Source organism: Zingiber officinale, chromosome 11A (assembly GCF_018446385.1).
Source record: "Zingiber officinale cultivar Zhangliang chromosome 11A, Zo_v1.1, whole genome shotgun sequence".
Lineage (NCBI taxonomy): Eukaryota > Viridiplantae > Streptophyta > Magnoliopsida > Zingiberales > Zingiberaceae > Zingiber > Zingiber officinale.
In genome coordinates this window covers 80,969,913-81,042,001 of record NC_056006.1, presented here as the reverse complement: position 1 = coordinate 81,042,001, position 72,089 = coordinate 80,969,913, and the positions used below count along the sequence as shown (strand labels likewise).

Here is a 72,089-nt window from a genome sequence, read left to right as displayed (position 1 = left end):
TCATTATTGTTGAGCACATTGCCATTTACATAGATTTGCACACACAACCACTCATGCGTTAGTGGTTTTATTCAGGCAGGGTGTGTTGCAGCAGGTTGCTCTATTTGGCTCCATTGGTCCGCTCATGAGTAGTGTGACACGGCGTAGTAGCCGACAGGGATCCCTCCTCTGGATTGTCTCAGGGAGATGAGAGCATTTGCGCTCCCTCAATTATGATTTCGGTCACTTATCAGGAGCAGTGACGCAGAGTGCACGGTTGTCACAACCCTACCCACTCGATCTCACCATCGTGTGTGAGATGGCTGACTGGCGTCAGGGGTGAGCAGGACATATCATTGGCATCATATGCATGATGCATTTATTGCTTGTGTTTGTTGTACTTTGTTTGCTGCATATTGGATGAATGCATTTGATTGACATGCATACAGGATTATGTTACTCCTCGGTCTGACGACCTTTCTTTTCCTTATATTCAGGTCCTGGTTAGTATAGATACTCCTTTACCTTATAGTTTTTCATTTTCCATATGATATTTATTCAGGAGATTGTACGCATATTTATTACTGCTGGTTATTATTTACTATGCATGTCAACTAGGTATCCGCTGAGTGTTGGGCTCACCCCCGTTGATATATTTCAGGTTGATACTGTCAGGAGGTTCCAGTCGCTAGTCCCCACCACTTGTCACGACGGGTTCACTTATTTTGGCTTTCTGGGTTTTCTTGCTATGTATTTTCTTTGATCTACCTGTTGAACCTGTATATGTACTCGAGGAGTTTTAACAAGTTTTTGGTCTGTTACACTTATTTTCTGTTGTGTTGGTTTCTCTGTTGTGGTTTTGTGTTTTCCGTTGTGTAGTGGAGTAGTTGTTTTCAAATATAAACTGCGTGGTTGTGTCAGCCAGAGACTGAGATTATATAAATTGTGTGGTTGTTTAGTTATTTTATTGTTATTGTTCCAGTCGTGTTGGCCGAGATATATGTGGTCCTGAGGGCAATGTAGAAATAGTTTCATATTGTCACCCGTACAGGGGAGATGCTGCCGAAATTTCTTCGGGCAGGGACTTGTCCATATTATATGAGTGAGTCTAATGCATTTTCATTGTCTTGTAGTGGAAAGATATCCTGGTTTGATAATCATAGAAAATTTTTACTAGTTGATCACTCATTTAGATAAAATAAGAAAATTTTCAAAATGAATGAAATAGTTAGGAAACTCGGCGAATTGCAGGCTGAGGCGCTGGGCGGCCGCCGCCTCCGCGGCGCGGCGGACGGGCAGCCCCGCGGCGTCGCGTACCAGCACGTAGCCCCGGTCGAGCACCGCGCGGTAGCTGAGTGAGCCGAGCAGGCCCGCCAGACCGTCGAGCCGGTCGCGACGACGCTCGATGGTCCTACCCCACGGTCGATCCTATCGTTAATACCGTACCACAGTCAGATCTCAGTGCGATTCGAGCTCACCACCGGCATATACCCCATGCTCCACCAAACCGCGCAGCCAGCTGACGTCCCGTACTCAGTAGACCATTCATGCACCTGAGTACAATGCACACCTACACAAGTGACTCCTTTACAAGACCCTGTCAAAGCTGGCTGTCATCTGTCTGCCCGGGAGATACCTTCACGGCCTCCCTACATCTAGTACCTATCATCACCACTTGGTAACCTAGTGGCCTCCTGAGCTTATCCTACGTTGCGAGCGGCCTTTTCGGCGTGAAGTGGCAAAAGTCGAAGTGTGTACCGGCTTTGGCGAGTCCGCCGACACTTTGTGGCTGCTGATAGATGAAAACGGACCTCGGGTCCCTCTGCGAAGGAGGTTGATATACGGAGCGTGCTTGCTCTAAGCCGAAGTACTTACATTGATGTCGACTGCTCGTCAGAGGTTGTAGATTTTCGCATCAGGGTGAGAGGCCGAGGAGGATTTTACCGAGTTTGCGTAATTGCAACGCCGCGGTTGGACGACGAAAGCTAATTGATCACGACTCGAGGATAATACCGGAGAACAACGCCAGTCCGACCGACACGCCGTGGTTGGGCAGGTATTGGTGACCATCAGCTTTAGAGAGTTGCTTGAGTGGATCGAGGGGCGGGCCGGACTATCTGCTGTTTTGAGGAAGTTCATCCATTGGGTAGAGGCGTGGGTGACTGCGGTTGGAAGTCGAAGCTTTCGGTGACGTGGGTCGCCTCCATGAGCAAAGTAAAAGGGTCGCGGAAAGGCATCGTGGTGATCCCAACTGCGGGGCGGGGCCGCGGGTGCGCATGTGTGAGGTCGAACGCCCCCCTGCTGTTGTCTTTCGGGCTCACAGTGGTACGGGGCTTCTACAGTTCAGAACCGATTTTCTCGACAAACGACTCCGGTTTGGATCGATTATTACATGAGCGGCGGGCAATGGATGGTTGTCAATCAATTATTACTGGCCAACGGCCCCGAACCGCTATTACCCAGTGCCGACGCTTTCGGCATTGGATTACAAGTTGAGCCGGAGTTCGGATTAGGCCGGGTGCCACGTGTCGATCAAGCGCTCACGGAGCGGCTTTGGATGGACTTATCTTGGTCATGAAGTAAAGTCGACCCCCTAGCACTCAGGCTTTTTCTAGTCCGGCGCTCTCATTCATTTCACGCCTCATTCCAGACCAAGTAAATTGCGCGCTGACAACACCAAACTAACATGGCATCACTCATTTGATAATACATGCTAGTTAGTCGACCCGAATAATAATAATAATAAAAACAAACACCTAGCTTAATATAATTCATCCCGCCGCCTCCGGGTCCAGTTAATTATAGTAAACAAAAGATAATAGATCGTAATCAAAATCAACTCCCCACTACGTACACACACGAAAGCCGAACTAAAGCGGCCAAAACTCGATCTCTCCCTCTGGCCCAGTGGTGCGGCAATGGCACATGAGTAGACCAAAATCATACCGCAACCAATCCATCAACATCTCAAAAACTGTAAGTCCAAGTATCAACAAACCGAAGTCTATAACATACAGTCAAAAGACCAAAACATGTCCCGTAAGTCTTGGGGACCGGAATGACTAGAACTTCTCGTGACGTCACGAAAATATAACAACAATGGGCGGGGTGGGTGGAACGAACTCGTGGTCTTATTGTCTGTGCAAGTATGCAGCAGTAACTAGCACTAATATATTTATTTATAAAATAAAGATGCAAACCGAAGGCCGAAGTAGAGAGAATATACTAACCGGACTCCGGTATAAAGGACAAGCGACAAGAAAGGTATAGAAGACTGCATAAAGTTGGCGTCAATGACTACTGTACACGATATACAACCATAAAAATCAATGTCATCATGTCACCATGATGCCAATGTAGTCTTGATCGACACCACTCACCCCGACTATATCAACCACAACAAAAAGTGGGACCGTAATTGTAGAGCTGGTAACGACAGGATAACGTGTGACAGTGCATGATTCGCATCTCCCCGGCTCCGACGGTGGACGGGATCGCTTGCGTATCTTACCGATCAATCATAAAATGGGGAGTTGCGATTCTCATACTCAATGGAATACGTTACCGGACTTTGTGTGACGGAGGGAGGGATCTCTAATGGCTGCCGCGCCAACAGGCTGCGTACACGAGCTGAGGAGGAGGGAAAGCAGGCCCGTGCTAACCGGGAAAAGCTGCAGGTAGCTAGCTGCCATCAGAGGCTAGCCAGCGAGCACAGCCCCGGAGGATGAATCGGCGAGCGCTCGTGCTCACATAATGAGGCGATCTTCATCATCGTCAAGAGATCGGATGTGCAAAGCGTGTATACTAAACCATACTCGGGCAATATATAACTTCGGACATATAATGAATAGAGAATAATCATCTTGACCGATCATATAACAAGATCAATCACAGGTCTGTAAGGTATCAAACTGGGTACGGAAACAGTTAACACTCACTCTACGAGCATAGTATGACGATATGTGATGGTGCAACACAACCATAAGCGGATAGGTGTCGATACGGTGTCGGGTGGTGATAACCAAAATATCAAGTCTTGAATAACAAAATTGATAAAAAAAACTAGTGAGACTATTGCTTATTGCTTAAAATGCTATCTTGCTTAATTACTGCGTAATTAAACGCTATAAAAGCTTATATGATCAAAATGAGTACCCGCCCGAAGGATCAGTGATCCGTAATATTTGACGCCGACGCCGAGATACCCATCTCGAGTCCTCAGGTCACCGAGAGAACATAATTTATTTAGCTAACTGAAAACATAAACTATTATGCTAAATATAGCCGGGTTAACCAAATCCACTCACCACACACGATTAAATAGAATTAGGCACTAACAGTCCCAACTAGAATGAAATCTAAGCTGAACAAAATTTACCTCTACAACTTGTCAAATCGTTGAAAATTGCTACTACTATAGCACAGCAAGAGGTTCAATCTCCCAGACCAAACTAAATCATTCATTAATCAAATTACACAATTCCCAACACCATTCACAAATTATGAAATTTCAAATTTACACATCATCCCTACCTAAATTCCAATGAGCAGCATCAACGTCCTCGAAGTTATCAATCCGCCAACAAGGTTATTGTGTGTCGGAAACCAAATTACGTAGAATCGCATTCTTTGAATCACTTGTTACATCTCTCTCAGAAAACTTACTGGGGGATGCACGGGACTTAGAAGCGGGGGATAGACGCACGACGGATTATGACCAAGTAGTCCGCACGTCGTGATCCGAATGGCATAGTAAGGCAGTCGACCATTCGCCGATGGTTGACTGCCTGGGTCCGGGCGACATTCAAGAAGGAATGAAAGAAGGCAAAGAAGGCGACGAGCTGCAAAAAGAAGGCGCGAATACGGTTAAAGAAAAGAAGGCGCGTAGCGGTGGGTGCTCAAGCAGGATATGAAGACCTCATGTTTTAACAGAAAATTCAATCTCAAAACTGCTTTAGAATCTCAAGAAAATAATAGCGAATCGAAATGGAATTTTATTTTTCTGAGTGTGTGAGCGAGTGGCTGCTAAGACAGTAACGTGTAATCTGGATCGAGCTGAAAGATTATGAACCCTCCTATGAAGGTGTTATGCACCTCCTGGTCCTCCTTCTGGTTCTCCAGGCTGAACGAACGATAGCTCCTCTTCTGATTTAGGATCCTTGATCGACTATTAGGTTCATCTCTCCGCAGAGCGTGGCGTGGCGAGGCGGCGATCTTTTTCGTTTTGGAGACTCAATAGATTCAAGAAAACCTAATTCGTTCATTTTATATAATAGCGTTGGATATGATAATATTGTTGACATGTTTTGTTGACACGAGGGTGTTTGAACCTTTATCGGCACACCTTAGATGTAACCCGCTTTATTCTCCTTCTCTGATAGACACCTTTGGTGCCTAAGAGGGTGACTAGGGAAAGGAGGGTTTAGGCACAAAGTGTCGATAAAATGATTAGACCAATTAAATGCAGGCATTTTGAATTAGATAAATGCATTTAGAAGCATTTAGATCAAATCGATTTATTCTAGCTATATGATGTAGTCCAAATGGGCTGATAGTTCGCCTCTGTCTAGGTTGGGACGAGACCAGTTCTAGGTTACTAATAGATCTGACTAATTAGAATGTAGCAAATTAGCCGCATGTATATTACTTTGCGGTGACAGCGAATTGACGAGATTTAGATATCCATTGCTGGACTACTTGGCTCTAGGTTCAGATAGATGACCTCCACCAACCCTGCTAGTAATCGGATGGAACAAATAAATCGAACTTGTTACCCGTCTAGTAGGGATGACGACACGCTAGCAAGACATCCATAAAGAGATGTTAGTATTTTCACTTACTATACTAGTTTAAAGCGTTAGTTTATATCATATTGAGTTGATCGGCTTTTGTTTTAGTTCTAACCCGCGCTTTTTCAGCTTTTTTAGTTTCCATGTTAATCCATGTCAACAATCGACAACATTATGTTATGCATGTTTTATATTGATCAAAGGCTTATGCTTATGCCATGCCATGCTTATATGTTATGCCTTATGATTTCAGTATACCATGTCTTAGTAAGTTCAAAGTGCATATTTTCAAATACCCATTTAAAAAGCTTCCGATCATGCATGATTTATAGGGTAGATGGTTTCTACTAAGCTTTAAAGCTATCACGATTCTACTTTTATGCGGATACCCGATAAAAGGTAAAGAAGATGGAGAGAGAGAGGGCAATATGTGTGTGGAACTGGAATCAAAGGTCCTTAGGGGACTTAGCAAGTTTAACCAATTAGAACCTTAGCAAAATTTTTATCTTCATACACTTTCAATTGTTAGATGTGTTTAGTGACTTAAAACACAAAAGCTGTTACTTACTTACAGCCATGTTTAAAATTGTTATTTGTTAGAATATTGCATAGGGATAGTTGTAGTAGTTTGGCACAAATGACCGACAACTACAACTGATCAGCATGTGATCCTGGTTGTGCGATTGTTGCAGTATCCGTCGGACATCTCTGACCGGCAAATCATCCACATCCATGAAGGCGGTCTCAGGAAACTCCGTCAACATCGGACCGATTTCGAGGCGAATCGATCTACGCCGGCCCAATCCGAATTCGTCGTACCATCGGTACGCGATCTTCGAGCTACAGACGGCCAGCACGCATCTTTCAACGAAGTCCATCCGATCAGGACGGGCGGTTCGACATGCCGACCGATCAGCTTGGTTCACCTGGGACTGAAGAAGGCGTATGAAAGAGAAGTTGGACCGTGGGCGAAGCAAGTCCCGCGATTGTCAGTTGGAAGTGGGTCCGGATCGATCTCGACCGTCCGCGACAATCTTCGATCATCGACATTGATGTTCGACACCTTTCATAGCGGTCAGTTTCCTCACCCCAGGTAGTTATCTCCCTAGCAAGTGTATCTCTACAACTGACAAGGTACTCAGGTACGGACAAGAGTTGTTAACATTAATCATGTTAGCACATTAATCGATGATTAGTAAAATTTTAATTAGGACTTAGCCCAGCTTCCGCATGATGACTTTCCGATAGTTGAGATGTAGTATCAGGCTCAGTCAAGTACGGTTTCACATTGTTACCGGCGACCAGAAAGGAAGGATTCTCTGAGCTTTTCATTGCTGTTGCTGTACAGACGCTCGGCGATCGGGATCGGGCCTGAGAAGGCCGTCAAGGGACGAGAAGAAGGTCGGAGAGAGGCAGGGCGTTGGTTATGGCGTGCACCCGGTTAGTACTGTTAATAGCACGTGAGGGCGGGTGATCGAAAAGAGAAGCGGGACTGGAAAAAGACAACGGAAAAAATAAACAAATTTCCTCGGAATCTCTTACAAGTTTTTCCGCTTGCTAAGGCCTATCCAGCTCTAATCCAACTGAGTTCAAAAAAAAATCAAATTACTATATATACTTTACCCTATTTGTATTTTTTAACGTCGAGGTGGAACCAGCAGTCTTTATGTTCCTCCATGGTTTCGAAGGGACTCATGACGGAGCTCGAGAGCCACCACTCAGTTCTGATACAAGAAGCAACTGACAGGTCCTCTAGTCTAGTCATCCTGACCAACAACACGCCTCGTACTGCACTTCCATAAAGCTCGCAGACAAACCTATCATGACCACCTCAGAAATGGACTAGGTATTCCATTATTCTGTTTAGTAGTTCTACACAATGGATTTGGCGCTGACTGATCCATTGATCGCCGTTAAGTACTGCATTACATCCGATCGCCGATGATTATATTCAGATTCTATGAATTGCTTCATATTTTTCTGGACCTATGAGGACTGGGTGGCATCCTGACCATGAACTCTACCCTTGAATCATTGACTCATTTCGCGATTTTGTTTCGGATACCGTTAGATTTTGGCTCATGGTTGAAGGTTAAGGTGTCGGATACTCATGGTATTTATTAGTTCGGATCGTTGTGCGCCTTATGCTCGCATGCGCCGGTGCACTTATTAGCAGGTGCACACACGAGGTGGTCCACTCCACCAACCTCGTGTTTCGCAGCAGGGATGATGATGGCACGGTTTCGTGCGGTTGCGACATCGAGTTTCTTATCCTCTATTAACAACCGGTGTAGTAATACGGCTTATCATCCTTTATCTGACAACGGTAGTCAGCGCTTCATTGATGTACTCATGGATGTTACTTTGTTTCTCGGTGGACTAGTGGAGCTTTGTGGGGTGATTTGTTTTCGGGGCTGATTTTGGGACCGCCAGAGCACCGGAGAATCACCATCAAATAGAAGAGTTGATGAAGACCTAAAAGTCCAACCCAAGTTATGAGGGTATATATTATTTCAGGGTTCTCAAGTGGGGTTCGATGTTGTGTTCGTCGAAAAAGGATTATTTGGGTAGCGTATAGTGTAGTTATGGCGATTGGCCTTATGCGCACGTATTACACAGTTTTGTTTTTTAATTGTTGTCGCTCAAGTACTTCGGTACCGGTCGTATTCTAAGATTGATCTGGGTCAAACATAGTCTCTAAAAAAGATCACGGTGGGTGAAGAAGAGAGATACTCCACCTTTCGGGGAGAGTCATGAGTCTAGGCCAAAGTGGACAATATCATGCTGTTGTGGAGATATCTAAATTCACGATCAGGAGCTCGTACGTATCTCTGAAGAGAGTTTTAATATGTTGCAAGCTGTGAGTTGGAACCATCAACCACGTGATTAATTAACATGATAGTAACTCCCAAAGAACTCGACAGATGGCTCACTGGGATGAGATCAAGACACCCAGGCCGCAAGTCTAGCTTGCCTGGGATGCCAAGAGAGGCACTGGCGTAGACTGAGACCGAAGGCGAAGACTCCTACGGACGTAAGGAGTTTGAGGTCATGAGGTAAGTCAGGTTATCTCCTATGATTGAAACACATGCAGCGGCGGAAGTGCATGTACGCCATGAAAGCAAAACCATGGAATGTCAGGTGGACACGCTCTTGCTTGAATATTAATTTTTTCGATCCTCGGGTCCGGATATCAACTGGTGAGAGGTAAGGAATCATATATTAAGACAACAATATCACTGTCATATGGACACATCGATGAATCTCGTATGTGTAGGTAGGCTTACCATACGTAGTATTTAGTAGTGCGCAGCCATCTTCTAGAGTATTTGTAGTGTTATGTCGACTACCTCACTCAAGGACGAGAGTGCGATCGACTAGTCGACGTCGGGCGCTCGGCTATGGCGAAGTCCGCTATTCGTTCGGATGTTGTTTTAGCTACACCTCTGGGCCTTCGTAGGTAGTGGTAGTAGACCGACTTATTTGATCGGTCACGAGGTGTCGGCCAAGCCAACCGACCTCAGAGTAATTTTCATTCACGACTTTATTATTGCGTGAGCTGATCCCCGCATGAAGACAAGGTAGCCATATCACACAGGGGGTGATTGGGATGCTATATGGACATGTCGAGAGACGAAGCCATCGAGATAATGCAGGACGATCTTGGTTACCGATAGCTGAGAGTAGACCGCAGGTTACATACTCATGTCTATTGTTAACGACCAGGAGAAGAACTACTACCCTATCTTTCGTGATTGGCAACATGAGAAGAACTACTCATCATGATCCGCAGTTGGCTAGCTCATTATATTTGGATTTGAAGATACAGTGGCCAATTAGACCCACCATTATATTTGTATTACCATGATGCGGGTATCATCCAGATGGCATTACTCACTCAGATTCTTACCCACCATAAGATGTATTTGAGATTCATATACACAGATGAGTCCATGAGACCATCTTCTTGACCATCCTGTAAATCCGCCGGTGACAATCAGAAGATGAGTTCAAGGAGGTTCACGATTGTACACTGTATAGTTTAATCTACGGATTGCTAGTTATGTGGCCGTCTTGGGACCAGTGGGAAGGAACCTGCCTTCGGATTCGGATGGGTTGGGACTCCAGCTATGCAGGGTTTGGTCTAGGTATGTTGGTTTGTAACATATTAATCAACCCACCGACATATCTCATCATGTTAACCGACTCCCACCTCAATCGGTACTGTAATACCGCCCTTCATCAAGACTAACGTCAGACTTAAAATGCGCTTGGTCTTTGGGTTTACATCAGTTCGACCCTTGTTCGATCGAATCAATCCTGGTGTGACTCATTGCCTGAAAAATTATAAACTGTGAGTCGGGAGACTCAGCATACTCAAAACAGTATTATGCATTAGTTAGCGTCTATGATCTAGTGTACTAAGGAAACCACATCTATGGTAACTTAAAACCTCCTTACATACATACTATGAACATAAGCATAGGAAATGGCATAAGCGTGACAACAACAAAGTAAGCATGATAGATGGACTAAGCATAATGATTGACTTGATCTATAGGCATAGGCATAAGCATAACATGAACATGAACATAATCATAAATATTTTCATAAACATTAATGTAAATATAAACATAAACATGAAGATAACATAATCATAACACAATCATAACCATAAACACAACATAACGTAATCATATACCTAGCATAAACACAAATAAAAATGTAACATAAACATGAACATAAGCATAAGCATGAACAGAAACATGACATGAACATACTTGCATGCGTGCTTATAAACATATCATGGTGGTGGCTTGGTTGCACATAGTAGTACCATACATAAGTTGTTGATCAGAAAACTATCCTAGCACTAGGTTGATAGGAATCCGAACCTTGGAACGAATCCACTATCTATACATAATTTGGCAAGCTCCCCGGGCATGGGTCCCCGGTTCATAACTCAACCCATACATAATTAGGCAAGCTCCCCGGGCGTAGGTCCCTGGTTCATAACTCAACCCATACATAATTTGGCAATCTCCCAGGGCGTAGGTCCCCGGTTACAGCCAACCACCTCTTTCCATAACCATAAACATGAGCATAAGCACAACCATGATCACGATCACTACAATGACAGGAATATAAGCATGTACGAAAACCTAAACATAATCATTACATAGGCATGCGCTCAAACATACATATCTAAGCATGATTACTACGTAAGCATGAAATATCATAATTAACAGGTGCATCACCGTAAGTGAGTTCATTTCATGAGCATCCAAGGATATCAAAATGAGAAGCAAAGAATAATAACATAAACTTACCTAACCTACGGATCCGAAATCTAAATGTAGCCATTAAAGTCCACTAAATTGCCATGGTGGGAGGAACATGAGTAACTCAAAACATTCATACTAAACTCTGAAGGTTACAAGTACTAGGAGCTAACATAGTATTGACTTCCAAATAACAAAAGAGCATAGGAATCTATAAAATCTGAACCTTACAAATCTAAAGAAGCTAGCATGGTATAATTTCCTCAACACATCCATACAACCAAAACCAAAACTCATTTAGGGTACCTGACATACTGGAACATGGGGAACTAAAATAAAACATAATTTGAGAAAGGCATGAAGGAATAGTAGAGCAACAATATGATGAATATGGCCCCCAGAAAACTCCCCTTATTATGTTCAAAACTTGCAAGGCAAATAACATAATTTGAACATGCATAGTTGTCTAGTTTATAACAGTAAAGCAATAAAAAAAACATGAAGCGACTCATAGTGCATCATCATGACAACTAAACCTCTATAACAGAATTTAAACCAAGCCTTAAAGAATCTAAAACTTGGAAGTTCTACTCTATATATTGAGCATGCAAATTTCTCTAACTTTTAAGGGTAAACACGAAGCAACTTGTAGTGCAACATCGTGATAACTATATAACTTCTAAAATAGAATTTTTAGGACTACCCTTATGGATTTGAAACCTACAAGTTCTAAATTTAATGGGAATATAAATAATTCTCTAGCTTCCATGTAGAGGTGAGGAAGGAACCTAAATCATGGTATCATCTTCTTAAAAACACAAAAGGACATAGGGTTCCATAAACATCTGAAACTTACAAGTCCTAAAATCCATTGGAAGCATAAACAATTTTCTAATTTCCAAATAGAGATGAAGAAGGAACCTAAATCACAATTTCTTAAAATCAAAATGAGCATAGAAATCTATAGAATCCGAAGTCCTACATTTATACAAACCTTTAAAAACTTAAGAAGAGAACTTAAACTAGAGCATTTTACCTCAACCTATGGAACCCAAAGTCACAAACCATAGAAACTAACTATAGCATTACAAGTTAGAGAGCATGCCTTAAGTATTTAGCTCCTGATTAAATCCTTGTCTTCCGTTGAAGCTCTAGCACCGCTGGAGAAAACAAAAAGGGGCATGAAACCTTCCTAGGGCCAGTGGCAATATTCCCCCCGGTGAGGCTTTTGAGGGTAAGGTTTAAATAGACGTCCCCAGCTTAGGGTCTTGTCTTTCTTCTTATATATTAAGTCATTAATGTGATTTCCGAATCAAATTATATATTTCCGTATACTAATTTCATATAAAAGAATATCCATGTATATATCACGTATACATGGTGATATATTTAATTTGTATTATAGTTCTTAATACTAAATCATTAATTTGATTTTTGAATCAAATTATATATTTTCATATACTAATTTCATATATATAAATATCCATGTATACATCACATATACATGGTAACATATTTAATTCATATTAATTTGATATTGAATCAAATTATATACTTCCATATGTATATATAGATATATATATAATGTATTCATAATAATTAACATATTATAGTTTTCTAAATGTACATGTTTCATTAAATTTATATTATATTATATATATATATATTAGTCATTAATTTGATATGGAATCAAATCTCCTATATATATATATATATATATATAATTTCATGTTGAAGATATATCTATTAAAACTTCCTATATATATATCTTATAATTTTCATTATTTATGCTATATAGCTTATATTTCCTATATTATTTATATGGATCAAATTTCTATATATATCCATGGTTATATAAATTTTCATATGAAAACTAAGTCGTCAATATAATTTTATATGAATAACCATGTATTTAATATATAATTCATATATTATAGTATTAAAATTTCTTAATTTTATTTACACCGTTACTTAAATTGATCTTATATATCTATACATTTTTATTTTATTATATATTTTATATTATACTTAATATATCCGATTATTTTATTAATTTGATTAATCTAAATTCCATAATTAAAGGTTAACTTGATTAATCTTATCTAACTCATCTATTTAAATTTATAAATTCTTAATTAAATAACTTCAAATTCTAATTAAATTATAACTTAATTCAATAAATCCCGTTAATTAATTAAGTGGTTTCGGACACAACATGGTTACTATGGTTGCTCAATCATCGATTATCACATCCCAGGCCGTTGCCGAGGCTCACGACGCACTTATATCCATTGACCCGGCCGTGACCAATCAGGAGACCTTCACAAGAGATGAGGAGGGTATTATATATTACCCACACGCCCTACCGACATCTGGTCCGAATCAGCTCCATCTCGCTTGGATCCACCTAGTGCGGACCCCATGTATCAAGATTTGTGCCTTTTATGGTGGACTGAATGCTGAGTACTAAGCATCGGTGCCCCGGGGTTTGCCTGCCGGGATTACGTTTCTATTCTTGGGATTACATGTGGTGGAGCATTTTCCATGGATTTGTGGTGGGTGGTCGCTCATTCAGACATGCGTAGCTAGCGCAATAATAATTTGATTTGTGGTGTCGTTAACCAAATCGATGACCATGCGGCGTCGAGATGATGGAATTCATCGGCGCGGTCCAGGATCGCTTATGGAATCTGAGAGACAGACACAATATGTGACTGATCTGCTCCCGACCTCCGGATTACGATCCTCCGGTATCGAGCTTATTTTGGCGAGCATGCCCTCCGCAGGCTCCTTGAGGCAGGGAGGGCGGTGGTGACTCTCATTCGTCCCCGAACCATGTGTTTTTGTGAGATTGAGACGATGATTGATTTGCCATGGATTGCGCTAGCACTTGATACATTCACTATATCATCGATATGGCGGATATCCGCCTCCGGCGTTTGAGATTGTTGGTCTAGAGCTTGTCGAGACACCAGTTGCTATTGGGCCTGGGATAACTACGTAGAGCGTAGTTGGTCTGTTGGTCGGACCCGAGGCGTAAGAAAGGATAGTCTGGGGACTGGACTCGGACTTCCCTCTATAGCACCATGTTTTTTCCTTCGTGTTTTCAATCTTTGGCCCATGAACTTGACCTAGGTAAAGTCCGATTGGTATTCATCCGTGACGTACCTTACTACTGCTCAAAGCTCAGGTGCTACTCCCATTCGTATTCCTAAGTCATGTCCAGGATTTACATTCTCATCAACCCAGCATTCCGCTGTTAGAGATTCATTTCGCCCAAGACATGTCTGGCTACACCGACGTCTGGGTTAAAATTGAGGGTCGGTAGATTCTGACTGAAGTAGGCTTGAAGCTCGAAGAGCCATCTGTCACTGACAGATCGGTATCGGTATAAAAACTAGGTAGCATTAAGGACGTATACGAGTCGGGCTATCTTCTTTATTGTGTGAGAAATCAACAATACGTAAAAAGGGCTCATTGATGCGTATGATGAGACCAAATTAATTAGAGATTTTCGGAACTCATAACATAAGTAAGTAATTTCCGCAAGGATCTTTTTAGATTTTTAAATTTCAATTTTAACTTCGAAACAGTTTAAAGATCAAATATTTGGAATCTGCTTACTTTATTCGATTCTTATTTTTCTTATCTCTCTTATTATTTTCTTCCTACAATCACCGGATCGTTTGTCTCCCTCCTTCACCGTCTTCTCCCGCTCACCGCGATCTCTTTTCCCAAAACCATCGTCGCCTAAATGCAAAACATCGCAGACGAGTAAATGGCTAGCTAAAAAGGAGTGCCCTTGCCTACCCTCCAGCATCTCCTCTCGATTACGTGCTCTACCTACATACCGGGCCATGCCGTGGGTACTCCTTGCTCGCCGACTGGTGACTAGCCTGACGCCATCCATGCCGCTTTGCGCCATGCAACCTTGTCCGTAATCACTAGGTAAGGTGCTTGCCGATCGCTCACTCCAGCGGTGAGCGCGCGAGGTGAGCCTTTGCGCGCCTCTGTTGATTACGCCTCCTCGCTATGAACTATAAAATGCCTCCGACCTGCCGCCGCCCATTCCACACCAAATGAGCTCTTCCTCTCCCACGATCACGACCCGAGCATTACTGTTGGCGTTCGGCTTGTTGGTTCCTTCACGACGATGATCACACGCACGAACAACCCCTTCGAAGGATGACCCTACATTATCCGGTTTCACCTATCAAAAGCTTCTATAGCGACGACTTATTCGAAATAGGAAGCCAATTTTATTGCAGCGATCCAAGTGGAAATCTCATTGTGGCAAATCTCAGCCTTACTATGAGCATCACGAGCCAAATTTATTGCGACGATGCTTATTGTGTCGCTGGATCTAAACGGGATCCATCGTGCAATCATAAGATGCGACTGACCTGGATTGTTTCTATAAGAGGAGTAGGATTTGGATTAATCTTCAGATGTGATTGGATGTGGTAGAGGAGGGTAGATCCATTTTTATATTAATCGAAGATTGAGAATTTAGAAAGGAATTGTGGTCTTGTTATCGGATCGATTAAGGGTTGCTAAATTAGGGTTCTTTTAATCTGATTAAGAATTAGGTTTTCATTGTCTTATCTACGATCGATTAAAGTTTTTCCTAATTAGATTTGGGTATTTTATTTAATAGCTTTATAAAATACTTAGCTCGATGACTGAATTGAGATGGCGCCACGGCGCCGGATTTCACGGTCTTCTTCTATTTGCGGTGGGTACCTTGATTTATCTTTTAGATAATGTCATGTTGATATGCTTAGTAGATTTTTAACAAGTAGTAATAATTATGTTTATATACATCGGTGTCCTATTTGTTCCCTATTTGTTTTTGTTTGTTATTAGCATTCTTAAACTTACCCTATTATTTATGTTATAGAGGTTATAGGCATGCCATGTGATATAAAACTAGTCACCATATTCCGACTTGCACCTAGATAAGTTTATTTGATCATTTATTTTTGCACACGTTTAGAGTGGTCATGGTAGATTTGTTGTGTAATGTCATGCCATCTCGCATGATTGCATGTTGTGATGGTGGCTCCATTATTGCTGGTTACATGGATATACACACCAACCACTCATGTTGGTATTAAGGATGGATTTTAGGTTGCTCTTGGGTTTGTCTCCATTAGTCATAGCTGCAGAGACATTAGTGGCCAGCGGGGATCCCTCCTCTGATTGTCTCGGGGAGATGAGAGCATTGCTTCCACTTATGATTTGGGGTAGGAGGATGGGTGAACTCCCACTTCAGAGTCATCGGGAGTAGTGACGATAAAAATACAGTTGTCACAATCTGCCCCACTTTCTCATCATCGGTGTGAGATGGCTTGGCCACCAGGCATATATATTATGGCATCATGATGCATTTATTGCTGTGTTTGCTGCACTTTGTTTGTTGCATATTGGATGGATGCGATTGACATGCACGGTTATCATACTCTGACGACCATGCTTTTCCTTATATTCGCGGTCTGGTTATACATATACTCCTTTACCTTCTGATTTTCATTTTATGATATTTTCGGGAGATTATTATTGCTGGTTATTATTTACTATGCATGTCAACTAGGTATCCACTGAGTATTGGACTCACCCCCGTTAATATATTTCAGGTTGATGCTATCAGGAGATTCCAATCGTTAGTCCCCACCACTTGTCGCGACGGGTTCACTTATTTTGGCTTTCTGGGTTTTCTTGCTATGTATTTTCTTTGATCTACCTGTTGAACTTGTATATGTACTCGAGGAGTTTTATCGAGTTTTTGGTCTGCTACACTTATTTTCCGCTGCGTTGGTTTCTCTGTCGTGGTTTTGTGTTTTCCGTTGTGTAGTGGAGAAGGTTGTTTTCAAATATAAACTGCGTGGTTGTGTCAGCCAGAGGCTTAAATTATATAAATTGCGTGGTTGTTTAATTATTTTATTGTTATTGTTCTGGTCGTGTTGGCCGAGGTATATGTGGCCCTGAGGGCAATGTAGAAATAGTTTCAGATTGTCACCCATACAGGGGAGATGCTGCAGAAATTTCTTCTGGGAGAGACTACCTGGGGCGTGACAATTATAATTGGTATATTATCATATCTCACTAATTGCACTCACCTAGATATTGCATTTTTCGGTTAACCTTCTAACGAGATATAGCTCTTCTCCAACCCAAAGGCATTTTAATAGTGTAAAACACATTTTGTTACTTTCGTAGTACAACCGACATGGGGTTATTTTATTTGATAATCTCAAATACATCTTTCGTAAGATATGCAGATGTAGGTTATCTTTCAGATCCACGTAAAGCTATATTCCAAACAAATTATGTGTTTACACGAGGAGGCACTGCTATAACATTGAAGTCAGCAAATTAAACTTTAACAGTGGCATCATCAAATCGCTCTAAAATTATTGCAATACATGAAGCAAGTCGACAATGTATTTGGTTGAAATCTATGACATTACATATTTAAGAATCATGCAAACTAACAACAACTAAATATAGCCCGATGACTATATTTGAAGATAACACTACCTACATTGCACAACTAATGGGAGCAGGGATTCATCCAGAAATTAGAGTTGAAGAGAACTTGAACTTACTTATTGATTGTTGGACTTAGGATGAAGAATAGAAAGGCTAGACAAAATAAAATTTGGGACTTCTTATTATGGATTGCAAAATTACTATGGTGATTTATTTTTCCTACTATTGGCATTTGGCTGAAGACGAGAAATAAAGTAAACTAAAAGATCAATTAGATAAACCAAACAAAACTATGAGAACTACTACTCGTTTGCTTGAACGGGTCAAGGGAATAAATAAATAACAAAATAACTACAAGGATGAAAGGAAAAGAGAGCGGAAGTCTTACCTTCTGTTTCAACGATTTCAGCTAGCTCCGATGATAAGAAAAGGAATGAAAAAGGGGCTGCTCTCGTTGAAGAGGAAGAAGAACTAAGGTCTAGGATCGCTGTGGGTCGACTGGAAAACGATAAAAGGAATGGAAGAAGTGTTACTGCTCTTGAGAAAAGGGGAAAAAAAGAGAGCTTGTTGGAGAAAGAGAAGAGAAAAATAATTAAGCTATGATTGGAAAGAAAAATATAGACAAAAAGGAGAATATAAGAAGAAGAAGTCAGGCAAGGCAGTGGGAGTGAGGCTATATATGTGGAAAAAAAACAAGGGAGAATATTATTTTTTTCAAAAATTTCCTAATTCGTTTTAAATCAATTGTTTAACTAAAATAAATTTGGTTTGGTAATAATTTGGTCAAATGAAATCTAAACCAATCTCAATTTCAATATATTCCTTATCTCCGTGTCTACTTAATTTAGCAATTGTTCGATCTCAATTTAATTTTAATTTAATACTTTCATGCTTGATTATTTGATTTGTTTATTTATTTATTTTATTAAAAAATAAATATTTAATAAAACTTATATATATATTTAACAAAACATAGGAGTTGCATGTACTTGATCAATTTTTCTAGTTTGTTCCCATAAACACAGGAGTTGGTGCAGCATAGAACACCGCAAATGTTAGCAAGGGATCCACTGTAGCTATGTTTGGATTTGGTGATGTGGGCCTCATGGTGAGAAGTTGGTAAACTCGCCATTTGCATTCAGTTGTCCTATTTGTATTTAACAAAAATTTAATATTTAACCAAACTTAAAAAATTAGGGTGGGCTATAGTCTAGGATAGCCTTAACTTGGCACGTCCCTCAAAGAGAGGTTATATTAAAAGGGATAGAATAAAATATATTTTATCAAAAATGTTTACACGCATGGATTCAAAAGAAAGATGATTTTGACATCTAACAAATTCATTTTAGTTATAATGTAATGCCGACATCAATATTCAAGAAATTAATGTGGTAAAAAAGTGATTCGTTCGTCCCCAGCGTCCCCGTCAACCCGTCCCTAGGCCAACACGGAGGAGGTAAATCACGGGTGGCTACTAGCCATTAGTGCAAATGGCCAAGACATGGGGGAGGTTATGCTCGGTCATAACCATCGCACCGCCCCGAAGGGACAACATTCAAGAAATTCATGCACAAGATAGAGGTGTATCAATTAAAAGATCTTCGATGATTAAAATCAAAGGGAGTATTAACTATTGTACCTTTTCCTTCATTCAAGTTTTTCCATTAGATTTTATTGACAAGGTTTTAACGAGACAGTGTTGGATTTAGGATCGACTTTAGGTATAGGTATGTTGGATTTAGGGTTGGCTTTACATATAGGTTATTAAGGTCTATGACTAGGACCCCAATTTTTATTGGGGCACATTATTTTTAATATATAAATATATTTTTATGTATATTTTTTTAAGAAAATAGAAAAGAATAAGCTCATATGATAAAAGTTTTGCATGATATCATTCTCTAATCAAAGTTTTGGATTTTACAAAGATCTCATTATGGCTCTAACGCATAGAGTCATAAAGGGGCTCTATTTTTAATATTTTAAATTTATTTGTAATTACATATGTTATTTTATAAGATCTAGTCTATTTTCTCTTCCATATCTCTCGTTACATTTCTTTGACTAACTGTTGATAGGAAAGAATGTGAATTAGAAATTTTAATTCTTATAATGAAAAATAAAAATACCAATTTTTTAGTTTATTGGTTGAGATGGGGAAACAATATCTCTCTTCAAGTGATTGATTCTATGAATTTGTTCTATGATTCCTTAAATTCAAAAATTCCGTATTGTGTCTGATCAAAATGGAGGATTTTATTAATTTTAAGCAATAACGAGTTAGATATTTCTATCATTTCGCTTTCTTGATAGACAATAAATTTAGTTTTTATTTAGATGAATTTACAGTGATAATTTTTTGATTTCTCCTTTGTCTTCATTATATCATTTACAATTGTTATAGTTTAGGTGATAGAAAATATGATTTATTTTTTCTGTTGTTTTGTGCCTAAGAAGAATTATTAATTTATGATGAATGATGATGGCTGGTTTAGTTTCACTGTAATCTTTATTTTTTTAGAGATTGTATTAAGTTTTGTCATTTTTATATGTGTTTTTTATTTATTTTCTTTTTATCCTTCGTGGAGGATGATGAGTTGAGGACAACAATACGATTCTTTCTATTGTTGTCTCATTTCATTATTATTATTTTCTTAATTTTATTTCTTTTTATAAGAGTTGTTTTATTCGTTTTTCATTTGAGTAATGAGATATATTTCTTTTTTTCTTTATTTTTAAATAATTTTGAAAACACTGATTTTTGGCTAAGTCCATTATCGAAAAAATGACGATATTTTTTTTAAACAATGTACTTAATTTTTTTCACCTAGAGTCTCAAATAGGCTTAAGTCAACCTGATTGGATTCTCTATTAATCATCTAAGGAGAGTGTTATAATAGATGAATGATTTAATTTTATTATTAATTGATAAATCATTATATTCTTCAATTTTTATATCACTCCACCTATCTTATAAATAAAAATGTTCCATAGGAATAATATGCAAGACAATTCTCTCTCCAAATCTCTCTTCCTCTATTTTTTTTTTTCAAATTTATTTAATTGATATTAGGTATTTAACTTACAGCAACTAATCACAACTTCATCCATTAATTTCTCTATTAAATTATAACAAGAGGCATGGTGATCTATCTATGCCCATTTAATTTTTATTTTAAATTAGTTGTTTTATCCAGAATGATTTGGCTAGAGTGGTGATTGGTGCAATTTTTTTTTGGACAATTTAAAAAGTAATACGGGCGAAATAAAATTTTAAAGGGTACCAATTAATACTAAAAAATAGTTGGGATAAACTATAAAGTGTTGTAAGGGGAAGAATGCAAATTATGAAATAATAAGAGATAATTTATAACGTCACCATGAGGCATCCCGGTAGAAATATAAAATATAAAAGCTTAAAGAAGAATTTATACACTCAGAAAAATAGTCCCTTGACAAAGAGATAACGTGAAACAGAGAAGAGCTTACCCAAAGACAGGCAGTTTTAATTCCCTTTCCTGCATTTTGATTATCAAAAGCAATATACATCAATCATCATTTGTCCTAGCGCACACACTACTTGAAAAATTGTCCCTTCTTGACAAAGATCTATTTGAAGGTATTAAGTAGGGAGAGCTCCCCCTTACTAAAACAAATATAAAAGTTATACAATGACACAACAGAGTGAAGTGAATGCCCTTTCTTCTAGAATACACCGTGCACAATGCCAAAAAGAATATACATAAATCATGTGCCCTATCGCACTAGAAAAATATTCCCTTCTTCCTCCCTCTCCTCTTCTCACCAGCCTGCAGTGTGAGGATGAATCTCAATTATATTACCAGTATTGTTTTTAATGGGTTACAAGATACTTGAAATCTTATTAATCAGTTTTCTCTGGATGTATATAGTGTCAATAGGAATAAGATATATTTAACAAAACCCACATAGTTGGAAAAAACATAGCTAATGTAAACTAATCGAACGCATTGATGGCGAAACTGAGCTGCTTTATGATCTGTCTGTGAGATGTGTTTCGTTTGTACTGATTAATGTAAGCTAGTCAAATGCATAGTTACGACAATATACTTCCACGCAAGGAAAAAATGTAGCCGAACCGAATAATGAACGCCTTATACACTCATGATCTTTCCTAATATGATGTGCCTACTCGTGCAATTCCAATGTCCAAGTTATTCTAGTTTTCTTGAATTAGCGCCCAAGTAAAAATGAAACATCTGGATTATCATGATGACAAAAACCCAAATGATGGTATATACCTATAGTGTATAGGTTGCCTAACATAAAGAAACATGGATAAGAAAGGGGCTAAAGAATAAAGGAATGTACCATCACTTTTTGGAATAATCTCAATGTAAGAACAATGGTGTCTCTCAACCTGAAAATTCAGCAATAAACGACATCATTAGAGTGGATATCATAATTTAATGAAGTTTTTTTTTCCACAATATCATATGGTGCTACCTATTGCTAAAAAATCATTTGTATAGCATAAAGCAATCATTAAATGGTGTATATTTAAACTTACACACTGCTCTGTGTCCTTAATAGATACTCGTTGGCGTTGGCATCCTGAATAAAAAATTCTGTAGGGTGTCCATATGGAATGGAGACCTGCAGCAAGCAAAATGTTAGTAGCTGAACTCTTATTCAACAAGCTGACCAATAAGGCAAAGCAGTTGGTTCAGAAGAAAAAAAGGTAGAGAATAGAAACATTTAAAACCTCCTATATCTGAAAATCGATTATTGATTATTGATATTTGATATTATTATGAGAATGGATTTGAAATACAAAAAACACAAAATCGCCAAAAATGGTGTAGAGAGAAGTAGGAGATTGGTAGAGGGAAGGATATACTTGAAAATGGAGAGCATAAACAATTAAGAATCATACAGTAGTATTTGACTGAAACTTCTCTGCTAGAACAACACCGCCATTACATTTTATGCTGTAGCTTCCTCTCTTTATGGCCAAAATAGCAGTTTCCCATATATCAAGAAACCTAGTCTGGCATTGAGGAACATTTAAAGCAGTTAAATCTAAAGAACCGTTGCTAGTGTGCTTAAAAATATATCTAAAGAAAAATATAGATAGAAGTGGCTGTACTGATAATGACACTTCATATGATGCATTCCCACTAGAAAAAGTCCTTTCAATTTGATCTTGCATTTCAGGATCTGTTCTCACATAACAAGCACAAGTTTAAACTCAGCATTATCATAAAGATCTAAAATGAATCACTTAAGTTAGCAATACAAATTACAGGGCAGAATGGAAGTAACAGATCATAGAAGGTAGTGACACAGTGCTCAAAGTTATAGATGGAAGTAATATGCAAGTGGCATGACAGGATGGCCAGAGGAAAGAGGTAAGGATAAACATAAATTTACATGAAAGGTAATGAGCACAGTGTTTCAGAAAGAAATTAGTATTCGATACATGTCCTATAGTGTCTGGAGAACTTGTGCTTCTATAAATATAAGTTGTCACTTCTACAAGCTAAATATTCAGCATAGCAAATTCCTCATGAGCTAGCCAGGTTATGCAATCTCAAAGAAACTCAACACAAAATATAACAGATGTGTACTTCAAACATACGTGAGGAAGCCAATATTATTAAACAGAACAAAAATAAAACTCTCTACTACATGTTACTCACCACAAGTTATCTTTCTTTGCTCGTTGGCAAAAACCTTTACAAGTTCACCCTAGAGTAAGAAACAAAATAAGGGTTCCGTCAGATTACAGAAATACTACTCAATTCAGAAAAGTGTAGTCTTACTAATGACAGTTATTCAGGAAATCCAGAAATAAGCACCGGTATTCATTTAAAACTCTATCTCTGCTGAAAGATATCAGAAAAATTATTGCTCTTTTTGTACTTATATTGGCAATGAGAAGAACCTTTCTGAATCCATTTCGTCCATAAAAACTTTCCTATTAAATGCTTAAACCGTGAAATGCAAGGAGAAAATTTTTCTTAGCCCATGTTACTAGAAATCATTAAAATGTTGCATGAACCACATGGATGTGACAATTCAAATGATAGTTCATACAAGGAAGCCAAGGTTCAAAATCTCGAGCTATGTCGAAATTTTGGTTGTTGACTAGAACGACACTGTTTTGGCATCGTGTCAATGTTTCGATGGATAGTGCCGCTAATGAATTAAAGTTGAAGGAGAGGAAGCATAGGATGGAGTTTGCGCCGAGCATGGATTTAAATCTTGTGTCATGACAAGCAAAACGGTTGAAATATATCATTCTGTTAAATTATCAAAACTCAATACTACTTAACAAAAGACAATGTCTCCTTTGATTTATCTCCTTCCTCCTTCAACCTCCAATCTGTCACTACCATCCTACAACGGAGCGTTGGTACTATTTGACAATATTTGATAAAATGGCTTCGTGTCTCTTTCTTTGACGATCTCTTCTTTAAATAAGAATTACAATACAACCTATTTTAGACAAGAAATTATTTACAACAATTACATTAATTACTGTTAATCTACTTTAGGTAAGAACATATATAGTCATTAATGCTAATCTATTTTAGGTTAGAATATATACTGCTAATACACAAATTATAATAAATTAGATCTTGAAATATCAGCTATAATTTCTGCCATAATCTTAGTCATTGATATCCCCCCTCAAATTGATGTTGGATGATCAGAAAGCATCAATTTGGTAACTAGAAAATGATGTCGTTGTCGTGAGAGAGCCTTAGTAAATATATCAGCAATCTGTTGAACAGTGGTGATATGAGGTAGAAAAATGATATGAGCATCATATGTTTCACGAATAGAGTGGCAATCTACTTCTATGTGCTTGGTGCGCTCGTAAAACACTGAGCTGTAATTTGGATAGCACTAGTATTATCCGCATGAAGCGGAGTAGGTTTCATTTGAGGAAACCCAAGCTCACCCAACAGCCCTCGAAACCAAACAATCTCAGAACATGCAGAGGACATAACACGATATTCAGATTCAGTGGAGGATTTCGACACCGGATCTTGTTTCTTGCTTTTCCAAGAGACAAGAGAGTTCCCAATAAACATGCACCAGCCAGTAATGGAACGTCGAGTATTAGAACAAACCCCGGCACATCACTATATGCAACCAAGTGAATAGGAGAATCCATAAGAAAGAAAAAGACCTATGGTAGAAATTAACTCTTGCAAAATGATAAGCGAATAATCACAGCCAGGCAGTGGCTAAAGTGAGAGATGTCGAGGGGCACACGCATGGGAATTGACTAACTTATTTGGATAGCAAAAATGTCAAATTTTGAGGTAATAGTTAGATGATTGGAAACCACTGGCGTCTGTGGGAGGATGGGAAGAAAATCACCCTCATCCACCAAGCGATATTTGGCATTTCTAGCTACAAAAGGGTATCAGCAGGTCGAGCCATCTCGAGACCTGCCAATGTAATTATCTATAGATGTGTTTGTACTGATTTAAAGAAAATACCAGCTGTTGTAGAGTTTACTTCAAGGCCTAAAAAAATAATAAAGGATCCAGGTCCTTCATAGCAAAGAAGCTTTGAAGCCGCTATTTGAGCTGAAGTCAAATCAAGTCGGTCCTTGTAATAATAATATCATCAACATATACTAGGAGCAAAACAATTCCTTTGGTAGTCTTGCAAAGAAACAAAGATGAATCATATTGACTCTTGACAAAAGAGAAGAGAGCAAGCGTGGATCGAAACTTATCAAACCAAGCACGTGGAGCCTGTTTTAAACCATAGAGTGACTTTTTTAGTTTACAAACATCAGAAGAGGATGTAGAAAATAATCCTAATGGTGGAGTCATATAAATCGCTTCCTTAAGATCCCTATGTAAAAAGGCATTCTTAACATCCATACGCATCGTACCAGCATAAGGCCTCTGTATATGAATTAGCTGCAAAGCGAGATCTCGTTATAATCAACTCTAACTCTCTTCGATTTTGCGAGCAGTGCCGCTAGTCCGCTTTGCTATGGGGAGCGTTAGATCTTGTTTATAAGAAATACACCCATTCTGACCCGAATTTCCGGCGAGATGGCAGACAGCCGCTGGACTCCTTATTCGCACGCGAGCTGGTCGCGTGTCAATCGAGTTCTTGCGAGCGACGGGCCGACCAGAATGCCAATCGCAGCCACGCGCCTCATGAGTCTAGACCGAGTGACGAAGGGTGAATCAAGTACAACTCGGGACGAGGTCGGACCATAGCGGTGTGAGACCCTATATAGTATATAGTGCGAGTGCACACCCACCGACCACGCACCACAGGTGGGTGCCGGTCCTTCATACTATACTTTCATCGAGGCTTTGTCGAAGAAGGCTTACTCCGTCCTATACCGGGGTGCTCTCTGCTCACTCATGGGACAGGAGACTCTGAAAGGCCCTAGTATGGCAGAATAGTACGCCCGCCGCCGATTTACGCCCGCCGCTCCCTTTTGCTCCTTTTTATCGCTATCTTGCTCTCTTGAAGGCCTCTCTCTCGAAGTAGAAGGCCCGTCACACTTTGATTGAGAAGCTTCGTTTCGAGCTCGCGTCGACGACTCGCGTTCATCGCCGCTCCACGCGGGCTGCTGTTCACTCGACCACGAGCGCCGAGCAACTCCGTGGTGGCAGCATGGTCGTGGGTCTCGGGTTCGAACGGACTCCCGAGACGGCTACTTCAGGTCTCCCTATCTTTTCGGTCGGCCCTCCTATGATCTGGGTGCCTTACTGGTTATTCCGCGCCTCTTCTCGAGGTAGGGAAGCGCTCGGTACTTATTGGTGGGTGAATTGGGTCTGTTCGAGCAACACCACTCAGCGCACTTCTCCAAACCGTGCCTGAGCCTTGGCACCACCGTTATGTCAGCTTATCTATAATCATCATGGCGGTGCGTGCAACGGTCCCATGTGCTCCAGGTCGAACGTTGCAGATATACCGTCCATGGGATCGATGACGATGGCTCACTGGAGGCGCGGACGGATCCAACTGGCACTCGCTCACCTGCCCATCGCAGTCTATGCTCATTGCCTGCGCTCCTCAATGCTCCAACATCATTTCGGCGAGGAGCCGCGATTCCAGCGAAGGCTCGCTTGAAGATCCATCATTTCCCTTTTTCCGGTGCCCTTCAAGGTCTCCTGCTTCATCTCCCGTTCTTTCTCTCTTTGCCCGGTCATTTCGATCTTCACTTTGCCTTTTATCGCGAGCCTCGTTTCACGTTTTTATCCACTTTCTCGAACAGACAGGCCGTAGAACTGAGCAAGTCGGGCCCGGTTTAACCGTGACCGAGCCATCGGCCAGGTCTCTGATGCCCGTGGGTCAGAGAAAAATGATCATCCTTCTAATGATGGTTTCGTGACTAGTTCATCCCGCTCGCCTCGTAGCGAGCCTGAGCCTGGAACCTTTTTTTGGCCTCGGACGTTTCTGCGATGGGTATTCACGGCATATGGTTTCATCATCCTCATCTCTTTTGCGATTCGTCTGCATCCAAGGACGTTTTGGCAAGGAAGCTCCTTACCTCCGGGCGCAATTTATCGGCAAATCTGAATCCCCCCTGTATTCTAGTGAGTGGACTATAGCTTTAATGTCCTAGTCCTAGTCCTTGTTGATCTTTTTCCTGATAAACTTCGAAGAAAGAAGAATTTTATTCTCTCTCGGGGGCAGTGGCCCCCTTCCCAGTAGCGACCCTGCAGCTCAAAAGATTCAAGACTAGCCCCTGTACCACGATTCAAGACCTGTTTAGCACTGAGCGCGTCCTGCTCCCAAGAAGAGTATACGTTCGGCAGTCACGACCCCCTCTCATTGGCGGTTTCCGCTCAGAATCTGGCTCGAGTCCGGTCCGATCGCGCCCCACTCGAAGCATGATGCCCTTAAAATCGCTGACGTGAAGATACCTATTGCGATTAGGGTTTCAGTTGATCGTGTGGTGAGTCGGCCGATGTTGAAGGCATGCGCAACATGAAGACGCGTCTTACGCGTCGAGTCAAGATATCAGGTGGCGGCACAGCACCCACTCGCCACGAGAGACGGGCATCGCCGCTGTGGACACCCCTGTGACAATTCGCCCATCGTGGAGAGACACGCTCGCAACCCGCGTAGGGGACCCTCTGAGCCAGGTCCGTCTGTCACCGAGGCGTCGACCACCATTCTTTGGCGGACTAAAACAGGTGACAGGAGTCGAAATCTTCCTTGCTCTGGATGTTCACACGTCACAGACCTGGTTGACGTCGACTCATCGATCGATCGCTCGATCGTCGGCGCTGATCATCCGAAGAGCTACCTGCACTTAGTCCGGGAGTTAATGGCCATGATCCTAGAGGTTAGACCGAAGAATCATACAGGGCGCGTGACGGCCCTACTGCCCCTTGAAACCGGCATGGCAAAACATCCAGAGTAATCGCCCTCGCACTTCTTCGCGACGCGGCTATGTAGTCGGGCAGCTCCCAGAGGGCTTCGGGTCGGCAGGGCCTCGATGATAACAACAACATGACCTATCGGGAAGTATTTTCGTCCACCCACGTCATGCGTTCGACGATTGGATGATAGTGATTGTCCGGCTTCTCTATAACGGTGAATCGATTTGGCGAGCCTTTGCGAGGTCGGTGGGGCAATGCCGGCGCATGTCTGATCGGTCCCGCTCTCGAAGCTCTCGGCGCTCGGCCGATGGCCGGCTAGGGGAAGCGTGATGAAGAGGCCGGAGCTGCCCGCTATGGCCGATCCATTGGTGCAGGAGCCGAGAAGTCAGTCGCGACGACAAAGATATAAGATCTAGCCACCACCTAAGGGAGACAAACCGGCTACCGATCGGAGAGAAGATCGTCGCTTTCGGGCTCGCAAAAGCGTAGCGGATTGGGACCATGGACAAGGCGCGGCCATTGCTACTTGGGAAATTTGCCGCTTCTATAAGAAACCGTGATGTGCGTGCAGGCCCGTGCGGACCTTTAAGAGAATACCGAACGCGGTACGAGCTGTCCAGGTGATAATCCGCACACATCGGCTCGGCTCTAATTTTGGAGAAGATGCTAGTAACGCGTCTCTCGACGAACGCCATCCTGACGAATGCCACCCGTAGAACTTCAGAGCGACTTCAGGGCTTCGGTATCGTCATTGTGGAAGGACGAGCACCAAATGACCACGTCGTCACTGATGATTATTTGAGTAGATATATATATACGAACTGCCCTTTAACTATCACTTTAGTTCAGACCTATTCTCTCTTCAACTCCTATGCGCCTTCCCTCTGCTAATCCGTATCTCTCCCGGCGTCGTTAACAGTTCTGCTGCTTCCTCTAGTTCTCTTACGTCCCACCTTTCGTCGTTCGTTGAAAGGGTAGAGAAGTCAGTCAGGTGACTTCTGAATGAAAGGTATACTTTTATGATGATGGAATGAATTTTTCTCGCCAGTTTTGGTCGTACAAAGGCGAGAAAACCTTCAATGCCTTCACGCGATCAACTCAACACCTTTGACACCGCCGGAGCCTTTCCGTGGGGTCCGCCTGCCTTCAGGAGTCGTGAGCTAACCGACCGATGCCCGATACTCGTCGTCCTGCCTCGTTCGATCCGCCGGACTTCACCCTATCGGCGGCACTCGAACGCCGCCGAGGAGCTTTCGGGATAGTCTTAAGATCGCGGCTGTCTCCTCTGCGCCTCTCGCATTTTTAACCGTGGCTTTAACTGCATCAGCTGACGGGTTTCCGGGATTTTCGACAAGGCGCGGAGCGTCCTGGATCGACGATGACTCCTATCCAGGCGTCACGATTTTTAACTGGCGTTCGTCCTTCCGACGCTTCCGGTCGGAGGAATTTACTGCGCCTTTTTAACCTGCCGATCCGTCCGAGGCCTAACAAGGAAGGGCCGCTCGTAAGATATCGGAGAGAGAAGTGCTGACCGTTCTAACCGGAGTTCGAAGCGTCGGCCGTATTTATACGCACTGACGGTCTTAACTTCCTCTGTCTCGGTTCGTCGGTCTCGCCGGGAGGGATCTTCCGCTCGGGAATCGTCATTCCCGTCCGACTCCCTATCCGGAGAGGGCACCCGTGTCTCAAGGTCGTGACTGGTCGATGCTTTTAACAGCCTGCTCTCGGGAGATGCATCACCTAAGATTCGAGCGGTCGAGCTCCTTAGATTTATAGGCCTTGAGCGGACACTTATCGGGCTCGTGACCCGGCTTCCGAGGATTAGGGCAAGGCTCTTTCGACGTAACGTCACGGGCTGCCTTCTCTTATAGTGCTTACGTCTCCGTGTCCCTCCGATTTATGCGGACCCTTCCGAGCACGTCGGCTGTTCTATTAACAGGGGTCGTCTCGCTTTGGGGTTTAGTCCATTGCCCTCGATTTTAACGTCCAGGAGGTTATCACTGGCTTATAACCATTGCTTAGTTATGGTTATCATTCTTCTTTTATTTTTTTGCCCGTTATTATAGCGGACGACCCACACGTAAATACATTAGCCAATTTACGCATCTCTCATAGCTTCACTACCTTCTCGACTTCGATACGGTTGGAACACCCCACGGTGCGCTGCCTTCGTGAGAGTTCAATCGGCCGGCGATCAATGTGTCAGAGCATCGAATAATAAGCGAAATAAGGAGCTTCCGGATGTGAGCGACTGAGACTGGCAAGGGCTACATCGACTGCCAGCGCCGTACATGTTATTTTTTGAAGACCGCAACAAGCAGCGACCGGACTGAATGTTCTGGGACCGGCACGGTCGGCAGTTTTGGTCCAGCACTCAACAAGCCGTGAACTACGTCTTCATCGTGATCGAATCCAGCCCACGTGTCCCGCGGACGGCATTATCAGTGCGGATCGTCAGGCACTGGACCTCCAAGTAACCTTCAACCGCCCAGGACGCGTGCACACCCGTCCTTCCTTCGTCTTGTGCTGGAGGCAGGCGCCTCGGATTCCCCGTAGGCAGTAGGCTGGGACTCCGGTGGGACCGGATTATTTCTCTTCTTTTCGCTTCGAGGATGCCATGCATTGCCGTTTAACTCGAAGTGTACTGTCGTGTTCGGTTATCGATCCGAGCCGGGGGAGGGAACGAGTAAATTATCTGAATAAATTTTTTCACCATCTCATCCGGGTTGGGAGGCACTCGGCTATTGGAATATATAGTATCCAACAAAGAAATTCCACCAGTGAGCGAAACGGACCCATCATCATCCGAGTAACGGATGTGAAGGTGGTCGAGGTGAGAGTTACCGTGATACTGAGCACTTGAAAGTGTGACCAGCGTCGAAAGTCAAGGCCAGCAAGGATCTTTATCTCGCGTCCTGGATCGTCCGCATGCCCTCCGCACGATCTCACGACTTTTTGAAGGATATGTCTTCCATCCTTTCGAGGCGGTTGCAGCCGAGAAGCCTTGTGTAAGTCTTCCTACAATAAGCATAGAACTCCTTCTTCTTAGTTACGTCGGATGTAGCGCTCTAAGGTGTAACATGTGATGATGGTTGTCTCTATACTCTGAGTTGTCTCTCATCCCGTCCGTCCTCGACATGCGGTCGGCGTGTGTCACCACGAAGAATACTTCGATTCGGACTTGCTCTTGTCCGCCGCGCAACTCCGGAGGTATACCGACTCATGTATCTCTATAACAGCTTTTGAAGTCTAAAATTGGCTCTCTCCAAATCGAAGGCACTTGTAAGTGTGAGTACATTCTTGAGTGAAGAGAGCACAGCCTCAGTCAAAAGTAGGTCGAAGTCGGCGGTCTCCTCCTCTCTTAACTGACCTGCCCGGCCTCTATCCTATCTTTGAAGCGGCTTTACTTGCCGGGCCTCTGCTTATAAAGGCCTAATTGTTCACCGATTCATACACGATCGCCCGAAAATATACCCACTCCGGCTCCATAAGAGCGAGTACATAATTGCAGTGCTGGCGGCTATTTTTCATGCTATGGCCATCTGTGACATGATACTGCTTTAATCGTCGATTTGTCGTCGACTCACAACTCCGGGTAAGCGTAGAGCGGGGTGAGAGTCGACGCTAACTCAGGGCCACGGATGACTGACTCTTTTACTATCGTCGGATGAAGATGAGACCAATTGCTAAAATGGCTAGTATGGGCGCGCATGGGCGGCGGACCATGAAAGGGAGCGCCGCTCCTCGGGCCGACTTGAGCTTTAAATGACTTAGAAATACTTCGGGTTCCCTTCTCGCTGCCTATTGCCAGTGGCTGTGCGTCTATGAAAAACATGACAAACACAGGATCAGAGGCGAATCGGTGTCGCATGCGTGGGGCACAGATTGAGAGTTGATATTCTTCGTCATCGAATGCGTTCTTCAATGCTGCTTGGTCGAACTTCGCGTTCCTTGCTTGGTTTTGATGAAATGGGAGACTTGGTCGAGTCGAGATGATGGGAACTTGGGAGATCGGTGTTCGAGACAATTCGACTGACTACGGTATCGATCTGATGGATTATCTTATCCGATCAGGCGGTCATTGAACCTTCTGGAAATCTCGGGGGGTGATATATCTGAAACTTAGCTTGTTTTGTTCATTCACTATAGCCAACGCACGTATGCAGCTTCCTTTGTCCACTGCACCCGGCCGCTTACGTGAGCTTAACTATCCATATCAATATCTCGTATCTCTCCGTTCCCTCCCGCCTAGGAAGGAAGGATGTCGTTAGCACCGTGCGAAGGACTCCATGATCATCATCTTCATTCTTAGTGCTCTTCCACCTTGTTCATCAGTCAGTAAGAAGTCTCGTCGTCGTCCTTCAAATTCAAATTCGCATTGTAGTAGCAGCCGGGTCTTGTAGGCAGCATGACCTGGCAAGTTCTTGTGGCCTGAGCTTGACTGGTACGACGCCGAGAACATGATATCAACATTGTCTCGTATCGAAACATACGCCTGAGGTCCACCAACAAGCCATCGAGACAAATTCATTCATTCGTAGATCCGAAAACATCCACTCATCCGCATTGGTTGGTCATGCATGGAAGTTCTGGGAACTACGTTCACCTCGTGACCTAGAAACGCCTGATCGACTTCTTCCAGTCCGTGGATTCGGGGTCTCACCCGGCTGAAATCTTTCGCAAACCTTCCACCGAATCACTTCGCCGGTGGGGCATGGAGACTCGGTCCCACATCTTGCTGGTCTTATGTTGTATGCTCGAAATATGTTCGTATACTGACTATGTGTCCATCTGTCGCCATAAGACATGCCGCAGGCGCGATCCGCCTCTGGCTGCTCAGCCGGATGTGAATAGTGTGGTCGGCCTCGGCGGTCTTGGGTCCGGTATCTGTGACCTCTCACTCTCTTCATCTCATACAGCTGAGGGTGATTTCTACATTATAAGTTTACTACCTACCTAGATCCCCGACGATCACTCAGCTGTCGCCGGCATTTCGGTCTCTCCATTTCTTCTTCTCCAAGAACTTGATTTTGCTTCGAAGGCTGAACTGGCATGGTGACAGTCCGGACATGGCGAGTCGACCGACGGCCAATTTATAGTTTCGATTCGCTCCATCTGAGAAATTCTTGGCGGTCCTGCCGATGTTCTTCTAACAGTGCGGGACAGACGCGTCGTCAATCTCGGCCCATCGATTTATAGTTAAGAGTTTTACTCTGTCATCAATCGACAACGAAACGAATAGCTAGTTACGCTTTGAGCCGCGGGCCGATGAGTGGCTATACTCCCTCTGGTAGCCGGCTGATCATCGCCTGTGTTGTCAGGCCTTTCACTGGGAGCGTTCGACCTTCGTGCCCCTACCGGGTCTTCGGCCGTTGCCTCCGGCCGGTACAGAATAATGATTGATTGCCTGGGATGATGTCCGGAGGTTATTGATATCTTTGGCCTACGCCCAGTTGCCGGCTGGGTGCGCTAGGCTCGGTCGTCCTCACGGGTCCTCGCCGCTGTCTATGGATAGCGAGATAGTCTCACGAGGGCGCGTGCGATTGAAGGCGATGCCATCCTCACTGTCCCGGATGAGGATGCCCGCCCGTTTCCTGATATCGTGTTGCATTGTCTTCTTGTTGAGGCCGGAAGACATTACATCTTGGTCGTACACTAAGCGATACTCTTGTCAGGCGTTGGGTGCTCTTTTTAGAGTCGCAGTACTCGTTCTTGCGATAGCTGCGGTAGAGCCTGGACGAGCTACCGGCGCTCCTCTGTTCCTTGTCGATATGACCTGTTCAGGCGAATAGAGCGTTATCGGGTCAGAACCAATACTTGAGTCGGGCCGCGCAGGTTCCCTGCGCGCCTCTGGGGCTTCAGGCGGAAGAGTCATCGCGCTTCACGGATAGGGTGAGGCCGGCTGTCTGTCATTGGTTGTCGAAAGTCCGCTTGCACGCACCTGGTTGAATCGATCGGATAAGGCCGAGCGACCTGCCGCGATGCATTGCTCTCATGAGTCTTCCCGTCGTAGCACAGCTACGTGGATCAAGGCGGGTGTGAAGTCTTTGAAGTCTTTGAAACCTGATGGGATCGCCTCGAAGTCGAGAGGTGGTGAGGACTTCACTTCATCACGCAATGATTGCAAGCGTAGATGTAGTCTCACGGTTCTGTACCATAAGATGCTATATAGCCCGTGTGTCGAATCTCCGAGGAATCGACGATTGCGCGGCCGGAGCAGGGGCGGTTCCTGCTGTCCTGCTGACCCTGTGGCAATCCTCGATCGGATCGTGGCTCTTTGTGGCACGTGCCGCTTCAGCCGCAGCGTGCCGTCCTCATGGACCGTGGGGCCCGCTGATCGCCGGCGCGTCATACGATGGGCTTGCTCCGCCAGTGTGGCTGCGAAGTTCTTCCGTTCTAGTCGATCCGCGGCGGAGTGCCAGTCATGTTTGTCTGGTTCAGTGCAGAGTACGACCGGTGCCTTCCGAAGCGCTTGCGTCAGCCAGTCCGGTGGCGCGAATTAGGATCGTGGACGTCTTCGTAATCAGTGTCCGTTAATCATGTCAGCCCTCAGGCAACTTGCGTCTGGACTGGACCACTGATTCGACTGTCCGGTAATTCGGGCGGGATCCCTCCTCCGAGTAGTGCTCCTGCCAGTAACCTCCGTCCTCCACGGAGACGGGGGTGGCTCGAACCGGGCGTTACGGTGAAAGGTGACCCTTTATGTGCATGAGGGTACACCCAGAAGGTTGCACAGTACACGTCCTCCAGTCAAGTTAAGGTCAGGAGCTACTCGACCATCTGCCACGGTCCACGGCGCTCACGCTGAGCCTCACGCACGTCTACGTATGGAGACTCCGCGGGACAACCATCTTAAAGGCCCGGTAATAATATACGCCCGGCGTCCGAAAGATCGAGAAGAAAATCTTCTCGCTCCTACCTCGGGCTACGGGTCAAGGTTTCACGGTGGTCGGCATCGAAGGCATATACGTGGCAGCGTCATCTACGGGGTCGGTCGTGCTCCGCGAGACCTCGGTCTCGATCATTATTCTTTGCTTATTCTTGGCATGATCCATCGGGGCCGGACTGGGCCCTATTCATGCTCACGGCTGCCCAACATGGCACGAGGCTTACGTTTCTCGCCTCGGGACTTTCGGCTCCTATGTCACAGCTCGGTTCGGTTCTATTTACCATCTACACCCTTCCGGCTTGTTGCCGAAGGCAGAGGTGTGACGCACCTGCCGGAAGTGCAGTCAAGTGAGGGGGAACGATATCAGTATGGTTCTCAAGAGCTTTCGTTCCATAGCTAGCTCTGTCGTCGTTTAGTGGCTCGAATAGGGGCCGTAGAATCAGCTAATCGGTACATACGATCGATACACATATACTAATATTCGAGCGGGCAGCGCTGACGCCTTTGGATCGAGTAGGAAGGATTATACGTGACGGAACGGGTGGCATACAAACTCAGATATATCCATGAAGAACTAGGCCATTCAAAATCATAGCCAAAATCAAGACCAAAATCAAGACTATTTTAAAGAAAATCACATTTCTAGAAACACCGCAACACATGATACAACAAGTAGTTGTATCCATAAATCGCACGGTGTAGTAATGTAGTGCGTGTAGGAGTGCGCCCATAAGTGAACAAAATAAACACATCGATGTGATCGCCTATGCGATGATAGGCCAAAAAGCAAGGCAGTAAGAGAATCAAAAATCTAATGAGACCGCGAGACGTCGAATTAGATCATACCGATAATTAGATGACCCAAGCTTCGAAAATAATCGATCTGAGGTAGAGTGTAAAGTGATATCCAAGGCTCACCCGCCCATGGGGGTATAAGGGTACGATCATGAGATATAATGCCTTTCTGCTAGGAAAGCTTGGAAATCATGCGATATATACTCACCACCATTATCGAACCATAAAACATTAACGAAGTGGAAAATCGAGTCTCATATAAACCCACGAAAATTTTAAAACAAATAACGCCCAGGCTTTAGTACGTAGAAAATATATCCGTATGACGTATCAATCAGTGAATGTCATGAAATATTTATACTCGCGTGTGAAATGATAGGAATTAACAATCGACATCACTATATAATCTCAAAACATGTATTAGTACCACCAGTAGAAAAGGTGCTTTACCTTTCCTAGTTTACAAACAGAGCAATTAAGAGAAATTATTAAAAACATTGATTGCTGTTGAAAACCATGCTTTATCAAATGAGACAATATCACATTATTCGATGGCCCATTTTATGCGCGTCCAGCCTTATTTTCACAATAATAGACAAAGTTCTAGGAATACTAAATCAATGGAAATAATTAGGCCTCGTGATCACCTTCCCCGACCTCACGATCCTGCACAAGACAACCACGGCGAGAGAAATTTATATCACGGTTATTATCCACCAATTGCATAGAAATTAAACTAGTAGACAATCTAGAGAGACAAATACATGACGAAAGGAAGGTCCAATATCACCAATGGTTGTAATTGGAAGATTACTACCATTAGCAATCTGAATATTTTGTTTACCGGTATACTTATGAAGATTATGCGGTCAATCAGGTGATCCAGTCATATGATTTGATGCCCCAGAATCAACAAACCAAGGAGAAGAAACAATCTTACCCTGACCATGAAGTCCAAGAGTAGGAAATGCTGTGATGATCATCTGTTGAACCATTTCTAGAGTAACAAAAGATTGATTTGTGCCAGCAATTGTGGTTGTAGAACTAATAGTGGTAGGATCTGAAATAGCAGCCTAAAAAGCTTGGCCTCGTCGATTTTCGGGGTGTGTAGGACATTGCTTGATAATGTGTCCATTCTGTTTACAATAATTGCAAAATTTCTTACAACAATTGCGAGCAATATGCTCGAACTCTTTGCAATTATAGCACCGCATTTGTCCCTTTCCTCGATTCTTCACTTGACCCACATAAGCAACATTAACAACCTCAAATATCTCCTTGGATGAACCTAGAACAGCTTGTGTCGCCATTCTTTGTTCTTCACGCAACAATTCTCCAAGACATATATCCAAGGAAGGGACAGGATTTCTATTCAGTAATCCAGCCCGTGCAACTTCAAATTCTGGCCTCAGTTTCATCAAAAACTGATCTCGTCTACTATCTTCATGAATTGCTTGAAGGCTGACTAAAGCCTCTTTAGATACCTTTGAATAGATAAGACCAGAATATTCTCTCTATAGATTAATAAATCCAGAGTAATACTACTCAATAGGGAGATTACCTTGACTAAAGTATCAATCTCAAGTTCTAGTTGAAATCGTCTTGCAGATAATCCCACATCTCCTTAGCCGTAGGAACGTAAATTGTTCACCATATGAGGTTCAATAGAACCTAAAATCCAAGAGATAATTCGAGCATCCTTTGCATCCCATTGACTAAGTTTTGTACCTTCTTTAGAAGTAGGAGCACACCCGTCAATGTGATTCCAAAGCTCCTTCCCTTTCAAAAACATTCTGAACTGAAATCCCCAAGCTGCATAATTCTTTCATGTGAATTTGATAGCCAAAGCCTCTGTAGACATTCTTCCAAGAAAATTCTCCGCAGACATTCTTCCAAACAAAATAAAATCTCAAAGCCAAAGTTGTTGATCAGAAATTAATCAACTCAAAAAAAATGACAGACAGAGATTCGAAGATTCAGTTATGAATTTCAGAACCTTGCTCCGATACCATGACAATATTTGATAAAATGGCTTTGTGCCTCTTTCTTTAACGATCTCTTCTTTAAATAAGAATTACAGTACAACCTATTTTAGACAAGAAATTATTTACAACAATTACATTAATTACCGCTAATCTACTTTAGGTAAGAATATATATAGTCATTACTGCTAATCTATTTTAGGTAAGAATATATACTGCTAATACACAAATTATGGTAAATTAGATCTTGAAATATCAGCCATAATTTTTGTATCTTTATGGTCAAAGACCAAAACTAGGACATAACTCAAGATTTTGGACCTTGGTATCGAGTTTTGCTATTTACCAAAATGATATGTTTTGACCGTATGAGATTTCAAACCATGAAGGAAACACTCTCAACAGCTAAAGGGAATCAAATCGAAGCACAGACAGACAAGAGATAGCTAGTATTTCACTTTTTATTTTTGACTTATCACACTTTGAGCTAACCAACATACTTAACCATATGCATCACATATGTATGAAATCTAATTATATCAAACCACACATTGGGTCACTTCATTTACCAAACTATGTAAAAGACATAAGACAAAAAAGTTCACTATTTTTCCCACAACTTTGAACTAGTGAACGAACAATAAATTCAGGCAGTTAAGAGAATCCAAGTCCATGCAATATAGGTTATCTCCCCTGATGGGGATCAAGTAACCATATGTGTTAGGAAAGAAGGCCTATGATCTTTCTTCAAGTTCATGCAAGTTATCCTATCAAGTTCAGACTCATTTTCTTGATGATTATTAGATCATAAGTTAATACTAAATTTGCAGGGGAAAAATTTGATAGAAGAAATAACCTTCCGCTTCCTGTCATCTAAGGGTTGGACTTCAATAGCAAGGTATGAGTCCACATCATCAGCAGTAACTAAATATTTGGGTTGTTTTGCACCTACCATGAGAGAAGTATAGAGAGACAAAGGTTTCCTGAGTTATAAATTCTTAGGGAAAATAAAGACAACCACACTTAACAAAGCTAGGAATACTACCTTCAATAAACTTTAGGGATCCATCTTCTAAATAACGTACCCACTACAAAATAAAAGAATCAATATCACTGATAGAACTAAATTTGTACTTAATTAATCCCAACATAAAATACTGCTACATGTTATGAGGGTAGTCAATGCGTACCCACTACAATATAAAAGAATCAGTGTACCTCGAAATTACAAGTAGTTGTTCCGTTGATTGAGTAACCACTTGCAAGAAGTTCATTTCCAGGATAGGCGTCACCTGAAATTTGAAGACCATCTATCGCCGGCAAGGGATCATCATCTGCTACAAATTTGCCAAATTTATAAGAAATTCCCTTGATCAACAGCATCAATAATGAGTTACAACATCAACTAGAATCCCGAAAAGATAATCACATATATCAAATTAGTTTCTCACCCTCAGAGAATGAAGAACCAGGTTCCTCCAGGACTGTAGGAAGGTAAGGATACACATTTTGTTCATCCTGTCCTGTAGTTAAATAAGGTGAGCTTCTAGGAGCCCAATGAAAAGAAGTCTCTTTTCCATTATTAGCAACTGTAGCTGGATCATCAGTTTGGGAACTTCCACCAGGAACCTTGGAAGATGGATTTTGACTTCTAGACTCAAAACTAAGACGTGAAGCATTTATTTGACCTGAAGCATCCTGGGCTCTGTGATCCCTGAAATACTCAAATAACACCTGAGCAAGTTGCAAGGCAGCAAACCAAGAATAATTCATGCATTTAATAAAATTAAAATATCCCCGATTAGGTAGGATAAAATGAAATTTCTCATCTAAAATGGATATCCATTGTATCATAACAAGATTTTAGGGAAACAGAAGTAGCAACCATCCTATATATTAAGTAAATATGGAGAAAAATGGGCAACAAGTGAATAAACCACTGTGTATCACAATACCCAACCAAATATTAGCTCTATTCATCAATATCGCAAATCGCTACTGCCTAGTACAACTCAACCACAAGAATCAGACTGTAGATGTTTCTTACAAAATTTATTGTACAAAGTGATAGTATTTTGTTTTCTCCAAATACTTTGTTGCATCATATCATGATAAAGTAGTTGCAATTGCAATCATAGATGTCATTTGTAACTCAACCACCATCATTCCAACAAAAATACAAATGGTGTCATACAATAATCTGCTAATATGTGTAGAATTAACAATATATTAGGGGGAAAATGAGAAGGATACCCTTATACAGATCTATAAAGGGCTTAGAGGCTACGAATTTAATACTTTGCTGGTTTCTCAAATCTCCACTCCATTCTCTTGCTTCCATTGTAATTTCTCTTTTGTTCTAAGTTTCTCAATTTGTATAGAAAGACTATTGCAAGAGGTTTCTCCACATTTGAAAGGTTTCCGAGAAGAAAAAATTAGTGGAATTTGAGGAGTGATCCGTTGAAGAGTCATAGGTGGCCAAAGGCTGCCAAACCATGTAAATCGTCGGGTTTAAATTGTGTTTTAATTATTTTGTCATTGTCTATTTGGTTTCTTTTTGCTCTTTTTTGCTGTTGCAACCCGCACATTTCAATCTTTTAAAACTAAAAGCTGAGTGCAATCTTACGTTGTTACATCTTCAGAACTTTGCTAAGCATAAAATGATACTCCAAGATAACTACACTAGCACTCTAGAAAACACTTTATGCAATCAACTGTTAATTAGTGCATTTCAAAACAAACCAAAAATCAAATGAAGCAAATTTGACCAAGGCAAACTTTGGATTAAGTATCTAAAAGATGATATCAATTCTAACCTCATGAAAGGAGTGCTTATTTCATTCTTTGTAGGAATACTGCTTGGACCAACTTGCTGGTTTTGGTTCCCAACAGTCTCCCGATCAGGTCTTGTTTGTAAATTAGGAGAAGATATTGGAGACTTGGCATGTGGATTCAACGGCTGAGACAATCTCAAAATCATTCTTTTTCTTATAAGAAAGTAGATTTAGCAAACTAGACATGGATACAAATAAGGATTTTTTTTAAAAAAAAAAACTCAACATACTGAAACAACCACTTGTACACTCACTGGATGGGAAGGTGATTGTGCAGGAAAGTCTGCATTTGATGCATCCAAGTACCATGGAGCTATTTGATATTGTGATTCTTTTAGTTTTTCCTGCAGAGGCAATCTTATGTGAGGCTGGTTCAGACTTTGGAAACAATTTTTTTTCCAAGTTAGACCTTCATTATAGATGGATTTAAGCAAAATCTCATCAGAGCAGCAATTCTTAAATGAAACAATTCCTAAAATTTCATTTTTAGTATTAAACCTGTTTGCACTTTATATTATGCGCCATCAGTCAAAAGCAATTCTTATGGGTCTGAAGGAAGCTGTAGTACTGGGCTATAACAGTGGAAAATATACTCTAATTCCATTGCATTAGTGGGTGTCTCAAATATTGCAAGAACTACATGGAAGCAGCGGCATTTGGAGGTTAAACTCAATCAATCTTAATTCTCCTCCTTGGAATTTGTTTTCCCAGTTGGAGAAATCAACAAAGCTGCTGATGCCTAGAACATATATACACAACTACCTACAGTCAGATTAACAAACAACGTGCAGCCCTCTGAAATAAAATAGCAGCTATAGCATCAGTGCTGACATCAGCAAATGCAATCAATTGATCCTTGAATGGGGAAAAAGTGAAGTATGCATGCCTTTGGTAACTAGATAGTTTTATCTCGATATACAGCAACATTTTATTGGAATTGTTTTGTATAGAAGAACAGGCTTTTAAGAACCATTTGAAGTTCTGAGATGGATAATGATATAGGCGGATGTAGTTTTTAGTTGTATATGGCCAGCGAACAAGCAAGCTACTTTTGTAAATATCTAAATCAATAACATTTTCTCTTTTGAGAAAAAAAACTTAATTGAGAGGGATCGAATTGCATTATACTATTCAAAAGTGAACCATTATGGCCAATTTACTATATGTACCCGGTACTGACTTAATAACATAATACCTCACTACGACAAAACCTAATAGCTCTAATGCACAACAAACTCTCTCAAATTAGGCTGCTAGGGCATATCAATGTTAGCCTGTTAGACAATAAAATTTCACAAATATAATAACAAAATTTATAAGACACTTAATAAAGATGACGAAGATGCAATATTGATGCAGCATGGAGAATTTCTGACAATGAATAATCCAGTCCAAAATTGACACAATGATCTTCGAAGAATTAACTCCCCATTGACCGGAGATGCATTAGGATTTCAAAATTTGCATATATGATGTGACAAATTGGAAAGATTGCAAATCGGAGAGCTAGATTAAGGCTTGAATATCTACTCATGTGATGAGGAGTTAATCCTGGAAAGAGATTGAGTAAATTACAATCTTAGTAGGAGAGATAAAAACACATCAGATAGAAGTTGACACCAACTTGAGAGAAAGAGGATGTTGGAAGTGAAATCGATTAACTTATCCTTTTGTAATTAAATGAAAAGCATCATAGACAAAAGTGAGGTTAGGGTTTCAACATCTATTCTAAGAGGGGAGAAATGAAGAGAGAAGAGGGAATTGGAAATCATTTTAACTCCAAGAGAGAACTTATGCAAATGGAGGAAAGGATGAACTTGAATCCTTTTCAGTCCCCTACCTGTGAAATGGCTTTTCAATTGCGTAAATACACAAAGAACCTACAGTCTCTCCTGAGGTGGATTAAAAAACTCTTTAATACTAATGTTACTTGTGTTGGGGTTGCAAGGTTGCAAACATAGTCCCATATTGAAAACACATGGAAAAGATCTATCGGGATTAAGAGTACGCGCATCCATAATAATAGAGGTTTTGTTTACGATCAGAACAACATCAACATTTTTCTAACACAGAGTACTAGTGTATTTTTAGTAATATTGACCTCGAAACAAAGAAAGGGGCTCCTATCATCAAGATGACCGGAGACAAGTCCTTGAGTTGGTGCGAGGAAGGAAGTCTAATGCGGAAGTCCGAGAGTGGAGTTGAAGTCGCTAGTAGGTGGTAGGGCGAGAAGACACAGTGGGGAGGATCTGACCGGGAAGCCCATGGTCCTTTGTTTGAGGGTTGATTGTTGTAAGGTTGCAAACATATCATATTGAAAGTGGAAAAGATTTATAAGAGAAAGATATCTCCATTGGCATGAGGCCTTTTGGGGAGAGCCCAAGAGCAAAACCATGAGGGCTTAGGCCCAAAAGTGGACAATATCATGTTATTGTGGAGATATCTAAATTCTTTTCGATCCTACAACTTGTAGTGTTACCAAGATATAATTGGATCATTATGATGGATGGCATAATAACCATGTGGATATAAATATATGAATTCTTAACACATGAAACTTTTATGACTAAGCACTTAGTTTATAACAATACAAAAGTAAGAAAAGAACATCCAGAGAAGTCAATATCTACTTTCAAGAAGAATGCACAAACATCTGTAAACCGTATAGAGTACCTCAGCAATGATGAGTTTCTGCTGCATGTGTGTAAACAAAACCTACAATAGATGAATCATAGGATACAGAAAGTCAGAAAATTGTAAGGGAAAAAGGTAAAATGTCTATTTGCTCCATTGATAAGTGACAAAATTGTGGGATTCCGTTATGAAGGGAAAAAAAGGCCCATGCAAGTAAGGACAGTGAAACTATTTCCTACAGGGAAAACACTGAAGAAAAAAAAGGAGAGAAACTGGAAAAGGATGTCCAATTAAGAACATGAGGCAGGCACAACATAAGTTTACACTATATGCAAACTTAGAGGTATTAGTAATGACAACTGATAGATCATTAATAGCACTGGCATATTATCTGGAATACAAATATACCAACCTTAAGTGTACTGATGATCGAATGAGCATCAACCACAGAAGGCTGAAGATCATGTTCTGAGAGAAGGGGCACTAAAGAAGCAATAAATGTTGATTTCTCTGTCTTAGCTGCCTATAGAGAGAATACAAAAGAAAACATGAAGTCATGATGCATGATAAAAATAGATAACAACTGTAACAAATTAGTCCAAGAGAAAAAAAAAAGTCATTCATTTGAAAATGTTATAGCATCTAAGAAAAGGTAGTGTTGATGGGTCAAACTAGGAGCAGATGATATTGACTAGTCCTCTCAAAAAAACTGGACATTCTTATCTAGAATGGTAGGGTGAACAGTAAATCTGCTTGGCGGTGATGGAATGGATTGCTCTTCTAGCAAGTTATCTGGTGTCGGCTAATCTAATTTGATTTGAATCCAGGTCAAGTAAACATGGTAAAATCCTAAATCCAATCACACTGATCCAACTAAAACTGAAGATATTTGACCAAAGGAATGGTGGGTCAATGGAAAACCACTTCCTATTTATTTATAAATTAGCAAAAATATAGTAGCCAGTCAAACCTGTGCATAAATTCAAATTTTTAAATTCCACATATCACATATTAAGGAGGGAGCTCAAGGATAAACAAAAATGAGCTTCAATGCTATTATGTCAAACGGATATTTTCCTCTATAATATCTTGTCTATAAGAAATAGCTTTTGATGCAGCATCAACCAAGTCCTGCTGTTGCTGATCAAATGCCTGCAAATCTTTGAGATTGCAAATTATAGGGATTCAAGTGAGGCGAAGTAAACTGATGAGCTTGCTCACCATTCGCATATAAGCAATCCTTTTGTCTAGGACATATTTTTCATTGCATATTTGTGCTTCCTATTACAGTTTAGAAATTATGGTTTAGTTCAACAGATGGACAACCAAAAGGAAGTTCGGAGATTCTTGACGAGCTCTTCTAACCTTAACTGAATAATCCGCAAGGTGCTGTCTTAACTGTGCTATCTCTTCTTCATGTTCTCTAACCTTGACCATAAGTTCCTTGAAATATAGATTTACTATTTAGAAACAACTGGAAATCTGAATTGCTAGAAAATTGACAATTTAAAGCAAATGAAAGTACCTGCTTCCAGAGAATATTTGAATTGAGATCAGACACTGGTACTAGACCATTTCCAGGTGAACCCAATCTCTGATCTTGTTCTCCCTCTTTTTTATGCCTATCAGGAGCATTAAATGACTACTTATGGCATATGGCTTCATGTTAAGCTGATTCTAGATAAATATGACATCAGAAGTTCATGTTTTACCTACCTGCTTGGAGACAAGGATTGGGAGGATGGAATTGAGTATTGTGATGAGCTAGCACAATAACTAGAATTTACTCCTGGAATTTTTCTCAGGTCACCTTTAACCTTGTTTTCAAAATACTGCTGACTAGCTGTGCCAGATTCTCCATGATGTTCCTCCCTTCCAGCAACTCCATTCTGATGAAGCACAAGCATGTCTTGAGGATTCAAAGGTGAATGATTTTCTACCCGTCTCCTCTCTGCTTCATGCCCCACTGAAGAATTAGAATAACTAGTTTTGTACGCATCCAAATGGTCATTTGCAGACATCTCAGAAGACCTTAAAGATTTAATTTCTGACCTCTGACAAAAAAAAGGAAATAGGTCATATCCGTACAGACTACTCAAATTAGATCCAAATGGCATCAATTGTATAGGAGTGATTTTTACAAGGTTCTATAAAAATTACAGTAACAAGCACAAGTGAAATGGTAAAAAAAATTCATGAAGTGTGAACATTCACTCTACAAAGATACAATATATCTAACTGGAACAAGAACAAATGATATCAACCAAATGTCATCTCCATTCCTACATTTCCAGAAAATTCTTCATTTCTTAACAGAAGATCACACAGCATATGCAGAAATGTACATAAATATGACAACAATAGAAGAGGGACCATAATTATTTGCATCTTAATATAATATGGCTACAACTATTTTATAATAACATAAGCAACACAATTTGGTTTAGCCTGAAACTTCAGTAAAACAATGAGGTTAATTATTTGGACAGCTATTTAGATAGTAGTTGTCACCACTGATGTTCTGGACCTTCTGGTTGCATCTAAACATGATAATTTTTCAACATCTTCTCTTATGAACAAAGACATTTCATAAATTATTTCCTTGTTATGATGATTATTGCCTTTGACAAATAGAAGTTTGTTTCTTGATTGCATGAGGTTCATGAACAGCAACCAAAGTAGCAAGGAAATGTGCTTATCTTTGTTAAAATGAGACCAAATGTCCGCCATTGTCATATCACACTTGTTCCATTCAGACAGTTCCATAGACTTTCACCTAGTTAGTGCAGTGCCGCTAATAAGATCAACATCAATGTGGAAGATGCCATTTCTGTGTAGCTTAACCTTAGAGACGAATTGCTTTGGTCTTTAGATAACAATAAATAAACTCTCTTTTAGATTAACGTTTTAGATTTCAATCCCCTCATGCATACCGAGATTGGGCATGATTTAAGAAAAATTCACCTTACTAATTTATGGTTAATGGTTCAAATTAAAGTCAACACCTGTATTCACTATCACAAACCCACAATTCTCAAGCACTAAAATTGATCCCAGATTCATAGCAAGCAAATACTAAAGCTTGAACTCTTCAAAAGAACTATAAACCAAGAAACAATTGGCATGATAAACTTGGATAGCATAGTAATTTAGACTTTAGAGTGCTTACATATTTTTCCAATTCTTGTGTTTTTTGCAAGAGCTCATTCTTTAATAGGTTGTTCGCTTCCAGCTGCATAATACAATACCACTTAGTCAAAGAAGTTTTTTATTGCTCTTTGCTAACAATATCTTAACAATCAATAAATAATAGACAAATTTACAAAGGTGCCACAAGGTTAGTAGAACATGCTAGTTAAATATAAATACAAAATGATTTTTGTGTTTCTCTATTTAGGAGTTGAAATGCCACCATTTGTGTGTATGAGAGACTAACACACAAAAAATGATCAGCATGCACAATTATGCCACATGAATAGGATGGTCTAATTTAATCCCAAATGAAGACTAGAGGTTAATGAAATTAGTGTTTATGGACTTAGATGAGTCTATTATTATTAACTTGAATTTAAGCATTCTGGACCAAAGAACTCCATTTGGAATGACATGACTAAATAGTAATATGATATTTGGGCTGCACAAATGTTTTGATGGGAACAACATGAAACCATGTTAGTATTTAAATGCAACTGGTTCGAATAATTGGGTTGGAATGAAAGGGAACCATGTTAACATAAGTTGTTGGAATGTTCAATGATTTGCTAATAGCTGCGGAATATTTATTTACTCACAAGTTTGCAAAATTTTACCAAGACGCCATCATGTCTCCAATCAAACATATATAAAAAAATCAAAGCTACTGAAATGATCAAATTGCACCTTATCAGCCATCCATAAATAAGGTTCTCAAAAGTTGTTTGATCTTAACCTAAGTAAAGATCTTACACTGATGAAATGTAAAAACTACCCAACATTTCAATTGTCAATCCTAGACAAATTCAATGAAGCAAAGTTAGGTAAGTAGAACTCAGAGCATGCAATCCTTTTAGCAGATAAAAAGGTTCACAATACTCTTCCGCTTAGAAGTGACTGCCAGTAATGTAAAAGAACAGTAAGTTTACATCAATTTAAGTAAGTTACTTCTAAAATTCAGTTTTGGAAGGAGAGCCTTGGCGCAACGGTAAAGTTATTGCTTTGTGACCAAAAGGTCACAAATCCTTGAAACAACCTCTTGCAAAAAGCAGGGTAAGGCTACGTACAAGAGATCCTTCCCAGGGACCCCGCATAGCGGGAGCTTCGTGCACCGGGCTGTCTTTTTTTTTATTTCTAAAATTCAGTTTCAATTGATTGAGACTAGCTTAAATCATAAGTTAAATGGCTAGTATGATATACAAATGGATTCAGTCAATTCAGATCTTACTCAGAATTGTGAAGATCAGGAAAGCTGCAAAAAGAAGATAGTACCTCACATGCAACAATATTTACTCTTTGCTAGTAATTGATGACTTATAGATAATCAATATATTTATATCATAAGAATGGTTAATATTATGAATTGAGAAGGAGATCTAAGATTGATTCCGAGAACAAGATAAAGGCTTAGTCCTTTGTCCCATGTCCAACACGTTGCCAGAGCAAAGCATTAGCAGAATTTACCAAAAGGCCTATTGGTTAAGAAAGAAGAAGAAAAAAAGTTCCTTGGCCTCCTTCAAAAGACTTGAGCAATTCCTCATACAAATTCAAGGTAATCTGCACGAGATTTCTTCAACTAAGATTTTGTTTTTTAGAGGTGAGAGATGTCAGCCAAAACACAATTGTGGCAAATGTATTGTCGCTGATCCTGTCTGAAACCAGAAGAGATGGTGCACTAGGCAGGTAGCGATGTGGTTGACCGACAGAAGACTTTGAACGAGAGGAAAACGATGCTGAGCTGGAGCAGAAAAAGAGCTCCAAGTATCTTCCTCCTCTCTGCGCACACTCAAACGAGCTAACAGAACATTAGGCGAAAACCAGGGAAGGGGTCCATCGTGTAGGTCCTCTGACGCTAAATCAGTAGAGCAAAAAGTGGAGAATGACTACAATAAAATTAAGTGAGCATAATAGACAGAAAGTTGGTGCTCTTGTAAGTAAAGCGTGTAAACAACGTACCTCTAGTAGAGAGATCCCCTTTTATATCACCTCTGATAACCTCGCAATGATGAGTGATAAGGAATATTCAGTGTTAGAAGATGTCGGATAATGGAAGGTGTAGCATTTGAACAGTTAGCCTTCTAGGAATCTTCTGTTATATGTATAGAAATTGTATAGTCACCTCGTGAAAAGGTTCCATTGAATCGGCTTTGTAATAGGCATAACCTTATGTATTTTTCCCTTTGAAGTGGGAATTAAACTCCATAAGTCCGACCTGTCATAAGTTTGGTCGACGATATACTCGTAAGCTCATTTTGGAGATCTGATAAATAACAAAGAGCCAACTCTCGCAGATTCGGTCAGTTCTAGAACCGACCAACCGTATGATGGGAAACTGAATGTTGGATAACAAGGTGCTCGGACTCGTAGGTACGACTGACATTGTGACGGTCTGATTTATACTAAAGGTTATATTGCACTGTAGGACGATATCGGGAAGTTGAAAGTAATATTGAAGAAGTGGAAAACTGAACCTCATATGCTCAATCGACTTCAGGGTCGTTCGGATTTAGTTTGTATGTTCTGGCACTGAATGGAGAGAAAGGTCTATTAAGACCGCCCAGATATGGAGACATTCAGCCATATATTGAGAGCGAACACTATGCTTAGCTACGCCAAGCCGACCTTTGGGTCGGCCGAGTATATAATAGAGTTCAGTGGTGTGGGTCATGATTTCGACCGGATTTTACGCCGACCGATTGTTCACAAGTGGAGCACTGGATCCTTCAAGCATGACCGACCTTTAAGTCAGCCGTCCTTATATCGAAGGCCTTAGCGTCGAGTAAGAGGCTAAGCCCTAATGAGGGTGACACGCTGATTGCCACCTCACCTTGACTTTGACTGCCCCTCACCTTGACTTTAAAAGGCTCACTAGCTGATGTCTGGACAAATGTGAGAAAATGACCGAGCACGCGAACGAATATGCTCAAAACGCCATCACAGTAAGTTTTCAAGTTTACCCCCCTAAACAGGTAAAATTTCTCAATGCTATTCTTTCTCTTTCAATTTTACGCTGCAGGGCTAAACTTGAGCCACCTAGTAGTGGATTTGGAGTGGGATAACAAGATCCTAAGAGAGCGTGTAGAGGAACTAGAGCTCTCCATGTCCAATCCAAACACTAAGTTGGTCAATCTATAAAAAGAAGTGAACGTCCAAGCTGGGCTACTCTCGGATATAGAGCAAACTATGAGAGAGTCCCAACAACTGATGGCTTCTCAACAGGCGAATAGAAGGAAATTGAAAATTCTGCTAAGTACTAGTGAATCCCAACTCCGAGCAGAAACTTCAATAAAAGCCAAAGTACTAGAAGACCTGACACAAAAAACCACCCTGAAGAACTGAAGATTTCTCATATCTCAAGATTAGCTGAGCGAACCAAGGAATTATCAACAAAGGATATGTCGATCCTGGAGCAACAACGGAACTTGGATACACAAGAGGCCAGGCTGGAATCAATGTAGGCTGAATTAGAGTACGCTAAGTCCAAACTGGCAGCCTACAAAGCTGGAGAGGACAATCATTTTGAGATTAGACAGTAAACCTATCTCGAATTTCACGAATTCGGCCAAAAATTTGTTGCATGCACTATAAGGATGCTCACCCTTGGAGCTGAAGGGGTGGTCCAACAACTTCGTGAGGGTGGCTACCTGTCAACAGAACCACCAAAATACTTTGTAGATCACCAACGACTTTTAAAAGAGCTTCCCAAAGACTCTTGAGTAAACTTGATTAAATGTATAACATGCTTATCTTGATGTCTTGTGATTAATGGGAGGGAATGGAATTTTAAATGAAAAAATAAATAGTGACCTTTTTTAAAATCATACCTGTCTTATGCATTTTCATAATTTGTTGATACCTTCTTAGTAAGATGAAATCCATCCATAAATGCTTCCAAAAGGTCATAACTGGAATCCGATTTGGAGAGGACTTTGTGCAGCGTAGTGGGAATGAGGTCGAATAATAAAATGGGTGAGATAATTACCTTTGAGTGGAATAATCGGGGCCGGAAGTAATAATAAGACCCATGGAATAATTAGAGTGGAATAATCAATATGAAGTAATAATGAGTGAATAATTGCACGACGAAATAATCGAGCAGTAATGGAATAAGGCTGGTGAATAATTACCGGCGAATAATCGGTGGAAGTAATAATAAGACGAAATAATAATCCGAGATGTAATAAGGCGGGAGGAATAATTACTGAATGTGAGCGAGGAGTTGAGATCTTTAGACTCGTGAACCGACTACCTACTCGTAATTTAATCATTGATGTAATTAATGAACAAACAATTTCTCCAACGATCCAGTAGGCGAAGGGAAGTTAAGTAAGTCGTGTAGAATAATACTCTGTGATTAATCGAATGGAATATAAATAAGATATAGAAGGAGCAAGAACACCAACATAATCGGTCGACGCTAATATCACAGTGCACCATCCCGGGGAGTCTGGGCGGCGGGTGCTAAGCATACGGTAACCCGCGTGCCTAGCGGATAACTTGACAGATCGATAATATGCATAACGCCATCCATAACCGCGAGAGAGAGTGCTCAGGATCTCCTAAACGGTCGGACTGCATGAGGGAGCGAGTTAACGTGAATAGAACGTGTCGAGCTTCGTCCGTGCTGCGCCGGGGTAGTCGGATAACTCGCTTAATAACTCGAGAGCGGATGCGGAGCCGACGCCGCATTACATGTGGCGGAACTAATGCAGCGTGGAACGAGACGGCGCCGCTGGCTACTCTAACGTCTAGAGTTCAGATACAGATGTGGCACCGCTCGGACTTTCCAGAGAGGCGTCAGGGGCAGAGGTTAGTCTCGGCCTCGCCAACTTTGGCGGATGCCTCGGTTCCGCACGATGGCTCGTGGCTAACCGCGAGGCATTAACCGACCACTGCCGAAGTATAGTATATGAGAACGAGGAATGCATATAACCGGAGACTAGGAGTACACGTTTTTTGAGATAAAATTCAGATGATTTTCATTAGCGAGCACGATTGCATTACCACGACTAGAGCGTCACTCTCGACTCCCACAGTCGACTGCCCCACGATGGTGTCACGAGATTTATCCATGCTCCACCCACCAAGTTCTTATATGAGAGATAGAAGTAGGAGCCCATTGTAGTTGTGTTCTGAATGATTTGGGCTTCGTGACACTTTTCGGACGGGTCTCAGAGAAAGAATCTCTCAATAACTCTTCACATATAGTTCGTGTCTTCGACAATATGCCGTTAATAGGGTGTCATGTCATGTCTTTGTCCTCTATACCTTTAAATGGTGTCTGTGTAGTTAAGGTTCGATACACCGGGATATAGCCTCCCAGCATGTCTGGAGATCTAACTACTTCCTACCGTGTATACATAACAAGGGTGAAAAGGGAATTATACACGCACCGTTAGTCGCTTCCGGGGTAGGAGCGTACGGCAAGCGTTAATCCCAGTTGGAGTCCTCACGGCTGACCTCGTTACTCGTCATCGAGAATCACGCTTAGATGACTACAAAATGTTGATCTCCTTGGTGACATAGCTTGATGCGGAATCGTGATTCAGTTGGACTTCTAGTAGCGTGTGAACTCAGCTCGAAGGCATAGGCCCAGAACTTCTTGACTATCAGATCGGATCACAATCTTACCCTTAGGCTACTGATTTTGTCCCGTTAAACAATTATGTTTGGCATCGACAATTTAAAACAATACCTAACTAACTTGCTTATTTCATATAGTGAAATAGCATGGGTGAAGAGGTAGTCCCTCTAGAAGAATGTCCGACGGCGGGCCGTATGAGGATGAGAGGCGTCAATCGGGTCTTGAATTCAAAAGGGATGAGGATAGTTGTGATGCGACTATGAGTAAGTGCCAGATACCCATCACGACTTCGAAATGGCTCCGTGGAACGGCGAGAACTTTCCACGATCGAGTATCTGCGTACTATGCCACGCCTCGTCTAGCCGCTCAGTCCAGTAAATAGCCCGGAAAACCTCAGAGATAGTCCCCGATCAATCAGTCAGAACTACAACCACCATCTCTCTTCGATCACCAACATTTCTGTTCTGACAAGACTTGGAGTATCATTAACGGTCTCTTTGTATATCTTCCTCTCACTCGAGCCCTCAAGAGTGTGCTCTGCTCAATCGGGCTACAGGGGAGGAGGCTAATTTCTCGTGCTGATTTTCCGTGCCGAGGAATCTTCTATATAAATTCGGCTTCGACTTGTTACATGTCTGTTATTTGGCCATATATAGAGAGTCGCTTCTAGTTTGAGCACTCTTATTAGAATCGTATATTATAGTTGGAAAATTGATTGTTGAATAGCTAACTTGGGTATAAAAATTAAGATAAGTTGTCTAACTTGAGAGTTCCAAAAAATCAGATGTCTTGCTTAGATTCATCTTCTGATTCGATCGCTGTCAGCTCTATGTATATGCTCACATTTTTGCACTTTTCTCACGATGGTGGCGACTGCGCGATCATGGAAATTCCCTTTACTACTTTGCTTGTCAGTCTCGATCCGCTCACGTATCTTCTCTCAGTGTTCTTCAGCTCTGAGCTGATCTCGGTTATAAAATCAACTGTGGCTCGAGCAGATGGTCGCCCGAGTCCATCGTCATTATACTATACTTACTTTACTAAGCTCCGTTGATCGATCGACAGTCTACGGATTGACACTGTGAGTGAGTATTATTAGTATGATGATGATTGACAAACAAAAATAAGGGCGAATGAATCAGAGAGAATTACAGATGCACGAGTTGGTTGTTTAGCATTCTTCAATAACGACTTAGAAATACTGCTGATTCTATGTGTTCCCTCTTGTTCTTGCTACGTACAACTTGTGAGACCACAAATAATTGGGCTAGGGTAAGTATGGGCACAGTGCTAAATATATAATTTAAACTAACTCTAGAATCTTGTCTTGTCGATCGACAGTCCAGCATCCGTCCATTAAATTGTAATCACAGTAGAGTTTGAAGAAAGCGAGTTCGGCTATCTTGCTATGACATCAAGCAGAATACACGCCGGTAGAATCGCCGTTCCGCAGGCAGGCGGCTTCTGCCTGAGGGGAGAGTCCGCTTGACTGGATTCCGTTGATTATATTACTAGGTGCTGCTGCCCCTCTCCGAATATAGCATCGTCGAAAGTCCGTAGTATGGGGTTTAATGATCGACCACTGAGAAGAGATTTTTCATTTCACCATAAACCTCATATATTTCAATCCATACCAGGAGGAACTTTATTGGTAAGTGTGCGTCCCATATCACAGCGTACATTGTATACGTCAGAGTAAGTTCCTGAATTAATATTTTCGATCCTCACAGCTGACGATGATATTTGCGCAATGTAGTCCGGCAATCGGTCCACCTGACGATAAGGAGGATTGGCGTATGGAGATGAAATCTTTCTAGCTAGGGCATATGCTAGCCCGGCGGATTGCCCGACGGGTCTCGACTGACTGGTGTCGTTTCTCGCGTCGCTGAACCGACGGCTCACATGGAATCGAACACACCCATAACCCGTAGTTGACGCCGTGTATCATATATACATGTATCGCGTGTACATCGTGACGTGAAAGATCCAGGGATGATCTCAGATATGCATATGTCGGTTAGCTTGTAGCCTGTGCCGTCTCTCCATGTTCTTTCTCCTCTTCAGATCTCTGCCTCCCGCCAGAGTAAAGTTTTGTCGAGCTGCACTAGGCTTAATAGATCTCGGTAACCTATGTGTTGGTCGGTTTCCTCATTTCCCCCATCCGGTATCTCTCGGAATTTTATTTTCAAAGAGAAACAACAACCTGAAAAAAATCCGAATGAATTCAGAGCCTGAGGTGAATGACAAAAATGACGAGGAAGTCGGGCCCTGGCTAAGGGCATAGGCTCAAGATATAGACTACTTAACCGCCAATTCGAAGAGCGAAAGCACTTCACATTCATCGTAGCCGGAGTCACCATCACATGAGCTATGGGCTATAGAGGTCACGGGCAAAGCATAAGCTCGAGCATCCCATCTCCGCGTACCATATATTGGTCGATGACAGACAGGTGCGATGGTTGCGACGTTTATAGCTTGAAATAATCAAAGCAAACATGTCATGTCACCGGATGAAATCTTGATTCTCTCCGAAATCTGTCAAAACTAATCTGACCTCGTCCTCGCTCGAGTGTGTGAATGAGCCAATGGCACGTCTGTCACGTAGTCGACCTTCGTCATCGAACGAAGTCTTCGAATGATGGGCGGGCCAACTGACGTATCCCCCATCCCCAACATCGGCATTATTACGTTTTCCCGCAGGTGTCGATGTGAATTTGTTCGGTTCGGACGCCACCTGGCACAGTACTACATTCATGGGGTTCGTACGGCGTAAGACGACTATTTCTCTTTAGGTGTGGACCTACCACCTCCATCGACGGACGAATGCCAGGACGCATAGAACCTTGTGTCACCTGATTGTTTGCGTGCGTCGACACAATGATAATAATTTTAGTGCATTACGGACATTGGATTGACTGCTACAGACTAGACTGAGGCTAGAGGCCAATCTTCTTACTGTACATCTTCCATGATAGGCTTGAGGCAGCTCTTCCAGTCTTGGTTTCAGTGGGACTTCTTGCCGCCCTTGCTCTTTAGAGAAGTGAGAGGCTCACAGCGTGTGGGAGTGGACGATGGAACATTCTTCCAACGGACGACTTTCACGTACAGTGGCCTTGTCCTAGGCTTCAATCCAGCGCGAAACTCATGATGCATGAGCGCAAAAAAGCATATTATTAAAATCTGGCAACATAGAACATAGGGTCACTTTGAATCTTCATTCATGTAGCACGCGGGCCCCTTGACCCAGACGAAAAGGGGGTGGTTTTGTTGGGTAATGGTAAGAGCAGCACAAAGGAGAAGAAATCTCTGAAACAGGAAATGGGAGGAACCTTAAAACAACAGAGATTGACTCGACTGAACCCAGCGGCGAGGAGGCGTGGTGAAGCGTTACGAGGCTTCCAGCGCACCACTTAGCAAGCGACGACATGACGGTGAACGAACCTAATCTATAGAATGGATCACACAATGTAATGTATTTACTGGTACCGTGTGAATTTGTTGTATGTATATTTATTTCCGAGAATTAACCGAGAGTACAATGCTTACCGAGCATGGAGAGACTTTCGGGGCTTTCCTCTGAGCGTTTTGCCAGTTTCTCCGTAAGCATTTGATGCGTCCTTATTCGGGTTTCTTTCTCGGCGTCCAAAAAGAGTGTGAGTAGGTGATGTCTAGTGATGTGGCATGTGCTATAGCTAGATAAGGCAGTGGCGTATGGATGTTGATGTGACGAACCCGAGCCGACCGCTGGAGACCATTTGAAAACTCAGACCTTTGAGGTCTCTCTCTTCGGTGGAGGACTCGCTTGCGGTTGGTCACACGATGCGCGCTCGGTTATGTTGTCAGCGTTATATCTGACGTCCGCAATTTGAAATCTTCGAGAAAGGTGGTGTCCGAAAATCGTCCAATCCACTCTTTTTCCCATCGTACGTTGATGGAGGCTGTTCCAGTGTGGCCGCATCTCCAAAATCGAAAAACATCCTGATGGATCGATAAAATCGTCGGAAGAAGGCGATCGGCGCGATGTGGGGCTTTGAGCGGAGCGAGAAAGAGACTTGAATCGAAAAGGAATTGTGGAAGTAGGAAGACAGTAAGTATCTTCTCCCTCTCGGCGCAGCAGGGAAAAAAATCGGGGAAAGCATGTTGTGAAGGACCTCCGCGGACCGAATCGTGCGGAGTCTGATTGGAGTGGCTATAGTAGAGAGTCACGAATTCTAGTGTAAACCCGGTACAGGTGGGACTTTCAGACCTCGATATCACCGATAACCTCTATTGAGGAGGTGTGGGATTATGTGTGTCTGTCTTAATACGCTTTACGTGGCGATACAGTCGTAGCAGCGAGAATCATATTATTATGAACTCTGTGTAACCGAATTCGCATGATAATATTTAAATTATAATTGAGAGAGGTCCAGTATATATTATGTTGTAGATATTGCACATGATAGCTATTCCGACGACGCAATTACACGTGTAATCCGATAACTGATTACTTTAACGTTGTTCCGGGAATATAACCGGATGATACTACTGGACGGACGAGGATATCTGCGCCTTTGTTGTATAACCTTAACCTTATGAAGAGGGGGTTAAACCCGCCATCCCAACTCTGTAATATGTAATATGCAGGTCTTGTAATATGTAATATGCGTGCGTAGAGGCGTTTAAGCTATTTTCGGAAGTAATAATGATGAGCTAAGTTCCGAGCTCTAGGATCGGGGGGTCGAATCACGAACTGATTGGACTACGTCTGATGACCTTTTGGGCACCTTGATACATTAGCACTGAATGTACTACACCACGTGATGGTGAGATCCACATAGTAGTTCGAGTAATTAGTGGAAGCAATACAACGCTTCAGGTACATACAACCGCTGCGTCTCTGAGTAGCGAGAGATGAGAATGGAGGGTCTATTGAGACCGCAGATGGAATACGAGAACATTCATCTATCGAGAGAGAGAACGCAGCTTCCCGGTAAATAGAATAGATGTACAGCTATGGGTCATTTTCGCCTTTACCTACTCGCCTTTATATGAATTGTTACATACCTTAATCTTGGATTCCTTGACCGCCCTTTTAAGTCGGTCGTCTTTATCCAAAGTTAGCCAAGTCGGTCTTGTGCAGATCGGCGCAAGACATTGACCCACCTCACATTGACTTTGACTGCCTCCTCACCTCGACTTTGACTTCCAGATCATTTTTGGGCCTTCTCATAACACCTTGTATCAGTCGCAGTCTAAAAATTTCCATGTATCAGTTCGTTCTACATAGGATTAAAACTATCCTCACATGATTTTCCAGATATGCATGGTGCCTAGATAAATAAGCTTTGTGTACACGTTGAAATGATGAATTGGAGGATCTAAAACAATCACACCCAGCCACCTGAAGAATAACATAATGGTATAGCATCAAGTTACGTGATCAGATTAAAGAATTAAGCAATCACAAATATCTACGGTAGTCACTTCCTCTTAACTCCGACCATGGCAAATAGTCCGTCATAGCCGGCCCATGGATAAAGGTTGCCGGCCAACGTCAAAACATGGGAAAACTAATTACTCACTTCCTCTTAAGCTAAGCCTAAATAAAAATCGTGATTCCAGTGAAATCAGAAAGCTAGCAGCTGACCTGCTGCTTGATGGTGGTCTCTGCGTCCTCCACCGCCTTTTTGATTTGATGCACAGCCTCATTCTGACCGTCGCCCAAGACCAACCCAGAAAACCCATCCACCAGGTTCCTGGCTCTGCCGCCGCCCTCCTGAGCAGGGATACACGGCGGCGGAGTATCGCCCCTTCCACCATATAGATACCTCCTCGGGTCCGAATCGTAGGCTCCCATGCCTGGGAGATCCCGAAACGCCCCTCCCCGCGCCGGACCGGGGTCGGAGACGCCGAAGGACCTCAAATCACGCATCGAACAAGGTCAAACCGGGGAAGATAACCGTAAAGGCACGTCGAAACGCGAAGCAGATCGAAAGGTCGAGATCGAGACGACAGAGGACACCAGCGGCAGATAGATGGACGCGGGAGGCGAGAGTTACTTCCTGTGAGCAAGTGGGGTTTGAGCAGGAGAGAGACTTTAAAACGCATAGCACCATTTTTATGCGTTTTAAAATAATGAACCCGGAGACGGGACATTAGAATCACGGAAATGCCACTAGCAACCGGCGCGTTACGGGTCCACCCACGCACGGACCCATCCGCTGCCGCTGGAGCACGAAGCTTCCAGCGAAGCAGTCGCGGAGGTCGACGCCTCCTCGGGATCGACTTGTTTTACGGGACTCCAGAGTCAAGTCAACTAACTCCACTATATCGATAAAAATGATACAAAAAATGTAATTAACAGAATATTTGTCTCCTAACCAGCTCAATAAAAAAATTTTATGGAACTTAACTGGTCATCCATATTGCCTAGTTTATTATGTTATTGAGAAAAGCTACCGGCCGTCGTTGACAAGCTCAAATTAGAGTAAAAAGGAAAGCAGAGTACCGGCGTAAATAATTTGTTTCTGTTGTTTATGAATGGTTGGTTAGCAATCATCACTGATTCCAAATCGACTCGACTTTCGTTTTTTGGGTGAACTCTTCAATGTTTTGTTGGTGAACATCGATGCGACTTTCGTGGCCAGCATTGTTTGTTATTATCTGCTTCAATTTCACGCACATGTCTGCTTTCGTCGTGAGCCGTGGGCACGCACATAATTGATCGCCTTCCATTTTATATTCTATTTTTCAGAGTAGAGGAATCGTTTACGGTTTCAACTAAGACTCTTGGCTACGTGGTCAACTAAAAGGGGTTTTTCCTTTGAACAATTCAACCGATTGTAAAAGAAAATTATTGAGGTACCGCAAGGGAACCCACTCGGGTTGGTCAGATCAGTCAGCCTGCCCCGGTTTATTGAGGGGAACATTCTCCTGGGCTTGTCCAGACAAACTCTTTCGGTCAGATGCTAGCACACACTATAAAAATTCATGTTCTAGTGATAAAAATAATGATAGATTATTACACTACGTCATTAGATAACTTATTAGTGTCTCTATTAACAACGGTATATTTAATCTGTCACTAATTATATAATAAAATTTAAAAAATCAATTAATCATTGGCAACGGAATTAAAAATTCTGTCACTAATAGCGATAGATTAACTATTAGTCATTGCTAATAGCGACGGAGTAAATATTCTGTCACTACAATCGAGAAAATATAGGATTTCAAGCCCTACTATCGTATTCACGTGATCGATCTCCTCTCTCTCTCACCCTCCGACGATCTTGTCCAATGACTGTCCGCGGCATCTCCAGCGACCTTCCTCTCCGACCCGTCCTCTTTGGCACATCCTCTTTGGCATTACAATGGCCTCAGCCTCATGTCTCGCCGGCTCAGCAACCCACTCCGGCCTCCTTAGCACTCTCTCTGGCGTCCGCGAGTTAGTGTGCTTAAGCTCTTTCTCCTCTCCGGAATCCAGCTCCTCTCCAGCATCACTATGCCCTAGATCTTCGCCATTCGCGAGCACTCCTTCAAGTGTCGTCTATCTACTCTTTGTCACAAGGTAAAACTTTGGTGCTCTAAGGTCATGTATTCTTGTGAGGCTGAATCCGACCTTGCATTGTACTCAGGAGGTCAGATTTGCTTCTGAGGTTGCCGTGTTGCAAGCTCACTATATTATTTTGCTGATATTATATGTATATTCCATGTATGTTTAGATTTTTAGAATAATATTGTTGCGCTAAGTTCTCATATATATATGTTATTTTGATTACTCAATTATAGTTTTTCATTATTATATATGTTAATTGTGATACTTGATAATTAGACTAAGTTAGGATACAACAATTCCTATTCAATTGCAGTTAATTTCATGACACCTAAAAGGAGCTCGTTCTTCTAATCTAATCATAAGAGAAACTCTTGCAAAATACTAAGATTTCTGACATTTACCTTAGAAAAGCATATATAGCTTTATGAGACCTAAATGATTTAAATATAATCATGTTTAGTTTAACATGGTTAACCATGTTGGAAAATTTATTCCTATTAGGATACAATGTATATGAATAAGATTTGGATATACAATAGGTTAGATAATGGATTTATCAGTCAAGAATTTTTTGCTGGGGTTGAAGAGTTTATGAACTTCGTTAAGTCTCATACAGAATGTTTGAATGGTGTCGAGTAAAGTGTCTATATAATTAGCGCAAATGTAGAAATATAACTTTTTGTGATAAGGATACAATAAAAACACGTATATGTATGTATGAGTTTGTTCTAAATTATTACTATTGGTATAGTTAGCACCAACTGTCAAACTCAGATTTTGATAAATAACAAATGATTTAAAGTTAGATATTGTATTCTAATCCACTTATCAAGTGTGCAGGACTAAAGAACTTAATAGGGATCAGACACCAGGTTGAAGTCTAGTCGAGTTAGGGAAGGACTAGACGATTGGCAAGAAGTCTAACTGAGCTAGAGAGAACCAAACAGTTGGCAGGAAATCCAGTCGGGTCAGGGAGGACCAGACGATTGGTTAAAGTCCATATGGGGCATCTAGTGGGAAGACTTGGTGGGTCGAGAGATCAAGGTCAACTAAGTCCACAAATGGTAAGTAAAGGTAAGCAACTGGAGGAAAGATCCACTGAGGATGCATTCTCAACTAAGAGAACAGTAAGTGTCGGTCCAACCTAGGGTTTCAAGAAAACTCAAAGTTATGATCGAACAGTCCGGAGACTGTCAAATATATTACTACTTTTCTTTCCATGTTATTGCTTGTTGTACTAATCTTGTGATGCAGGAAATCAAAAAAATTAAAAAAAGGGATCCAGGCACTCGAACACAATCTAGGTGCTCGGAGTTGGTCCGGGCACCCGGTAAGCAGCCGAACCACGTAAGCGACTAGCTGAGGTTGCAAACTCTAATAAGCCAGCACGTTAGGGTCAAGGCGCCTAGATCGATACAGGTGGCCGGAGATGGATAAATTTTCAGAGATAGAGATTTATCGAGGTGCAGCTGCATCAGCACTCCAAGTGCCGGGGGGTGATCTGAGTGCCCGGAGGTGGATAAGTCAACGAAGTCCTAGACCTCGTTAGAGGCGCTCGGTGGTGGTCTAGGTGCCCGGAAAGGACCTATAAAAAGGACTTCAACCATAAGCTTTAATAGATCATTCGTTTTGACTTTCATACTCACGTGCTGCTCCGAGGAGATTCTTATGACACTGAAAGGCTGCTCTGACAACCAACGTGCTCAAGCAATTATTCTTCTTGTTGTCCGTATCATTAGTTAATTGTTCTTGTACTTAAATTTTGTAAACTTATTCGAGCTTATAGTGATTTCCCAACGAAAGTACTAAATGAGTGTGGGCTTTGGAGTAGGAATCATCGAACGCTCCAAACCAAGTAAAACAAACTTGTGTTAATGTTTGATTCTTTCTTTTTTTTTTCACCAATGAGACTTTTGTTACTTCATCATCTTGCTCGATTGCTCTAGAGGAATCATCAAGGCATGTGAATGCAATGTAATCAATGGTTTACAATACAATGAATGCATGTGATCAATCGAATATGTTGGATCAAAAGCGCTAGAGGGGGGGGTGAATAGCGCTCGTGACTATTTCGCTTCTTCGTGAAAAACAGTGGAATGAAATAAAGAAAAAGAACAACACAATAACACGATCGTTTACTTGGTTCGGAGCCCTGGCGACTCTTAGCCAAGGCCTCGCTGGTGGGCGGCAACAACTATAAGCTCGAAGATTGTTACAAGATTATTACAATTAGAACTATAAAGAAAATAATACCGGAAGAATATCAAAACGGAGTTCGATGCCGTGATATGTCGTCACACACTTTGGGATGAACTCATAGAGAACTTGGATCGCCAGTGTGCTAAGTCAGTCAGCTCAAAGTCCCGCTGCTGTCTCCCTTTGTCCAGCACCGGTGTCCGAGTCGAGTCGCCGCGTGGATCAGCTCTGATCCGCCTTATCCCGCCCAAGGTGCCTCAGCTGCTCCACAAGGGGTCCCAACCTCCAAGGCGCCAGCTGGGCGCCTGGTCCGTCTCCCCAGTCTCCGGATAGCGGCGCGCTGAGGGATCGATGTCCGAGGTCTAAGTTGCTTCTGTTCAAAATGTGTTAGTCGAAATACAAACCCTACCAAAACAAGTTAGAGACAAAATGATAGATATACTTGAAACTACTATCCGAATGAACTGTGACCGAACCGGTAAACCTAACGCCTATCCCTCCACGGCGTCCTCACCTACTCCACTTAGGATTTACCTGATGTCAATGCAACCTCCGATTGAATGGACTTTTGCTCAACGTTCAAGCTTGGACTTTGGCCGACTTCCACTTCCTTTGGTCAGACTTTCACTGGGTTCGCGACACCAGGACTTTCAGGTTACCCCCCAGGACTTTCGTCTCTCGACCCAAGACTTTCCATGGGTTTACCTATGACCCCTATGACCTAGGGTTACCACCCACAGGGTTTCCACTAGGACTTTTTGCCTAAACACTAGGACTTTTCAGAAACTTGTTCAACATATTAGAAACCAAAAAACACCTTAACTGAAACCTTTGACATAATCAAAACATAGGTTCGATCGTTAAATGCTTCCCTCACACCTTACAATCTTGATTATGTGTATGCAATACGGTAAGTTAAGTAAAAAGTAATGATGAAAGTATGACAGTAAGTACAGAAACTTAAACATGAGCATAAATAAAAAACTTATGACAGTAAGTACATAAACTTAAACATGAGCATAAATAAAAAATTTTATGCCTCCCCTTTGATTATGTTTAAGTTTACTCTTTACTTAACTTTTCTCTCTCTCCCTTTGACATAAATAAAAAAAAACTAGGAAAAGAGAAAAACAAATATTCGATTTTAAACTCCCCCTGACGGGTGGCACATATTTTTCGAAAAGAAATCAACTTAGGTATATTTTTAGCTTTTAAAATGATTGCGTTGAAAAAGCACTTTGCCATATAGCTAAGTTTGGAACATCATTTTAGTTTAAAGAAAACTTGATTAAGCTTGAGAAATACTTCACTTAAGGATAGATAATATAGTCAAAATAAAAAGTATTTTAACTTGATTTTTCAAAGAAGCTTAGTCAAATTTGAAGTAGTTTTGAAGAAGACTTAGTTAAAGTTGTTCGAAAGATACTTAATTAAATTTGAAAAATATTCAGTTAACTTTTTAAATTAGAAAACGATTTTAATAAGGATTTTTTTAAAAAAATACTTAGTTAAATTCTTAGTTTGAAAAGTAGGGAGTTTGATAGGGGATAACAAAAAATATATAGTCAAATTAGAGATAGTTTAGGAAGACCATTTAATACTGAGTTAAATTTGAAAAGTTTTTCGAAAGATATTTAATTAAATTTGAAAAGATTTTCAAAAGTTACTTGATAATTAGTTTGACTCTGCTCACTCCCCCTTAATTAATGCAAACATGAATCCCTAGGGCCCTAGAGTCCAAGCATGTATAAAATATAATAGGTCTTTTATATTTTGCCTAATTTTTCATCTCACCCATTCTAGGTTTTCAAGCATGTTTAGCTTATGAATGAGTGTGAGACAAAGTTAACTTTGTCAACAAAACTATTGAAAATATAAGTTTGAATTTCAAATGAGTAAATATTAAACTTTTGAGAATATATTAAAAATTAACTGGAGTTAACATTTGCAATCATAATTTGAAAGATATTTTAAACCCCTTTAACCTGATTGAAATTAATTGAATAATATTTTGAAATTAATTAACCGTTTTAAGTCATTTTGAAATTAAATGGTTTTCAAATAAATTTTTCAACGAATTTTGAATTTTTAAAATATTTTTAAAATGATTTTTCAAATAATTTTTTAAAGAATTTTTAAAAGATTTTCAAAAAAAAATTAAATAATTTTTAAAAGATTTTTCAAATAATTTTTAAAGAATTTTTCAAAGATTTTTCAAATAATTTTTTAAAGATTTTTCAAATAATTTTTAAAGATTTTTAAAAGATTTTTCAAATAATTTTAAAGAATTTATAAAATATTTTTCAAATAATTTTTAAAGAATTTTTAAAATATTTTTCAAATAATTTTAAAAGATTTTTCAAATAATTTTTTAAATATTTTTCAAATACTTTTTTAAAGTTTTTTAAAAGATTTTTAAAATAATTTTTAAAGAATTTTTCAAAGATTTTTAAAATAATTTTGAAATTGATTTTTAAAGATTTTAAGATAATTTTGAAATTGATTTTTAAAATATTTTTAAGATAATTTTGAAATTTATTTTTAAAAGATTTTTAAGATAATTTTGAAATTGATTTTTAAAAGATTTTAAAATAATTTTGAAATTGATTTTTAAAAGATTTTAAAGATAATTTTGAAATTGATTTTTAAAAGATTTTTAAATAATTTTGAAATTGATTTTTAAAATATTTTAAAATAATTTTTAAAGAATTTTAAAACGGTTTTTTTTAAAGAATTTTAAAATAAGGTTGATTAGGTTTAGTTGACTTTAATTAAATTTGCTTAAATTTTGAATAATTTGAGCTTATTTGGACCTAGATGCATCTCACCCGATTCTAAATTATTAATCAGGTAATCTTAAGTAATTTTGTGAGATGGTTATATTTAATTTAGGTTATTTCTAAGGATTAATTTACATTTGAGTTAAACTTAGGTTTTCCAATTAGTCAATTAAATATGTCTTTCTATGATTGATTCATGGTTGAGTAGGAAGCTGCTAGCAGGTTCAGGTAAATGTCATCGGATCACACCAAAGAAATATATATTTAATTTTCAAACTCCTAGATTTAACTAGCAAGTGTAAATTAGATCCTTAAGCTATCCTAGTCTAAGCATGTATAGAAGGAAAATAAATAAACAAGCATCAATCAATTTATCTATTTATCGAGATGGTTTTTATTGGGTCCCTCTCGATCATGGCCTCGATGTGGTCTATCAAGGAAATGGATATGATCCTGGGGACCGAATATGACCGTGTCCAACTTGATTAACCAAGTTGGACTTTGCCTCACAATGTTTGACAAATTTTTCTATTATTTCTATTAACTAGATAAATACGATTTGTATTTTATTTTAGTTTTAAATCCAAGTTTTTGTTGTAAGCAATGCTTTCTCAAGAATCGATCCAAATTCAACCCATGGTGAATCGTTCAACGTGTCCTTGAGTTCTTTAATTTGAGTTTTCAAATTGAATTTTCCTCAAGTCAATTTGCTCGCTTATTAAGAACTCAAGTTAAGAATTTCTTTAGCCTAAGGTACTAGGTTTTGTAAATTTTCTAGATTATCTATATTAATACTAGAAATTACATCTAGCTGGGGGTTTCTGAACTGCGGATCCGTGGCTTCGGCTTCGGACTGTAACTCGACCTCACTGATCTCAATTCTCCTCGTCGACAATATTTTACTTGTACTTGCTAGTAGGAAGCTCGTTTCGGAATCTTGAGGAGGAGGACTCATCGAACACCTTCTTTTTCTAGCTCTTAGTCTTGATTGTGCAACTAACACAACACCTTCTTAGTAGTAGTAGTCCAGCTCAAATGATTTATCTATTATGTGTGCTTACAGAGATTGGAGTTATCTTCGTAGTGTTCCAATTTTTGCCACAACTCTTTTGCGCTTTCAACCAGTGTAGATGATCAGTGGTTAAGTATCACTGTAGCCGCATGCTGCTTTTGGCTTCGCTTCGGCTTCATTTTCTTGTCCTACCTTGATGATGAGATAAGTCAAGGCACGTGGTCTCGATAATATTCATGACTTGATCTCGAGGTGGTGGTGGTATTCCATCGTTCCATCCAAAGTTAAACGAGTGGCGACACGATGCAAAATCCTTCGGATGCCATTTAAGCAAAATCTAGCACACAAATAACAACTTGTCCTGACTTAATCTCGGATTAGTAGTGCGGGATAAAAATAAATTCATGAATTTAAAAAATAATAAAACAATAATAAAATATTAAAAATTTTTAATAAATATTATTTCAAATTTTGCTAAATACAATATTTTATCAATACTAATGAGTGGTGAAGAGATGAGAATGAATTTTTGAAAATAATTTTGGGGAGAAAAAGCGAAAGGCTTAAGGTTTTATTTTACCCTATAAGAGCGAGGACGAAAAGAAACGCCAAACTTAAGTTGTACCAATTCGAGCAACCCGCTCTGATACCAATTGTTGGATTGAAAGCTAGGGGGGTGAATAGCCTTCCACCTAGGGTTACCCCCTAGGACTTTGCCGGCTGAAGCTCGACAAGACTTTCTGCATGACAGGGTACCCCTGACCTAGGTTTACCACCCCTAGGGTTTTCCACCGCCTACAAGCAATGACTAGGACTTTGCCTAAGTACACTTAGGACTTTTCTGCAAACTTGTTCAACATATTAGAAACCAAAACACCTTAACTTTGAACCCTTTGACATAATCAAAACATAGGTTCGATCTTTAGATGCTTCCCGCACCAACAGAATATAAAGAAAGCACTTATGCCTGAAGTTTAGAAAATGTATAATATTTTAAAGGCTAGTGAAAGAGAATTGTGGGAAGACATTTCTTCCAGTCATTCTCAACTATTGGATACTGCAAAATTACTGAACATGAAGGTAAAATATTATTTCTCTGAATGATGTTACGATGACATATGTCAATTGATGTTAGAGTTATTCCCTGTTAATAAATGCATGACTGATAACTTCTATAATATAAAGAAATTGATTAGATATTTAAATTTACCAGTAGAGAAGATTCATTGTTATATAAATAACTGTATGATCTTTTAGAATGAAGATAGCGAACTGATAGAATGCAGAATGTATAATCACCCTCATTATAAGCAGAGTAATCGCATACCTAAGAAGAAGAAGAAAAATTATTCCCTTGAAAGTCATGTATTACTTTCCATTAACTGTTAGGCTCCAACACTTGTATGCATCTGCCATAATATCAAGCCACATGAGGGTGAATCATATGCTCGGGCGAGCAAAGCCCGCCCGAGCATAAAGGCATCTAGCCTTATGTACGATTGACAGCATATTGTCGACCGATCGCCGACTGAGCGAGCATTCACATGCTTATATATGCTCAGATGGACAAAGTCCGCCCGAACATAAAGATATTTAGCCTTATGAATGATTGTCAGTATATTATCGGCCGTAGCATAAAGGCATCTAGCCTTATGTATAGGACAATAGGCTCGGTATCCTTCGTATTCCCATACCGCCGGGTATAGGATCTCATGGGTATACTCATACCCATTAAATGATCGGATATCTTCTATAGTTATAATTTTTCTTCTTCTATCCAACTATTATCATTCAACAAAATATATTAAAATTAACTAATTACCTATTAATATATATATATATATATATATATATATATATATATATATATATATATATATATATATATATAATTAAAAAATAGATTAAACATCTATATAGTTCTTCTAATATCAACAAAATAGTAAGTCGATTTTAAAAAAAATTTTCTTTAATATATGTATATATTATTTAATGGTCGGGCCCGCATGGTGGCTGATAGTCCCTCCATACCCTCCTCCATTCGGTCGGATGTCGGATCCTCCATCGAGTTCGGGTGAAATTGTCATCCCTAGTTATGTATGACTGACAACATATTGTCGGTCGACCGCAGGCTGAGCGAGCATTCACGTGCTTATATATGCTCAGTTGGGCAAAGTCTGCTTAAACATAAAGGCATTTAGCCTTATGAATGATTGTCAGTATATTACCAACGTAATGTTATAACAGCCAACCCAACCGTCAATGGGCAAAGCTGTCGGTCGCTATATGAAGGTAAAGCCTTGCTGTGTGGCTAGCCTAATTCTGGGACGCCTCGTTATGGTTAGGATACGATCTGGGGCCATAAGGGCGAAAGATAGCCCGACTATGGGTTATTGCTCAGACGGGTGAACATGGAAAGACGATAACAAGCACTTGGGCGATTAGAGTAGTCGGACTATCGGATGTAATTCACACGGTCTACGTCATTTAAGCTGTTTATATAAGCTAAGTTTCTAAGCAAGCATATGCAAAACATTTACATGTTAACATATGTTTTACAATCGTCATGAATATTATCGGTCAATCGAAGAGGGCAAAGACGAGCAACCACGCTTATATACTCCGAGTCACACTATGTGACGGCATCTGAGCAGCGAACGAGCAGTCCGAGAGCCCGACCCGCCCGCAACCTACTAACCTTACCAACCAAAACCAACATGTAGTATTCTAATATACGATCACCGATCGAGTATTCTACTATATACACTGGACCGATTGGTCACTTTGATTCAACAAGGAATTTTTATTTTAACATGCTGCTCGCATCCCGGAGGGAGGAGTATTTTTAATATATATATTGGCCGGCCGCCAAGGCCATGAACCAACCGCCAGATATATTCCTATTCCTATTCTAAACCTAAACTATATATTACTTGCAGCACTAATATTCAATAGGGAGGTATTAGGTATTAAATTATATTGAATGGCGGTAACGGCTGAAGGATGACCGTGACTAAGAACATAAACAGGGGTGTTCTAAACTATATATATAGCTTAACACCGCATTATTCAAGAATTTATTAATATATGCCATATGGCCCGACATCCATCAGACATCAGATATATTCAACTTGGAGTCTGGCAGCTCAGGTAGGCTACACAGCTGGCGGAGCGGATCGCTTGGAGCATTAACAACATGCTTGTCTGCGTCTTACATAAGACTCGGCTTGTTGTGCGGAAGGCGGGTATTTTACTAAACTAATTACTATTAGCCTCTGCCTGCTTTCCGAAGTATAAGATTTATAACTACAGATACAGGAGCTACCGGAGGTGAATTGCGTGAGCTCGCGAGCCTCTCGATCAGTTTGATCGATCGCGAGATTCCCGGTTGGATCATCACTCTAATTGTCACCATCTCACTATGGTGGATCCTTAGTCCCGGCCTGGACCAGAGCGCGCGCCCGGATATGACCCTCGCCGCCGAGTGGTTGAACCATCGGCCAGCGGCCCGCGGGTGGGCTTCGATCGATCACCGGTGAGATATGAGCAGCAACCACGAGCAGTCGGTGCTTTCATGATCTACGATCATGCCTCCATGGGGAATACCGATCTACTGATCTGGCGATGACCGGCGATCCAATTCTGATAGTTCGAATATCCCGAACAAAACCTCGCTTATAATGCATAAAACATTCTAGCAAATGTATTAATAAACTAAAGCTAAAGGTTTATCGTTTCTTGGTTTTCTTGCAACACAACTTAAAGTATATGTGATTTCTTAAAAGTAATGAATGAAGTTCCAAATACCATAACGAAACTAACTAAGGTAGTGGAGTACTAATGCCTAAATCTTTACATCATACGCGTGATGACCATGAGATCAACCAACGAATTAATATCCATTTCCTCAGATCGAAAGCCGATAAATAGTAGCTTGCTAGCAGTTTATGCAGTGAAACCATCACCTACCCTACAAACACAACGATGATTATTTTTTCTGAAGTGTGATTTGCCAGATGGCAACACGTATATATAAAAAAAATCGTGTGTAAGTGTAATGTTTAAACTCGATGGCTTTAAGTCCGGGCTCCAGAACTGAGTCTCTCATACATGGCTTGAGCATCGAGCTCGGCCCCTAACTTCGTCACTTGTTCTCATCGACTCAATCACTAAGCTAAATCTGAATCTATAAATTTCAAATAGTTTCATCAATATATATATGATGACTCAAACATATAGATTTATCTATCATTAGGTCGCTGTATTTATCATCATCCAGACCGGGAGAGATTCTAACTATTGGACAAGAGTCCGAATTATGGATATCTCTCAGCATAATTGGCGACATAGGCGAGAATACTCATCGAATCAATCCAATACTGAATAATCGCTGCTATTTGCTCATTTACTCAAGTGGCAGGTCTAGGTAGAGACTAGGATCGAGGTGGATCATATGGTAATTTCTGTATGTTTCTACCAAATAGTCGGGTGCTGCTTCACATGTCGTTAGGAGTCTTTGTTAGGGCGATGCAATGCTTGGTCAAGTTCTAAGGCAAGCAAACCTTAAGCACTCGATGAGCCTCAGAAAAGCGAGAGCAATTATTACCGAGCTAGTGCATAGCTTAAGCGATCATTGAGTTCTAGGGCTTCAAACTCAATTTTCGACGTCACCTGCGATTCTAACAGCTAGCCCGTCCGAAAACGCCTAAAACTTCCTCGCGTTGTCTCGAGGAGAACCTTTTTTGTGTTGGAGCCACCAAGATGTTCCTTGAAGCCCTTGGCTTGGTGTATCGTCGTGAGGAAGAGAAGGAAGGTCAGGCGTGAGGGCTAGGGTGAGGATGAGTCTGGACCAACAAAATAAAAAACCAACTTATGTTTTCCTATTTATACTAAATAATTAATTCGGCAAACCAATTATAAATATAATTGATTCCCTTTCAACTAGACTGCTTTGAGTTCTAACCTTAAACATTAACATTATCCCTTAACCCATAGGTCTCAAGTTCGATTCTTGGCCAAGACTATTTTATTTTATATCTCAAGATTCAAAATTATGTAAAAATATCCTAAAAATCTAGAGAAATCGTGGATATTTCTAAAATAAATTGGAAATTTTCGCTTCATATTCCTAAAATATAATATATATAGTCAGGCTCAACTAGACCTATAATATTCACAGGAGATATTTGCCGATATACACTGCTTGCAATACGGCCTCAAGCAGCCTAATAGGAATATAGAGCGAAATATATTCTAGAAGCTTCTTCAGTGATAATGACGTATCCCCATTATAAATACAAGTCATAATGACAAAATGAGTACATCCGGGTACAGACAAGATTCTCTAAAGGATTATTGCATGAAGTATAGAAGATGACTTCATCTCCTAACAAACCTTATCGAACCGGGGACGAATTCACGACTATGGAGGTCACGTGAGGTAGTATAAAAAGAAGGATCCTCTCCGTTGGCAGGGTACACAAGTTCTAGCATCCAAACTTTGTTTAACTTTAGTTACTGTTCTTCTTCCTTTCTTCCACCTTTGAGAGAAAAACTGACTTAAGCATCGGAGGGTCTAGCCAAGGATCCCCAACCCAGTCTTAGGTCACTAATGCTTTGTTGGTTTGTTTTACCGTGCATAGGATCGTAGAGGGATTCTTCAAGATCTATAAGGGGTTCTTCTCATCAGGGATCGATGTTCATCGGAGCTAGCGCACATCTTCGCATATTTCAGACAGGATCAGCAGTTTTGTCCCAGATAACCATCAAGTTGCAACCTACATATCCAAGAGGTTTAAAGAACGAGTATCCCCATCTGGTACTACATGGAGGCTTGTAAATCAGGACATGAAGAACTTCTATTATGGTGATTTTTTTATAAGTATTTTGAATATAATATGTATTTTATAGTTTAAAATTAACATGATACTAATTCTTAAAATCTGTTATTGCAAAAGAGGTAAGTCTGGAAGGAGGTCCACGATGCCGATTTTAAAAAAAAAAATTAGAACGACGTAACTACTGCTCTTAACTGAACATGGACATGTTATACAAGTAGAGGCAGAGAGACACTAGGTCATCCGAGGCCCCTGATGCAATTTGGGAGGCTTGGAGAGTCATTTGGGTTGCCTAGCATTGTCCAATTCGATGATTGCTTGAGGCAATCTCAATTTAGAGCCTACCGTGCCAAGTACTGGATCCACAAAGTATATTACTAGATCACGTTCTATCGTGGAGCATGCCTTTAACTTAGTAAATTTAAAATTAAGTTATATAAAAATTTCTTATATATGTTTTTTTATTAGTTTTAATGTACTTGCATTCTATATACACATGTTGTTGAATTACATAGACTTGCCACTTATTGGGAGATATTTAACAAGCCCCATGAGAAGAAGGATAGTCATTTGTCAATTGACGTTCCTCAACAATTAACTTAAGAATATTAACTTTCGTGAATATATTTGTAGACTTTATATGTATATTAATAAATCATTATTTTTACATAAGAAGTAATGCCCACTAAAGTTGTACAGACGTCTCTGCCTGGTGCAGAGGGAGAGGGTTCACAACCTCTTTCCACTGATGAGGTTAATGACATGATGTCATCGGTGGAAGGAAGAGGACCTCCCTCTATGAGTTTGGCTCTCAGGACAAAGTTGTCTTTGACTGGATGAGAGCTCCAAGGATTATGGGGCATCCTAGTTTCTCCTCCTTATCTAGTGAGGTACAAGCATTGCAGGAGAAA

General features: G+C 40.8%; 1 pseudogene; it reads right to left on the bottom strand.

Annotated features, from left to right (window-relative positions):
- Window positions 1-21,040: 21,040 nt before the first annotated feature.
- Window positions 21,041-57,889, bottom strand: LOC122031078 (annotated as a pseudogene).
- Window positions 57,890-72,089: the final 14,200 nt, after the last annotated feature.